The 72089-nt window shown below is 34.2% G+C and overlaps 4 protein-coding genes and 1 pseudogene across 7 annotated transcripts in view; 4 read left to right on the top strand and 1 right to left on the bottom strand.

Moving 5' to 3' along the window:
* The window catches only part of LOC120149913 (respiratory burst oxidase homolog protein E-like), a 6277-nt gene extending 4060 nt beyond the window's left edge, over window positions 1-2217 (top strand). The window contains exons 9-14 of one of the 2 annotated variants that reach the window (XM_039162620.1): window position 1; window positions 88-244; window positions 332-535; window positions 636-764; window positions 1057-1135; window positions 1992-2217. The exon at window position 1 is cut by the window's left edge and continues 170 nt beyond it. In XM_039162620.1, coding sequence (XP_039018551.1) covers window position 1; window positions 88-244; window positions 332-535; window positions 636-764; window positions 1057-1135; window positions 1992-2101 — 680 coding nt within the window. In that variant the 3' untranslated portion in view covers window positions 2102-2217. Of the gene's footprint in view, window positions 2-87; window positions 254-331; window positions 536-635; window positions 765-1056; window positions 1136-1991 lie in introns of those variants that run through there. The other variant, XM_039162621.1, reaches the window with a different exon arrangement.
* Window positions 2218-26681: 24464 nt separating this feature from the next.
* LOC120149886 (uncharacterized protein At2g34160-like) lies at window positions 26682-28962 on the bottom strand. Its single transcript, XM_039162589.1, has 6 exons — window positions 28813-28962; window positions 28526-28574; window positions 27994-28056; window positions 27839-27865; window positions 26948-26967; window positions 26682-26803 (listed from the first exon to the last, which is right to left on the bottom strand). Exons 1-6 carry the CDS (start codon window positions 28921-28923, stop codon window positions 26723-26725), a joined length of 351 nt encoding a protein of 116 aa, XP_039018520.1. The 5' UTR covers window positions 28924-28962; the 3' UTR covers window positions 26682-26722.
* Window positions 28963-29375: 413 nt separating this feature from the next.
* Window positions 29376-35737, top strand: LOC120149976 (annotated as a pseudogene).
* Window positions 35738-46300: 10563 nt separating this feature from the next.
* Window positions 46301-62610, top strand: LOC120149945 (auxin response factor 19-like). 3 transcript variants are annotated; one of them, XM_039162664.1, is made up of 16 exons: window positions 46301-46312; window positions 56252-56257; window positions 56436-56529; window positions 57212-57324; window positions 57427-57522; window positions 57828-57884; window positions 57990-58145; window positions 58253-58337; window positions 58626-58716; window positions 58802-58966; window positions 59098-59293; window positions 59582-59720; window positions 59816-60666; window positions 60697-61641; window positions 61852-62042; window positions 62131-62302. In XM_039162664.1, the coding sequence occupies exons 3-16, from the start codon at window positions 56487-56489 to the stop codon at window positions 62300-62302; spliced, it is 3300 nt and encodes a 1099-aa protein (XP_039018595.1). In that variant the 5' UTR covers window positions 46301-46312; window positions 56252-56257; window positions 56436-56486. The 3 variants fall into 3 exon arrangements, with proteins under 3 accessions (XP_039018595.1, XP_039018593.1, XP_039018594.1); XM_039162662.1 differs by having other exon boundaries at window positions 59816-61641; XM_039162663.1 differs by lacking the exons at window positions 46301-46312; window positions 56252-56257 and having other exon boundaries at window positions 56487-56529; window positions 59816-61641; window positions 62131-62610.
* A 2278-nt stretch (window positions 62611-64888) lies between these two features.
* Window positions 64889-65915, top strand: LOC120149885 (protein LEO1 homolog). Its single transcript, XM_039162588.1, has 3 exons — window positions 64889-65236; window positions 65483-65628; window positions 65733-65915. The coding sequence occupies exons 1-2, from the start codon at window positions 64968-64970 to the stop codon at window positions 65607-65609; spliced, it is 396 nt and encodes a 131-aa protein (XP_039018519.1). The 5' UTR covers window positions 64889-64967; the 3' UTR covers window positions 65610-65628; window positions 65733-65915.
* The last annotated feature ends 6174 nt before the right edge of the window (window positions 65916-72089 follow it).

Here is a 72089-nt window from a genome sequence, read left to right as displayed (position 1 = left end):
GGTATAAACTACTCTAGTGAGAAAAAAAAATATTCTTCTTATATTCAAATCCGACGAGTATTAACGCAACGTGCTTCACCTGTGCAGCCAACCTAAGTTACTCGTCGATGGTCCGTACGGGGCTCCGGCACAAGACTACCGGAATTATGATGTTCTCCTCCTCGTGGGTCTAGGAATCGGAGCTACCCCTTTCATAAGCATCCTTAGAGATCTCTTAAACAACTCAAGACCAGAAGACCAAATGGTACATAACATACACATATTCATGACTCAAACTACTTTTCTATTAGGACTATTAAGTACTTATTCCGGGTGATTTCTTGGTATATAGGATACAACAGAAATGAGTAGATCAGATGATAGCTGGAACAGTCTAGCGTCTTCGAATTACACGGCGAATTCAAGTTTGTCTGTCAGTGGAAAGAAGAAGTCACCGAGGACTCAAAACGCTCATTTCTACTGGGTCACAAGGGAACCAGGGTCATTCGAATGGTTTAAAGGAGTAATGGATGAAGTTGCAGAAATGGACCACAAAGTAAATGACATTTTCTTTTCTCACTTGAATATGCTTCCGAAAATTGATTATGTTAAATAACAACTTTAGTCCTTGTTATTTCTCAAAACTTGAAAAACAGGGTCAAATCGAGCTGCACAACTACCTGACAAGTGTTTATGAAGAAGGGGATGCAAGATCAACCTTGATAACTATGGTCCAAGCTTTAAACCATGCTAAACATGGTGTTGACATCTTATCAGGCACCAGGGTAATGATTTTTTCTTAAAATTAATAACGGAATTACAAAATTTAGATTATGATGTCCACGAGACTCCACCCGTACCCGAAAAAGTCATCTTCAATTACCATTTCTTTAGTTTACCAGTTGCTTTAGATCATTGAAATGTGGAGAGCATGTCATTGGTATTAGATTCTCTTCATTGTCAAACTCAACAACTATAAAATTTTCCTCCCGTCATTTTCTCACCTACCAAACAACCATTTTTTTCCCAAAAAAAGGCGCCAAATATTGAATTATTATTTAATCATTTGCTTCACAGGTAAGGACTCATTTTGCAAGGCCCAACTGGAAAGAAGTCTTCAGAAAAATAGCTTCAAAACATCCTCATGCCACAGTAGGTAAGTACTTTTCTAACCTACTACGAACTCTTAAAATACAGCATCAAATGGCTGTACGCTACCAACTAATGAAGATAATATATATATATATATATATATGTATACATAATTGTGTATGTGCATACAATATTTATGACCTTTCGGCTTAACTCACAGCTGTCATATTTTTATTTGAATTAATGGAAGAGAATCAAAATAGTAATGATAAAAATAAAAATAAAAAGAATACGGAAGACTTTTGATATGAATCAAGAACATGCTTAGCTTCATACTAGAAATGGTCTAATTATTGTTTTAGTCTTTCTAATGGGTTGGAATTAGGGATGGATACGAGACAAGATAAGTTATTTTTAAGCGTCGATATTATTACTTGTTAATTGATAACAATATTAACGGTTTTATAAAAATTCATATCATCATTTTAACCATAATAGTTAAAACTATTATCTATTCGGATCTATAGATAGTATTATTAAATTAAGGGTAAACTACACATTTAGTACTTCAATTATTACTTTTATTTTGTTTAGATCAGCCAACTATTTTTTATTTTAAAATCACGCATAACGTTATATTTTGGTCACACACCATTAAAAAATTAACGATGATGTTGATGTGTCACCATAAGATAACGTCATGTCATCATTAATTTTTTTTAAAATGTCACATCACCAGTTCTATTGATTTTTTAACAACAGGTGACCAAAATGAGATCAAAATGTCTCGTTAGATATGATTTTGAAAAAAATAATAGTTGAGTGACCAAAACAAATAAAAGTGATAGTTGAGGTACTAAACATATAATTTACCCTTAAAAGAAAGATGAAAATAACTTTTTTATATTAAAAAACTGCAGGAGTGTTCTACTGTGGGATGCCAATGTTGGCAAAGGAATTGAAGAAGCTATCAAGTGAACTGAGTCACAAGACATCGACAAGGTTCGAGTTCCATAAGGAATATTTCTGAGTTTTCCCCAATTGCATCAATGGAAGTACATACATGTCAACCTGCTTATTCGTTTTTGTAACTAATTCATATAGTATTCAAAGAAAATATAGGCTGAGATATATAAACATATTGTATTTTATAATTATTATTAAAATAAATATTTATAATTGTATCCGTGTTTGACATTAACGTTGAACACATATTTAAATATAAATGTAAGTATACACTTTCAATTATATTATATGTACTTAACACTCTTTTTTTGAATTCTGAGTAATTGTAAATGTAATACATATGTATAGCATTTAAATATAATCATTCTTCGCGATAAATTTTAAATTTTAATACTTTGTGTTCACATTAATAATCATAATATTAGATTTGAATCCTTGGAATAAGGTTTGAGATTCATATTCTGATATTTTGAATGATGTAAACGGGATTAGGAAAATTAATTTTATAATAAACTTCTATAACATTTAGTCTAAATTAATCAATCGATAAATCAAATATTAACTATGTTTGCAACCAAGTGTCGCTTTGGTATATTAGTTAAGGCGTGTACCTGCTAAGTACATGGGTTTTGCCCGCGAGAGTTCGAATCTCTAGGCGACGACTAGTTTGAGATTCATTTTCACCCCACGTGACTTAGCCCAAACCACTGTAAAAGTCAGCTTGGCCCTTGCCCGCAAAGTGTCGAGCTACTTGACGACCACCGTGACGACATCGGGGGGAAGACTAGAAGGGAGCAAGCAGCACTGACTGTGTGGAGCACAGATGGCTGAGTAGGTGGACAAGTTGAGCAGGACGTTGAGTGAGTTGAAGCACATGAGAGAGGAAGCGTTCGAGTGATGTGAGGAAGAAAACTACGAATGTGATTAAGGTTACCATAATGCTTTGTATATGATTCGTAAGGTTGATGAAAGTGGTGGTAGGAATCGGCTGAATCATTGATAATGATGATGGTGATGGAGATGGTAATTTATTGTTTTGATCTCTCATATTTTTAAATTTATAATAAAGTCCTTATATATAATCTCTTAGTGTGAAAATAAGTAAATAAGAAGTGATTTTTAATTCATTAATAAAGTTAAGAAAACTACCATTAATAGATCAAACAATACATAAATAATATTGATGAACTATAAATCAGAATCATAAATTGAACTTGTAAATCGAACCGATGAATCAAATCCATGAATCTAAATCATGAAAAACAATTTTGTGCAATATTTCTTCCTCTAGTGTTCATTTAAAAAAGAGAAAATAACCTCAGTGACCGAAAATTCCTTATAATATACGATTTTAACCAACTTTTTTACGATTTGCCAAAATGGCCAACAAAATCGCAACGCGATCTCCATTATCGCAATTCAGTTTCTAGATTTGCAACGCAATTTTGACCATCGCATTGCGATTTTCAAAATCCGCATTGCGATTTTCGAAATCTGCGTTGCGATTTTAGATAATCGCAATGCGAATATGTAAATCGCAACATGATAACACGTGATCGCAACGCGATTCGGACTATCGCAACGCGATAATACGTGATCGCAACGCGATTCTGACTATCGCAACGAGATTCTGACTATCGCAACGCGATAATACGTGATCGCAACGCGATTCTGACTATTGCAACGCGATTCTGACTAACGCATAACTGAATTTCAAATTCGCAATAGGTTTTAGTTTCGCAACACAAATGGGTATATAACTACTACGCAACAACATCAACTCATAACCTAAATCCCTAAATCGCAACTCATTCCATCTCCATCTATCACTCTCTCCGGCGACATCCGTTCCTATATCCAACGAGATCCTTCCCCATCCGGCAACAAGTTTTAGTTTCCCAGCTCGTTTGTTTAGTAAATTAATTTACAATAATGAAATCATCTAATGTTGATCATGTTTGGATAGATTTGTGTTTTGGAGGGTCATGGGAGAATGTTCATGGTGTTTTACAATATATGCCTTTACCCATGAATCTTCAACTAAAACTGTCATTAAAAAAGTTAACTTATGAAACTCTAATGTTACGTGTTGCAAATAAATTGAATTTAGAGCCCTTAAGTGGATTTAGGCTATCTTATCAGAGAAAAGGTAAAGTTTATTTGTTAACCGACAATGAAGATGTTGAACGATTCATTGCTTACATTAGTGTTTCGCAAGATGATGTTACATTGTATGTTGTTGAACCTAAAAGTAGTGAAGTTGGGTCAGTAGCGGGTAGTAATCAACTAAGTTTTTCAACCCTAGTTTATGGTGCTCAAAATTTAATGGTTCCACCACAATTTCATCACCAAACAAATTTTGTTTCACCACATTTCCAATACCAAACACAATCTCAAAACCCACAACATTTCCCTAATCCAAATCCCAATCAACTTTCAGTACCAAATTTCAGTTTTCGTATTAACCAGATAGACGATACAGAAAAAATTGTGAGTACTAGTCGGTATTCGAAATTTGATCTTGGTCAATACCCGGACTTTGATCTTGGTCAATACTCGGATTTTGATGATGTTTCAGAAGAAGAAACAGACCCTACGTGTAATGATTTTGATATTGGTCAATACCCGAATTTTGATGATGAAACAACCGCTGTCGAGGAAGATGTTGTTGATGATAATGAGGAGGAAGTTACGACTGTGAATGAACATGTTGAACATCCATTCTGTAATTCATATAACCCTGAAGAAGAAAAAGAAGAAGAAGAAATACCAGAAGAAAAGTCCTCGAAGAAAATGCCACGGGAGTATAACTGGAATATGCCAGAATTACTTCAGATACCAGAAGAAGAGTTGGTAAAAATAGCAGTTGATTGTTACACAAAAATTATTCGTATCAAGAAAGATGATTGTTTTGATACAAAGGAAGACTTGAAGATAGCTTTGTATACGAAATGTGTGGAAGATGACTATCAACTAAAAGTTAACAAATCAAGCAAAAATCGTTTCGAAACAAGGTGTATGATTGACAAAAACTGTACGTGGTGTATGATTGCAAAGAGGATAAAAGATTGTGAAATGTTTCAAGTTAGGACTTTTATTGATAAACATACATGTTCAAGAACCCAAGTTTTTCCTCACCATAGACAGACAAACAAAAAGGTGTTGGGTGGTTTTCTGGCTGAGTTAATGTTTTTGAATGACAGGGTATATCGGGGACATAAAATTATGACTGACATGAATGCTCGGTTCAAGATTAGTATCTCATATTCTCAAGCTTGGAGAGCCAAATGTTATGCCTTGGAATTGTTGAGGGGGTCGCCAGAAGCATCGTTTGCCCAACTGCTGGCTTATTGTCACAATTTAAAGCTGAAAAATCCTGGGTCGGTAACTCATATCAAAACAGATAGAGATGGACGCTTTGAGTTGCTGTTTATCGCCATTGGTGTTGCGGTTAGTAAATCAATATAATTTTGTTGACTCATTTTTGTTAGTTACATGTATTTCACATTTAAATGATTATATTTCTTGTGTATATGATTTTGTAGATTCGTTCATTTATTACTTGCATGCGCCCAATTATTATAGTTAACGGAGCACATTTAAAAGGTCGATACCTTGGAGTAAACTTATTAGCAGTAGCCATGGATGCTAACAATGGGATACTACCAATAGCTTACGGGGTTGGCAAATCTGAAACCTCTGATTCATGGACATGGTTTATGGGGCATCTTAGGGATTGCATAGGTCCTATTAGCAATCTGACAATCATATCCAATAGGGCAAACTCAATTGACAATGCTGTTAGAAGGTGTTTCCCATATGCTTTTCATGGACTTTGTGGTGTTCATTTATATAGAAATCTAAAATCAAGGTCTGCTGGTATAAAAAATCACAAATGGACATACTGGAAGGCTGTAAAAGCTTATCGGGAAGTGGATTTTAATAAGCATATAAATTATTTAAGACGTGTTTTGCCTCAGTGTGCTCAAACACTAGAAGTTGTCGGGTTTGAAAGATGGTCAAGAGTACACCAACTTGGAGCAAGATATGGTTTCATGACGTCTAATAGTGCAGAATCAATCAACGCTCTAAGTCGTCATTCCCGAAAATTACCCATAACTATGTTAATGGAGTTTTTTCGAGCCTATATTCAACAGTGGTACTACAAGAAAAGAAACCATGCAGGTATTATTTCTTTAAATTCGTAACTTATCATATAATTTACTAAGTATTATTTATTTAAATTTACAGGAACATTGGAACATCGTGTTACACCATGGACTGAAAAAAAGATAACGAAACGTGTTGTGAAGTCAACGTCATGGAGAGTTGAACCACGTTCAAACACTTTGTTTGAAGTACTGGATAATAACTTAAATGGGCTTGTCGATCTAAATGCAAAGACGTGTAGTTGTATGAAATGACAAACATCTGGTTATCCGTGTGACCATGTTATGAAAGTTGCTCTTCATCTAAACCAATATGATTCAAGCGCATATGCTATGGATTGCTACACTACAGAAGTATATCGACAGACTTATACCGAGATTATCTACCCTATTCCACATCCTTCTGAGTGGGACATACCAGATGACTTACAAACAGTTTTGCCACCAGCCATGGACAGAAGGCTACCTGGCCGACCAAAAAGTCACGATCGTATACCGTCTAAGGGTGAAGAGAAGAAAAGATCTACATGTAGTCGGTGTAAGGAAAGTGTTCATACAAGGTTGACATGTGGATCACCAGTGCCATCACAATCATCTTTTCCTCTACCAAAATATGGATCATCATCAAAATCCAAAGCTCATATGGTGTCAAGCAAAAGGCAATCAAAATCAAAATCCCAATCACAACCGGCATCACCTTTTGGGACTATTAACTTAGGTGATTTTTAAATGCAAACGTTGTATTATGTGTATTTTATGTGTAAACTTTTAACATTTTCAGTTAGGCCCATGTATATTAGTAACTTGAGTTTGAACATTACTATGATTTGTTCAGTTGTTATCACTTATTACACATTCATTTGACTATCGCAACGCGAATATGACTATCGCAACGCGAATATGACTATCGCAATGTGAATTTGAATATCGCAACGGGATAATTGCAATGCAAAAATGACTATCGCAACGCGAATTTGACTATCGCAACGGGATAATCGCAATGCGAAAATGACTATCGCAACGCGAATTTAACTATCGCAACGCGAATTTGACTATCGCAACGCGAAATGACTATCACAACGCGAATTTGATTATCGCAATAGGAATTTGACTATCGCAACGAGAAAATCACAAAGTGTATTAGACTATCGCAACGCGAATATGATGCATATTGAAATCAACAAATCAACTTTTACATTTCAATCAATTAAACAAGCACAAATAAGAATTATTTACACATCAATAATCAACTTTTAATCAATTAAACAAGCACAAATAATAATTATTTACACATCAATTAAACAAATAAGAATTATTTACACATTAATTAAACAAATCAACTCTTATTATATTAGTTTTCTCATCAATTAAACAAGTAAGACTTTTAAGAATCAATTACAATAAAAAAAAGTGTACCCTTGACAGTTGTTTATGCACATCAATTTCACGCAGCTCACTTCAGGATTAACTTGCAGAAACCAAACATTTGCTCAAACAACAGTTTCTACACATCTAAAACCAACAAACAACAAATTATATTGAATTCTAGGTACTTAACAACACTTGCATTTGACTTACCAATTGTTTATGGACACTTTCATAATGCGGATGCAGGTAGGCAGCATCTCGCATATATCGTTCTAGCCATAAAATGCCGAAACCACAAGCCTACTACACCTATATCTCTATCGGTGGGAGGTAGAAACTCTGTACTTCCTGTCGTCAAACGCTCCAAGCACATGCATACGAGAGGACCACAATCCCCTCTGGCTTCTTGCGTTTGTTGTGGCGCGGTCTCGTCTCTGATAATTGTAATATTGAACTTCTTTGGCTTCTTGTTTCCAGAATAAGTCCAATAATTAATCACATCCAAGAATTTAGCCAAATGAGAGCTCCATCCCTTAATAATATCTCTCAAATCAGACAATGATATGTAATTTATCATGCTGTCATATACTATTATCTTCAGGGATGGAAGCTGAAGCTCGACGAGAAGCTAATGAGTACGTTCCAAAACAGGGATAAACACCTACAATCATAAGTAATAATTCAATTGCGCACTTATTTATAAACACCTTTAAAATATTTAAAAAATAAATACTAACCTTATCGACCTCCTACCATGCAGGATAAAGTTTAGCTTGTCCATTAGCCAACACATATGATTCATGTCGTTGATTCTTCATGTGAACTACGTGAAAAGACGTCGACATAATTGTATATCGCGTATTTTTTTATTTTTCTTGATTTTCCTTATTATTAGAAGACGTGACACCCATGCATCACTATGTTGTTTACAAAAAAAGACATATATTAGTGAATTACATAAATTTTAAAAAAAATTAATCAAAATGAAATATAAGAAGAAAAATATAAGACTTACCCCCCATCGAAATAGCCATTGTCTTCAACCCCTAATAACACACCCCACCAAGACCGATCAATCAACAAATGCATATCATCGTTGAGTTTGTATATGTCAGCGTAACACCCCTGGCTCCGCTCATGTAGATGAAAATCAACTGCGGTCTTAGCCCAAAGGGTATTATCCAAAATTGTTTATGGTAGTTTTTTCCTCTCCACTTCATCTGCCGGAATGGTACTGGCCGGTAACTTATACGAAAGCCAACAGTTATCCATCATGTCTGGTACGAGAGGGGGTTTCTCAATAATTCGATATAATATGCCGTGTGAATCGGGCTCTAGAATGTTGGGAGGGACGTCTTCAACGATGACAGGGGCCTCTTGAACGGTGGGAGGGGACTCTTGAGGGATGATAGGGGCCTCTTGAACGATAAGAGAGGCCTCTTGAACGATGACAGATGAGTTAGACTTCTTCTTACGGAGTCTTCGCACTATTGGGGTGAATGGAGACTTAATGACACGTGCACGCCGTCTGATGCGTGAACCCCGTCGTACAAGAAAAACCCGACGTAAAGCATCCACCTTATCGGGCCGCTAAAAATAAATTAATACATAAAATCAGTAAATAAACAGACATGATATTAAACAGTGAAAACAAAGACAAATATGTTTCAAACTTGTACGGTATTCACCCAAGTCATTATTCTATCATAGTTCACAAAATGCATCAGATAACATTCCGGAAGTAAGCACTTATATAAACATTTAAAAGGACAACATATAGGTTTAGTGCATGTTCAAGGACAACATAAATGGTAGTAGTTTATTCTTCAAACTTAAATTTGCAACACTGTGAAGTTAGTATTTGTCTTTGTCTTTTGGTTGAAGTAATGCAATCCATTCAAGTTTCAATTTGCAGAAGAAGAATAGTTTATGAAACTTAAAATCGCAACACGAAACTTAAAATCGCAACACAAAAATGATTATCGCAAAGCGAATTTGACTATCGCAACGAGATAATCGCAATGCGAAATGACTATCGCAACGCGAAACCAAAATAGCAACGCGAAACCAAAATCGCAACGCGAAACTAAATTCGCGTTGCGATAGTCATTTTAGCATTGCGATTATCCCATTGCGATAGTCAAATTCGCGTTACGATAGTCATTTCCGTGTTGCGATAGTCGTTTTCGCATTGCGATTATCCCGTTGCGATAGTCAAATTTGCGTTGCGATAGTCAAATTCGCGTTGCGATAATCATTTTCGTGTTGCGACTATTATTCTTCTGCAAATTGAAACTTGAATGGATTGTATTACTTCAACCAAAAGACAAAGACAAATACTAACTTCACAGTGTTGCAAATTTAAGTTTGAAGAATAAACTACTACCGAATGAATTTACTAAGCAATCCAAAAAACAAATATGAATTTACTGACTTCAACCAAAAGACAAAACAAATACAAATACTAAGTTATTTTAGAACTGTTGAGCAGTATTGGCAGCAACCGAATGAATTTACTAAGCAATCCAAGTGAAATGGTTAAACTAAGTGAAATTACGAGTAAATCAAGTTAAATGAAAAATCTTAAACTTACCTCGTTGTGTAGAGTATGAACCTCATTCTGCAACGATGCTACCATCTCACGTAGAGCCGCTACCTCACCACGTAAAGTAGATACCTCCGCACGCCATTCACTATTGTCATCGCATAAAGTACTGACCTCCACACGCAAGGCATTGACCTCATCGCGTAACTCTCCTAACTCATCCCGTGGAGGTGGAGAACAGGGAGATAAATGTCGTGGCATCTTTTTCGGTCGCCTATCATGAGGTGATAGTGGAGAAGAGGCTCAATGATGTTACAGAATAGGTGATGGCTCTCGTTGTAGAGGTGTATAGTGTGGTTGATCAGGTGATGGCTCTGGGTGAGGTGATGGCTCTCGAAGTGGAGGCTGCTCATCATCCGTGCCATCAAAAAAACGCTTACTAGCTTGCCACCAATCAGTGGCAAGCTCAGCCTCTGTGGGTGTCAACCTCTGTAATGGAGTATTGGCCTCCTAACAATATAAAAGCTCATATAAAGTTAAACGTGTACTAGTAATAACTTGTTTATATATGGTAGTATTTGTGTTAACTTACATCATTTATTGTCGTATACCGTAGTAACTCTTCCCAAATCAACAGCCGCGTTTCCTCTTCCAGGAAATAACCATAGGAATATCATTTGAAGTTTTGAATGCATATGTCTGCATGTCGGGAAAAGCCTCAAATATCCAAATCTACAAACAATATAATACACAAACATTAGTAATTGTTAAAATAATTAATTATAATTTTGGAAACATTATATAGAAATTCTTACCTTAAAGGACCAAATAAAACCTGACAAAGTGTATTTGGAACCATCTCCACGCAAACTTTTGCGGTCATCAAAGACATACGACAACTTATTACAGGTAGCTTTCCATAGATACGAACCCCACGGAAATAGGTTTCATGCATTTAGGTCCTCTACCAATAATATTAGGTCCTTAGGAATAGGTTGTCTGCCCTCTCTGCCTAAAAAGCCGCAATACAAAAGTACTAAAAGGCATACTCGGACAACATCGACGTCATCCATCCGAGTAAAACCATCTTTCTTATTAAATAATCTCGTCAAGTCGTCGACGTGTAAATTCGGCTTCTCCATTGACAGCTGAGGAAAAACCCAGGATAACCATGATGGGCGGGTAATATGACTACTGTATCGACCTACATCATCGTGTCCGAAGCGTAGACCAGTGATTAAACAAAACTCCTCCCGCCTAAAACACGTATACGCCGGTGGAAAATGAAACCATATCTCTTCATTACCACGTTCTATACTCTCGGGCAGATCGCGTGTCATGGTCTGAAGCCACAAATGGGTCAACATAGCATCTCCACCCGGATGTTGTACTTTCAGCCATGACCCGAAGCAAGTATCCTCAAACAATTGTCTTTGTACAGGTGAAACTTCGACGCAATTGTAGTGACTAGGCTTATTTTATTCCTTAAGGTCAATTGAGCAGAAAAAAAGTTCTACAAAAATAATAAACATACCAAGTTAGATATACCAAAAACTACACTGTGAAGATATACCAAAAACAATAATAAACATAAAGCGTAGTAGTTTATTCTTCAAACTTAATTTTGCAACACTGTGAATTTCGTATTTGTCTTTGTTTTTTGGTTGAAGTAATGCAATTCATTCAAGTTTCAATTTGCAGAAGAATAATAGTTTCTGAAACTTAAAATCGCAACACGAAAATGAAAAGCGCAACACGAAAATGATTATCGCAACGCGAATTTGACTATCGCAACGAGATAATCGTAACGCGAAATGGCTATCGCAACGAGATAATCGCAACGCGAATTTCGTCGTTGCGATTTTCATTTCGCGTTGCGATTCTCAGTTTCAAATGGTCATTGTCTAAAATTGAAACTTGAATCAATTGCATTACTTCAACCAAAAGACAAAACAAAGACAAATACTAACTTCACAGGGTTAAAGACTAAACAGTAGCAGTATTGGCAGCAATCTATTATTGAAATTGCCAGTAAACTTATTATTAATTTCAATATGAAAAACCTAATAATAATGCAAAATTTTCAAAATAAAAATAATTAAAAAAACTAACCCTCGGTGGTTGATTTTCCATTTCTGATCGTGAATGATTGTGAGGGTAGCTCTGAGAGAAGGAGATAGACGAATTTCGTCGGAGATGGGGACGGATTTCACCGGAAATGGGGACGGATTTCGTCAGAGATGAGGACGGATGTCGCCGTAGAGAGTGAGAGATGGAGATAGGACTGAGTTGTGATTTAGGGTTTTAGGTTAAGAGTTACGATTACTGGTAAATATTCGTGTTTGGAATTTGAAAATAAAATATGCGTTGCGATACTAATGGCGCTTTGAAAATCGCATTGCGATTTTATATTATCGCAACGCGATAGTCAGAATCTCGTTGCGATAGTCAGAATCGCGTTGCGATAGTCAGAATCGCGTTGCGATCACGTATTATCGCGTTGCGATAGTCTGAATCGCGTCGCGATAGTCATAATCGCGTTGCGATCACGTGTTATCGCGTTGCGATCACGTGTTATCGCGTTGCGATCACGTGTTATCGCGTTGCGATTTACATATTCGCATTGCGATTATCTAAAATTACAACGCGGATTTCGAAAATCGCAATGCGATGGTCAAAATCGCGTTGCGAATCTGGAAACTGAATTGCGATAATGGAGATCGCGTTGCGATTTAGAGATCGCATTGCGATTTTGTTGGTCATTTTGGCAAATCGTAAAAAAGTTGGTTAAAATCGTATATTATAAAGAATTTTCAGTCACTGAGGTTATTTTCTCTTAAAAATAATGCAATGCAGGGCTATAATTTGATTTTATATTTTCTTTAATTATAACTATCGATGTGTAACAGAAGAGATGGTTGTTTGTAGTATTCATATCTTTATGTGTGAGTAAAGATTCGTTAACCATGATGATATAAGATTTATGTATGAGGATATGTTCAGAGGATATATGAGTGCTTTGATACGAAAAAGAAATAGATTCTTTTTGAGGCTAGCCGAGATAACAAGGGACCTACTATTGCAAAATATGAGAGGAAATTTATCCTTCTACCCCTAAAGTCATTGGATGTCGGTAGGGATGGGCATGAGACACGATCCGATCGGGTCTTTTTTTTTTAAATCGGGTTCGGATCGGATTGGGTCGAGTGTTTTAAAAGTGAAATTCGGGTCGGGCGGATTCAGGTTTATGGTGAAAAATATCCGACCCGGCCTAAAAAAATAATTTTACCTGACATATTTAGGAATAATTATAATAATATATCTCTATATATTATTTTTCAATTAAATAACTATTTTTATTGAATAAAAATAATATTTTATTATTATTTCAGATCGGGTCAGATTGAATTCGATTTTTATCTCCAAAAATCAGGTCAGGTTCGAGTCAGGTGGAGGGTATATATTTTTCAGGTTAGGTAAAGTTGATCGAAACCTGACCTATGTCCATCCCCAGAAGTCGGCCATAAGGTGATATTGATAGCGATTGATGAGAGTTCTAACAAATATCACAAATACTTATTACTTATTTATCAGGGTATAACATTTGCCCCTTAGAGTGATTACATTAAGAGTAATTTAAAATTTAAAGTGATTAAATTAGGAATAATTTGAAATTTAGAGTGATTAAGTTATGAGTAATTTGAAAGTTAAGTAATTAAATTAAAAATAATAAACTTCAGTGATCAAATAGAAGTAAAAAGATAGTTGAGTATTGAATAATGTAATTTATCTATAAAAAGTGCCACATTTTGACAGTTTCGACAATTTTTAATGGCGATGTACCAAAACGAAACAAAAATAAACATTAAATATGATTTTAAAATAAATACAAATTTTAAATACTAAAATGAAATAAAAATGATAGTTTAGGTAGTAAGCTTATAATTTATGTTATATTCTAATATAAAAAACACATTGTTCGTACGGATAACTCCAAGTCTCCTTTAAACCCTATAGTATATATATTTTTTTCCCAGATTCTTATTTTTCCAAGAAAATAACCTCAGTGACCGAAAATGTCTTATAATATATGATTTTAACTAACTTTTTTTGGATTTGCCAAAATGACCAACAAATTCGCAACGCGAACTCCAATTTCGCAACCCAGTTTCCAATTTTGCAACTTGAATATGTAAATCGCAACACAGAAGTCAAATTCGCAACGCGATAGTCAAATTCACAACGCGAATTTGTAAATCGCAACACATAAGTCAAATTCGCAACGCGATAGCCAAATTCGCAACACAAAAGTCAAATTCTCAACACAAAAGTCAAATTCGCAACGCGAAAGTCAAATTCGTAACGCGAAACATAATGTTAATTTCGCAACACAAATGTAAATAATATTATCGCAAATGATAACCTAAAATCCTAAATCACAACTCAATCCAATCTCTATCTCTCACTCTCTACAGCGACATCCTTCCCTATCTCCGACGAAATTCGTCCCCATCTCTGGCGAAATCCGTCTATCTCCATCTCTCAGAGCAACCCTCACAACCATTCACGGTCAGAAATGGAAAATCAACCACCGAGGGTTAGTTTTTTAATCTCTTATTTTTATTTTGAAAATTTTGTATTATTATTAGATTTTTCTTATATTGATGATAAATATACTGATAATTTCAATATATATAAAGATTAACCATTTCACTGAGATTCCTTAGTAAATTCATTCGGTTGCTGCCAATACTGCTAAAATGTTTATTCTTTAACCCTGTGAAGTTAGTATTTGTCTTTTTGTTGAAGAAATGCAATTTATTCAAGTTTCAATTTGCAGAAGAATAATTTTTGAAACTTAAATTCGCAACACGAAAATGAAAATCGCAACGAGAAAATGAAAATCACAACGTGATTTTAGTTTCACGTTGTGATTTTCATTTTCGCGTTGCGAATTTAAGTTTCAGAAACTACTCTTATTCTGCAAATTGAAACTTGAATGAATTGCATTACTTCAACAAAAAGACAAAACAAAGATAAATACTAACTTCACAGTGTTGTTAATTTAAGTTTCAATAATAAACTAATACTCTTTATGTTGTCCTTGAACCTGTACTAACCTATATGTTTTCATTTTAAATGTTTATATTAGTGCTTACTTCTGGAATGTTATTTGATGCATTTTGTGAACTATGATGGAATAATGACAGCATGTGAATACCGCGCTAGTTTGAAACATATTTGACTTTGTTTTCACTGTTTAATATCATGTCTGTTTATAGTGTATAATTTGTAGTTTTTAGTATATCTAACTTGGTATGTTTATTGTTTTTGTACAAATATTTTTCGGTTGTATTGACCTTAAGAAATAAATTAAGCCTAGCCACTAAAATTGCGTCGACGCTTACACATCTACAAAGAAAATTGTTTGAGGATACTTACTTCGGGCTATGGCTGATTGTACAACATACGGGTGGAGATGCTATGTTGACATATTTGTTTCTTTAGACCATGACTAACGATCTACCCGAGAGGATACAACGTGGTGATGAAGAGATATGGTTTCATTTTCCTCCGGCACCGGTGTATACTTGTTTTGGGCGGGAGGAGTTTTGCTTAATCACTAGTCTATGCTTCGGACATGATGAAGTAACCCGATACACTAGTCATATCTCCCGCCCATCATGTTTATCTCGGGTTTTTCCCGAGCTGGAAAAGTCGAAGCCGAGTTTACATGTCGACGACTTGAAGAGATTATTTGTTAAAGATGATTTTACTCGGATGGATGACCTTGATGTTGTCCGAGTATGCCATTTATTACTTTTGCATGCCGACTTTTTAGGCAAAGAGGGCAGACAACCTATCTATGAGGACCTAATATTATTGGTAGAGGACTTAAATGCATGAAACCTGTTTCCGTTGGGTTCATATCTATGGAAAGCTACCTGGAAGAAGTTGTCGTTTGCCTTTGAGGACCGAAAAAGTTTACGGGGCGATGGTTCTAAATACACTTTGACATGCTTTACTTGGGCCTTTAAGGTAAGAATTTATATATAATGTTTCCAAAATTATAATTAATTATTGAATAATTACTAATGTTTGTGCATTATATTGTTTTGTAGATTTGGATATTTGAGGCTTTCCCCAGCATACGGACATATGCGATAAAAAGATCAAATGATATTCCTAGGGCTATTACCTGGAATAGGATCTGCATGTTGGATTAGGAAGAGTTACTCCCATATACAACGATGAATGTTGTAAGTTAACACACAAATAATACCATATATAAACAAGTTATTACTAGTATAAGTTTAACTTTGTTTGAGCTTTTATATTGTTAGGAGGCCAACTATCCATTACAGAGGCTAACACCCACAGAGGCTGATTGCCACTGATTGGTGGCAAGCTAGTAAGCGGTTTTTTTTATGGGACGGATGATGAGCACCCCCACTTCGAGAGCCATCACATGATCGGGCCGATTTTACAGCTCGACACCCGGAGCCATCACCTGATTGAGCCTCTTCTCCACCTCCACCATCACCTATTCCATCACATCATTGAGCCTCTTCTCCACCATCACCTTATGATAGACGACCGGCAAAATGGCCACGATATTTATCTCCCTATTCTTCACCTCCACGGGATGAGTTAGGGGAGTTACGTGATGAGGCCGGTGCTTTGCGTCATGAGGTCGGTACTTTACGTGAAGATAATGGTGCATGGCGTGATGAGGTTCGGTCTTTACGTGGGGAGGTGGATTTTTTACGCGATGACAATGGTGCGCTACGTGGTGAGGTATCTACTTTACGTGATGAGGTTGCCGCTCTACGCGAGATTATTTCATCGTTGCAGAATGAGGTTTATACTCTACGCAATGAGGTAAATTTATTTAATACTATACTAAAAATACAAATAACCTTTTTTGGCATTATTTATTTATTAATTTACTAATTTATGTATTAATTTATTTTCAACGACCCAATAAGGTAGATGCTTTACGTCGGGTTTTTCTTGCACGACGGGGTTCACGCATCAGACGTCGTGCACGTGTCATTACGTCTCCGTTTACACCACTAGTGCCAATACTCTGTAAGAAGAAGCCTGATGCACCTATCATCATTCAAGAGGCGCCTCCTATCATTCAAGAGGCCCCTCTCATCATTAAAGAAGCCCCTCCACCGTTCAAGAGGCCCTTGTCATCGTTCAAGAGGTCCCGCCCGCTGTTCAAGAGCCCGATTCACATGGCATCATATGTCGACATATTGATAAACCCCCTCCCGTGCCCGATATGATGGATGCGAGCTGGCTTTCGTATGTGTTACCGGCCAATACCATTCCTCAGCAGGAAAGGGAAACACTACCGGACACAATTACGGATAATACCCTTTGGGCTAAGACCGCAGTTGATTTTTATCTACATGAGCGGAGCAAGGGGTGTTATTCTGACCTATGCTAACTTGACGATGTTATTCATTTGTTTCTTGATCGGTCTTGGTGGGATATTTTATTAGGGGTTGAAGATAATTGCTATCTCGAAGGGGTGGTAAGTCTTATATTCTTCTTATATTGCATTTTGATTATTTTTTTAAATTATTAATAAATTCACTAATATATGTATTTTTTTATAAAACAACATATTGATGCATGGGTGTCACGTCTTCTAATAATAAGGAAATTGAGGAAAATAAGAAATACTCGATGGACTATTATGCCGACGTCTTTTCACGTAGCTCAATTAAAGGATCCGAGAGATGCTTCATATACGTTGGGTAATGGAAAAGCTAAACTTTATTCTGCGTGGTTGGAGGTCGATAAGATTAGTAATTATTTTTTGAATATTTTAAAGGTTTTCATAAATTTTATTTGATGTGCGCAATTATTTATGATTGCAGGCGTTTATCCCTGTTTTGGAACGTCGTCATTGGCTTCTCGTCGAGCTTCAGCTCCCATCTTTGAAGACAATGGTATATGACAACATGTTGAATTACATACCATTGTCTGATTTGAGAGATATTATTTGTAAGGGATGGAGCGCTCATTTGGCGAAATACTTGGACGCGATTAATTATTGGAATAATTCTGGGCCAAAAAAGTTCAAAGTTACAATGATCAGAGACGATACCGCGCCACAACAAACGAAGGGAGCCAGAGAGGATTGTGGTCATCTTGTATGCATGTGCTTGGAGCGTTTGACGACAGGAAGTAAACACCTTCTACCTCCCACAGATAGAGATAGAGGTGCAGTAGGCTTATGGTTTTGGCATTTTATGGCTCGAGCGATATATGCGAGACGTTGCCTACCTGAATCCGCGTGCTAAAAGTTTGCATAAACAATTGATAGGTTTGAGCAAGTGTTGTTAACATATATACTCTTTGTTGGTTTGAAAATGTTTGGTTAATTACCTAGAATTCAATAATTTGCTATTTGTTGGTTTTAGATGTGTAGAAAGTGTTGTTTGAGCAAATGTTTGGTTTCTGCAGGTTATTCCTGACGTGAGCTGCGTGAAATTGATGTATTTGTGCATAAACAACAGTCTGGGGTACACTTTTTGTGCTTGTTTAATTGAATTTTACATTGAAAGTTGATTTGTTTAATTGATGAGGAAATAAGAATTATTTGTTGCTTGTTTAATTGATTTGTAAAAGTTGATTTGTTTAATTTGATGTGTAAATAAGAATTATTTTTTTGCTTGTTTAATTGATTTGTAAAAGTTGATTTGTTTAATTTGATGTGTAAATAAGAATTATTTTTTTGCTTGTTTAATTGATTTGTAAAAGTTGATTTGTTGTTTTAAATTCAATCTGCATTATGTTGAAGGCAAAAAAGACCTGTTGAAGGTACAAATTCGCAACGCGAAGAACCATACAACATCAAGTTATATACAACATCAAACACATTCCAAGTTATAAATACAAGCTAAGGACACTTGAAGAAGCAAGAGAACAACTATCCAAGCAATCAAACACAAGAGAAAATCCCAACATGATAACAACTGAACAGATCATAACAATGTTCAAACTCAAGTTACTAATGAATGTCTAACTGAAAATGTATGCATTCACACATAAAATACACATAATACAACGTTTGCATTTAAAAATCACTTAAGTTAATAAGTCCCAAAACGTGAAGCCGGTTGTGATTGGGATTTTGATTTTGATTTCCTTTTGCTTGGCACCATATGAGCTTTGGATTTTGATGATGATCCATTTTTTGGTAGAGGAAAAGATGATTGTGATGGCACTGGTGATCCACAGGTTAACCTTGTATGACACTTTCCTTGCACCGACTACATGTCGATATCCTCTTCTCTTCACCCTTAGACGGTATACGATCGTGATTTTTTGGTCGGCCAGGTAGCCTGTTGTCCATGACTGGTGGCAAAACTGTTTGTAAGTCATCTGGTATGTCCCACTCAGAAGGATGTGGACATGGGTAGACAATCTCGGCATAAGTCTGTCGATATACTTCTGTAGTGTAGCAATCCATAACGTATGCGCTTGAATCATCTTGGTTTAGATGAAGAGAAACTTTTATAACATGGCCACACGGATAACCAGATGTTTGCCATTTCATATAACTACACGTCTTTGCATTTAGATCGATAAGCCCATTTAAGTCATTATCCAATACTTCAAACAAAGTGTTTGAACATGGTTTAACTCTCCATGACGTTGACTTCACAACACATTTCGTTATCTTTTTTTTCAGTCCATGGTGTAACACGAGGTTCCAATGTTCCTGTAAATTTAAATAAATAATACTTAGTAAAATATATGATAAGTTACGAATATAAAGAAATAATACATGCATGGTTTCTTTTCTTGTAGTACCACTGTTGAAAAGAGGCTCGAAAAAACTCCATTAACATAGTAATGGGTAATTTCCAGGAATGATGACTTAGACCGTTGATTGATTCTGCACTATTAGACGTCATGAAACCATATCTTGCTCCAAGTTGATGTACTCTTGACCATCTTTCAAACTCGACATCTTCTAGTGTTTGAGCACATTGAGGCAAAACACGTCTTAAACAATTTATATGCTTATTAAAATCCACTTCTTGATAAGCTTTTACAGCCTTCCAATATGTCCATTTGTGATTTTTTATACTAGAAGACCTTGATTTTAGATTTCTATACAAATGAACACCACAAAGTCCATGAAAAGCATCTGGGAAACACCTTCTAACAGCGTTGTCAATTGAGTTTGCCATATAGGATATGATTTTCAGATTGCTAATAGGACCTATGCAATCCCTAAGATGCCCCATAAACCATGTCCATGAATCAGAGGTTTCATATTTGCCAACCTCGTAAGCTATTGGCAGTATCATATTGTTAGCATCCATGGCTACTGCTAATAAGTTTACTCCAAGGTATCGACCTTTCAAATGTGCTCCGTCAACTATAATAACTGGGCGCATGCAAGTAATAAACGAACGAATCTACAAAATCATATACACAAGAAATGTAATCATTTAAATGTGAAATGCATGCAACTAACAAAAATGAGTCAAAAAAATTATAATTATTTACTAACCGCAGCACCAATGGTGATAAACAGCAACTCAAAGCATCCATCTCTATCTGTTTTGATATGAGTTACCGACCCAGGATTTTTCAGCTTTAAATTGTGGCAATAAGCCGGCAGTTGGGCAAACGATGCTTCTGGCGACCCCCTCAACAATTCCAAGGCATAACATTTGGCTCTCCAAGCTTGAGAATATGAGATACTAATCTTGAACCAAGCATTCATGTCAGTCATAATTTCTGTTAGGATTTTTGGAAGCTCGAATCGACAACCGGAACGGTTTGTAAAGAGGGGTCGGAACAATTTTGTGTTTAGGGAGTAAGGAAATTGAAAGATAGAGAATTGCACAGCGATTTATAGTGGTTTGACTTTCTCAACCAAAGTCTACGTCCACTATCTTAGCTCCTTATCAAGGATTTTCCAACAAATTCACTAATTTGTTCTTTCTTTCGAGGATAAAAAGTAACCTTACAAACTCCCTAGTTTTTCCGGGCTAAACTAGAACCTTTCCCTAGCTTTTACACGGGATTATCTAGAACCTTTCCGCTTTACAAAAGGATAAGAAATGTAAACAAAAAAACCTCTCTAAGGTAGGTGTTTACAAGAATTAAGCTCACAAGAACAAAATATTTACAAGAGAAAGATGAAATAAGATTTAAAAACTCTTCTCTTGTGTTTGATTGTTTGGATAGTTGTTCTCTTACTTCTTCAAGTGTCCTTAGCTTGTATTTATAGCTTGGAATATATTTGAAGTCATATATAATCGTTGGGGATGTTTTGGAGCCGTTTGGGGATGAAAAACAATTAATAAAATAGCTTGAAGTGTGGGGGGAATCGGTACCCCCTCATGGGGAATCGATTCCCTAAGTGCAATATGTTTTTGATCGTTAGACAGGGGGAATCGGTACCCCCTGGGGGGGGAATCTGTACCCCCTGGGGGGAATCTGTACCCCCTGTGCAATATGATTTTTCTTGAAACCCTTTAAAAAGAAAATATTTTTGGCTCGATTAAGTCTCGAAATACTTTGTAAAATTGTTTTAAAATAGTTAAGTATAAAACACAATTTTACACTTTAGTAAGGATTAAAATGAACTTTGAAAGACTTGGAGTAATATTTTGATATTCGAATAATTATATCGAAAATACTTAGAAAATCATTTGCAAAATCTTAAAATTAATTTGTTATATCAAAACATCAAAATGTTTTCAACAATCTCCCCCTTTTTGATATAACAAAACATTTTAAAACGTTAGTTTCAATGCCCCTTGTTCCTTTCGGAACCCATACTTACCTAATTTTAAAACGTTTTCCTTTCTTCAAAGGACAAGTATGTTCCAAATGACCATGATAATGACAATGTGAACATATTGTCATTATTGAACTAAATGAATTATTTAAAATGATTTCTTTTGATTTTGTTAAGCATTCAAGCTTAACTTTTAAATCAAAATTTTGTTTTTCAAAACTATCAATTTTTATTTTTGAAAGCTCTAAATCCTTTTTCAAAATTTCATTTTGGCTTTCAAAATCTATTTTTATTTTCAAAAGAAAATCGTTTTCAATTTTAAATTTTGAAATCATTTTCTTATATTTGGAGTTCATGGTCTCAAACTTCGAATATAACCTATTAAAAGCATCTTGTAACTCATCAAACGTATATGAATTAAATTCATTTGAGTTAGAAGATACCTCGGGCTCTTCATAAGCCATTAGAGACACCACCTTTGTTGGTTCTTCTTTCTTGTTTCCATGGATTTCCTCGAGCTTATTCCAAAGCTCCTTGGCACTTGAACATGAAGAAACCCCTTCATAGATTTCAGGACCAAACGTACAAAACAACATATGCATGGCCTTGGCATTAAGTTGAGCTTTCTTCCGTTCTTTGTCACTCCGCTTCTTCTCCTTCTTCTTTAGAGAAGAGTAGCCATTATCGATTATCTCTCATACATCAAGATCATTAGATTGGATGAATACATTTATTAATTTCTTCCAATGATGATAGTTGACTCCATTGAAGTATGGAAGTTTGTCGGTTGGTAGAGAGTCTTCCATGTGGAACGAGCCGGAGGTGGAAGCCATCTTCTCGGTTGTGTAGGGAATTGGTAGAGCTTCTTCTAGGATCGTCTCAAGGTGGTTAAACCTTCTTAACGAGTTAGGCTCTGATGCCAATTGTTAGGATTTTCGGAAGCTCAAATCGACAACCGGAACGGTTTGTAAAGAGGGGTTGGAACAGTTTTATGTTTAGGGAGTAAAGAGATTGAAAGATAGAGAATTGCACAACGATTTATAGTGGTTTGACTTTCTCAACCAAAGTCTACATCCAATACCTTAGCTCCTCACCAAGGATTTTCCAACAAATTCACTAATTTGTTCTTTCTTTTGAGGATAAAGAGTAACCTTACAAACTCCCTAGTTTTTCCGAACTAAACTAGAATCTTTCCCTAGCTTTTACACGGGATTAGCTAGAACCTTTCCCCTTTACAAAAGGATAAGAAATGTAAACAAGAAAACCTCTATAAGGTAAGTGTTTACAAGAATTAAGCTCAGAAGAACAAAATATTTACAAGAGAAAGATTAAATAAGATTTAAAAACTCTTCTCTTGTTTTTGATTGCTTGGATAGTTGTTCTCTTGCTTCTTCAAGTGTCCTTAGCTTGTATTTATAGCTTGGAATGTGTTTGAAGTAGTATATAGTCGTTGGGGATGTTTTGGAGTCGTTTGGGGATGAGAAACAATTAATAAAATAGCTTGGAGCGTGGGGGGAATCGGTACCCCTCATGGGGAATCGGTTCCCTAAGTGCAATCTATTTTTGACCGTTAGACAGGGGGAATCGGTACCCCCTGGGGGGAATCTGTTCCCCCTAGAAGAAATATGTACCCCCTGGGGTGGAATCTGTACCCCCTGGGCAATATGATTTTTCTTGAAAGCCTTTAAAAAAATATTTTTGGCTCGATTAAGGCTCGAAATACTTTGTAAAATTGTTTTAAAATAGTTAAGTATAAAACACAGTTTTACACTTTAGTAAGGATTAAAATGAACTTTGAAAGACTTGGAGTAATATTTTGATATTCGAATAATTATATCAAAAATACTTAGAAAATTATTTGAAAAATCTTAAAATTCATTTGTTATATCGAAACATCAAAATGTTTTCAACAATTTCATGTCCCCGATATACCCTTCCATTCAAAAACATTAACTCAGCCAGAAAACCACCCAACACTTTTTTGTTTGCCTGTCTATGGTGAGGAAAAACTTGGGTTCTTGAACATGTATGTTTATCAATAAAAATCATAACTTGAAACGTTTCGCAATCTTTTATCCTCTTTGCAATCATACGCCACATACAGTTTTTGTCAATCATACACCTTGTTTCGAAACGATCTTTGCTTGATTTGTTAACTTTTAGTTGATAGCCATCTTCCACACATTTCGTATACAAAGCTATCTTCAAGTCTTCTTTTGTATCAAAACAATCATCTTTCTTGATACGGATAACTTTTGTGTAACAATCAACTGCTATCTTTACCAACTCTTCTTCCGGTATCTGAAGTAATTCTGGCATATTCTAGTTATACTCCCGTGCCATTTTCTTCTTTTTCTTTTCTTCGGGGACTTTTTCTTTTTCTTCTTCAGGGTTATATGAATTACATAATAGATGTTCAACATGTTCATTCACAGTCGTAACTTCCTCCTCATTATCATCAACAACATCTTCCTCGGCAGCGGCTGTTTCATCATCAAAATTCAGGTATTGACCAATATCAAAATCATTACATGCAGGGTCTGTTTCTTCTTCCATCACATCATCAAAATCCGAGTATTGACCAAGATCAAAGTCCGGGTATTGACCAAGATCAAATTTCGAATACTGACTAGTATTCACAATTTTTTCTGTTGCCTTATAATCGTCTAACTGGTCAATACAAAAACCGGAATTTAGTGCTGAAAGTTGATTGGGATTTGGATTAGGAAAAAGGTTGTGGGTTTTGAGATTGTGTTTGGTATTGAAAATGTGGTGAAACAAAATTTTCTTGCTGATGAAATTGTGATGGAACCATTAAATTTTGAGGTTGATAACAACGTTGTACATTGTGAGCACCATAAACTGGGGTTGAATAACTTAGTTGATTACTACCTGCTATTGACCCAACTTCACTACTTCTAGGTTCAACAACATACAATGTAACATCATCTTCTTGCGAAACACTAATGTAAGCAATGAATCGTTCAACATCTTCATTGTCGGTTAACAAATAAACTTTACATTTTCTCTGACAAGATAACCTAAATCCACTTAGAGGCCCTAAATTCAATTTCTTTGCAACACGTAACATTAGAGTTTCATAAGTTAATTTTTTTAATGACAGTTTTAGTTGAAGATTCATGGATAAAGACACATATTGTAAAACACCATGAACATTCTCCCATGACCCTCCAAAACACAAATCTATCCAAACATGATTAACATTAGATGATTTCATTCTACAAATTGTGAATTAATTTACTAAACAAACGAGCTATAAACTAGATATCATCACTAACTTAGAGAAAAACATACATTTTTTAAGTTGATAGTTGATAAAATGGGAGAGAAATCATTGAAAAATTATATAGAAATAAAATTATGTAAAAAAAATTAGAGATGGGGAAGGATGTTGTTGGATATAGGAACGGATGTCGTCGGAGAGAGTGATAGATGGAGATAGAATGAGTTGCGATTTAGGGATTTAGGTTATGAGTTACTGCTGCTGTGTTGTTATATACCCAAAACATTTGTTTTGTGAAACTAAAACCTGTTGCGAAATTAAATTCGTGTTGCGAATTCGAAAATCTAGTTACGAATTCGAAAATCTAGTTACGAATTTGAAATTCCGCGTTGCGAATTTGACTTATGTGTTACGATTTACATATTCGCGTTGCGAAATTGGAAACTGGGTTACGAAATTGGAGTTCGTGTTGCAAATTTGAGATCGCGTTGCGAATTTATTGATCATTTTGACAAATCCAAAAAAATTGTTAAAATCGTATATTATAAGGCATTTTCGATCACTGAATTTATTTTTTTTTCCTATACCCGCCGCCCAGTCTCCTTTAAACCCTTTAGGGTGCGTTTGGTTCACGGAATATAAGATTACCAGTGAGAATAGGATTACCGGAATGTAACATTACCTAACACATTACTGGGAATGTTACATTACCGTGTTTGGTTTGTTTGACAGTAATGTAAGATTACAGTGTTTGGTTGAAGGAATAAAAGATTACTGGAATGTATATTTTACCAAATTGACCTTGTTCTATATTTTTTAACAAGTGAAATTCTAATTATTTAAATAAAAATTATTTATATAAAAATTCATCGATAATATATTTAAATAAAAATTCATTGATAATTATTATTTTATTATGTATTATTTTAATTTTAATTAATATTAAATTTTACATAATTTATTTAAAAAAATATATTAAAATTTTACTTCAACATAATTTATATAAAAATATATCAGGTTCAATATTAGAGATTTTTAACTTTCACTGTGTTATTTAATTTTATAAAATGTAATTAACATATTCGAAAACTAGCACATTACTTGCAAGTCATATACTACATAATAACAAAAAGAAGTATAACATTAACCATCAAAAGTTTGTACAATGTTCAGACTTACAAAAGATAATAACCATGACATTCTAAACTTAATCATATATGTTGGCTATATTATATACACAAAAAATTCTTCAAGTCAAAAGATTGACATATACCTAGCTAAGCTACACAAAAACGTTGGTACCATATTCTAAAGTCATAATAAAAAGAGATCGATATAATTGTAGAAGGAACACAATCAAAATGATGGTCTAAATTGACATTATATAGGACTGTAGAAGAAAGGGATTGACAACAAATTTGAATATTGAATAATAAACGGCAATAGTAGTATACAAAAATTCCTAAAATCTCATCACAGTGACTAAGCTTCACTCACATGCAAACAAGAACATAACAGTTGAAGATTCTCACAATCAAAGTAACACAACTCACAATCTTATTCCTAGCTTAGCTTTACTCATTATCTAAGGCTTCCTCAGCAGCAGCTGCCATCAACTCATCAAACTTCTCTGACTTCCTCAGAAGTATTTCAATCTACAATATTTTTTGATAACATGAAACTATATGCTATTGGAAATCCAACAAAAACCAATGGCTAAATTCAGTCAGTTGGCCACCATATTATTTTTACAATCCATGAGAACCATGATCATCAATACCAATTTCGTCAAAAAGTACATTACTTTTCTCCACCAATCAAAACCACTGTCTTCCCTGCATCCACACAACAAAGAGTAATAGATTTGCTTATGGCTTGAGTGCCATGGCCAGACCAACCTTAGCACTCTTTTCAATTGCTTTGGCATCCACCTCCCCGAATATAGTGAAGAGGGATTTTGGACGCCACTCATGCTAAATCAGTGCACTTGCTTTCCCATAGTTGTTCAGGCGGGCCTTCACTGTGGTTAATGGGTCAAGAGCATGTTGTGTACCATTCGTAAGAGTGTTCTCGTTAATTGAGAAACTATGGGTTCTCTCTGCCCCAACTGCGGTGTTAGTCAATGGGCTAACAATGTGGTAGTGGGAAGCAGTAAGAATGTCACCTTTATCATTCCAGTAATTATCAACAAACCCCCCCCCAAATCAAAACCAAAAACACAACAAGCAGAATGAAAGATTACGTGCAAAAGTAAAGAAATACTATTCAATACAAGTTTCATGTTATGAAAATATATGGACATAAAATGTTAATCCCAACTCTTCATAAAGAAATACTTGCAATGTTATGGAAGCAATGAGATCAGAATGGTTGATATTTAACCCATCATTCAATTTGGTAAAGTTTTCACTGGCGGTGTCAAATGAGAGATCAGCCCCAAAAGAAACACAATTGTTTCCAATCACACCAGAAAAGTTAACAAGAGGGCTTGCAGTCAATCCAATGTTGGTGCTTATGCCAGCATATTCATGTTGATATTGTAGCTCGACCTTGACAAATTGCAATAAGAAAAGTTCAATGAACCTGAGAATTAATGTTATTGTAAATGATTAAAAATGGACGAAAGTAGTACAGCTGAATTTTACTATATATTATTCCCTAACCTACCAATTAATAGAATTTATGTCCCAGTCCGCCTGATTCATCTCTCATATCAACTACACAATAACCAGAGACCTCATTATATATCTAATTGGTTATAATGCATATATATCACGATACAAAGTTTGAGTTATAAAAATGAGATGAAAGCTAAAATGTATATTTTGTTACAAGTAAGACTCACTTTTCTCTATGGCTAGCCCATGGTTCTTCAATATCTCAGCAATGGTAACAACAATAGCAATAGCTGTCAGGCAGCATAGAAAGCTAGTTAAAAGAAAAACAAGAGAAAGAAACAGTTATGTTTTCCTCAACATTCAAAACCAAGAGCCGCATTGCAACACAATCATAAATCACGTTCCATAAATATACACATAGCATGTTTGTATGTCAAGGTAATGTGTTGTATTTCAGCTCGAGTGGTTTAAAACCAATCGTTCACTTTGTTCCTTTGATTACATTGAAGTAGTCATGAAAGGTAACAAGAATAAAACAGTTTAAGAGCTCCATGATATTTTAGCCACAAAGGTTGAAGCTATCAATTTAGATGACAATCCCATCTCTCAAAAGCTAAACATATAACATTTAATAAGAAATACAGAGAGCAACAAAACAAACTGCCACTTCAATACTGAAAAGAACATCCGAATAAAAAAAGTTTCAATAATGAGTAAACCAAGCAAGTGAAAGTGGAAAGAAGAGCGAAGAAAGAATACCCATTCCAAGCGCTGAGAGTTCCACCTCATTGTATTGCTGCATGTACCTCTGCCAAAATGGAGCAAAAATAAATGTATAAAAAACTAACCAAAAAAACTAATTTAATTCATTTTTTGTTCATATAATTCCCATTTGTCTTGAATATTTTCACATCATGATCAACAACAACAACAGAAATACGAACGGAAAAAACAAATGAAAACCCAAAGACATAACTCAAAGTCTCATATTATTCATTAATCACCGAGAGTTAGAAAATTAGAAAGAAAGAACAAAGTGAAGGAACCTTGGCAAGATTAACGTAGAAGAAGAGGGGTTTCTGGGTATTGGAGACTTGGATACGGTTCTTCTTGTTGTTGGAGGCTGATGAATCCACTGCCTCTGTTGTTCCCACCATTCTCGTTGTTTAGAGAGACAGAAAACAAAAACTGGAGGCTAGAGCGGTGGAGAAGGAACGAGTGGCTTTGGAAAGGGATTTCAATTTTGGTAATTCCAATTTTGAGAACACAAACCCATAACCAAGTCGAAGAAGAAGATTTCAGCAGAACGAAGTGGGGGAGAAGGCTATTTTAGACAACGAAGACGGGAATAATTAAATATCTAAGGGAGACAGGGGATAGATATTCCCGGGAAAGAGAGACAAAAAATTACTGTTGGTTTTAGTTTTTTTACTGGTACTCAGTAATGAGGCTCATCCAAACGTGGGCATATTTCTCCGAGAAAAAAATATTCCTCTGATGAATAAATTTTACCCTGAACCAAACGGGGCCTTACTTGAAGATTTTTTTTCGCGGTTGTAGCGGTGATAGACGGCGATACAGCTACACCACTGGTACTACGGGAAACAGCGACGCTAAATTGGGCATCGTCTTTTAGTCATGGCAGGCATCGAAATGGAAGGCTTGGACATCTTCCCGGACTCATCCAACGGCGATTTCTGCGAATCAATACTCCATCACTTTTCGAATTCCGATCAAGAAGACAGCCAACGCCTCTGCGCCACCGTAGGCGCAATGGCTCAAGAATTGAAGGAGCAAGATCTGCCTCTCACTCCGATCGCATACTTCGGCACCACGTGTTCTTCCCTCGAACGCCTCGTCTCCGAGCCGGACTCGCCTCCTCACGTGGTTCAGTCTCTCACCACTATTCTCTCTCTCTCCTTTTCCCTCGTATCCCCGTCGCTGTCTTGAAAAAGAATGTAGACTTCGTTTCAAAAATCATAGTTACCGTCTTAAGATTAAATTTCCGTTACGGAGGTTACGCTGACGTCAGGTTCGAAATGCTTAGCTTAGTTATTGATTGCCGGCGATAAAGTTAATTGGTCTGATTTATAAAAAAAAAATAGGGTGTTTTAATTGGATACTTAACCGATTCCCGCTCTAAGGTAAATTTTTTTTCTTCGTTTTGTTGAATCCAAAAAAGAAAGAAAAGAAAAGAGTTGAATTCAACCAAATTCTGCTTCAAATTTTTATTTACATGTGAATTAAAATTCAAAATAGGTGAGAAGGCAATCGCACTTGTGTATCCGTGACGTTTTACAAAGCTTGCGCGGGACTCCAGTGCTGTCGACTGCGAGCGAAGCTATATGAAACTTATTCGAGAAGTTTCTTTTGCTTGCCGGTGGTTCAAATGTGAATTCAAGCGAAGGGGCGAAAGGAGCTCTAGTCTCTATGTTTTGGATGCTCTTAAGGAATCACTTCCACTTATGTCGGCTAAACACATGACTACAATTCTCAAGTACTATAAAACCTCATTGGAACTTAGGCAACCTCTTGTTAATAGGCGTGTAACAGATAGTTTGAACTCAGTTTATACTTATCCTAATGTGGAGGTTTCAGCTGAGGCATTGCTGGATTCATTATCGTTCTTGGCTCTTTCCGTCTCTGCAAATGAAACTTCTCCAGTAAGCTTGACATTTAACTCCCGTTTGTTGAGTTCTGTAATGATGAAAGTAAATTCTCTTAATCGACAACTTTGTGTGATTAAACTTCCCATTGTGTTCAGTGCACTCAAAGGTTCAATATTTTAGTTCTTAGTTAGCAATTCTTTTTCGTTGAAGAATTGAGGAGTTCTTCCTGTATAATTATTGAGTTTTTTTACTTGTAATAGATATTCTGGGATCGGAACACGAAGAAGCTATATTTTCTGCTACAGAGGCTTTCAAGACCCTGATAAATGGCTGTATTGATGAGGGTTTGATCAAACAGGGAGTGGATCAGATTATTCATTCAAAATCAGATTATAGAAAGTCAGGGCCAACTCTAATTGAAAACGTGTGTGCAATCGTTGAGAGCCTACTTGATTATCATTATAGTGCAGTGTGGGACATGGCATTTCAGATTGTTTCAACAATGTTCAATAAACTAGGTATTTTCTGTGCCTCTTGTTGCTTTCTTTCTCTTGGTTGTATTTCAATGTGTATATTCTTTTGAATGAAGTTTTAATCTGGTTGCTGTTGTACAGGGGTATCATTCTTCATATTTTATGAAAGGAACCATTAAGAACTTAGCTGACATGCAAAGGTTGCCAGATAAGGATTTTCCTTACAGAAAACTGGTATTCTTAGTATTCTTTTATCTGATGAATCCATATCTTGGTCAGGGTTCCCCCCCCCCCATCTTTTTGTGATAATATGTTGGTCAGGACTCAGGAATAAACTTATCTTTTGTGATATGATATATAAAATGGTAGTTAATGTTGACAACTATGCTTATTATAAGTTTTCTAAGGCCATTTAGAGTAAAAAATTAAAATAAATAAGGTATATAGTCCTCCTATTCAGTTATCTTGCCATTCTCTATGTTTTAAACTTCGATTCTTAAATTTCTGGCCTGTTTCATGATTGATATGTTTTAAACTTCGATTTTTTAATTTCTGGCCTGTTTCATTTTTGGTTTTTTATGTCATGATATTGGAACTAACTTGTGGATATGCTGACTATTTGTTTTTCTTTGCAGTTGCATGAATGTGTTGGATCTGCTCTTGGTGTGATGGGCCCCAAGACATTTTTAGGGATTTGCCACTGAATTTTGAGGCTAATGACCTTTCCGATGTTAATGTTTGGTTATTCCAAATTCTGAAGCAGCATATTGTAGGTGCACATTTTAGATTCTTTTAATTTTTTAAGCCTCTCTTACTTACTCCTGACTTTTTGCAGCTCGAACTAGAAGGAAATGTTTCCTGATCAAGACAAGCAAATAGTCTAGTACATGCAGTTTGGGCCATGTTACCCTAGTTTTGTAATTATCCTTTGGATACTGCCAAAAGCTTCGAGGAGATTCTAAGTCCTATATGCAGTGCCCTTCATGAAGAACATGATATACGTGGAAGAATCTGCTCTAGTTTGCAGATTCTAATTCAACAAAATAAGAAGATTATAGAAAGAAAGAATCTGCTCTAGTTTGCAGATTCTAATTCAACAAAATAAGAAGATTGTAGAAAGAAAAGATATCTCATTATACCCCCAGATTGCTAGGGGAAATTTGAATGTGCTCACTGCATCTGCTCCACAGCTAGTCACTTTTGTCAGGGATCTTCCTGGAATCTACAGTAGATGAGGGTGGTTCCTTGCAGGTACTTGTATTATCCTATCAATGAAGTGCACCATCCTGTGTTGTCATTTGTCTTGTACCCCTTTGCTAAGTTGAGAGGATGGGATATAGGATGGTAGAAAAAGTTTTCTTCCAATGGTTAAGCCAAGAAAGGAAGTGAATATAAACAAAACCATTACGTAAAAATTTCTCTTCTTTCCTACCAAGTGAAGCCTTCGTTACTTGTGCTTTAATGTTCCCAATTTCACGGATTTTTTTCTTTGTTTACAGTCCACAATTGGGGAGTTTGCTTCCATAGCACATGTGAATGTTGTCCGAACCTTATTTAAAAAGACAATGCTGAGGCTTTTAAAAGTCACACAAGAGGCTGGAATGGCTGAGGCATCAAAGAATAACTCTATGCAGGTTGACGAGTCATCATCTGAAAGCTCATTATCTCTCCAGAGGTAACTCTAGAATGCTTAATATTTTTACATGTTATAGGCTTGACGGATCTATGGTGCTTAATAATTACATTCTTTACCGTTGATATTAATTGCAGGATGCGGTTATTTGACCTTGCAGTTTCACTATTGCCTGGTTTAGATGAGCCGGCAATAGATGTCTTATTCAGTGCAATGAAACCTGCATTGCAGGTTGGTTTTTCAATTCCTCTTATCTGGTTTTTGTTTAATTCTTTTTTGTTGTTGTTGTTGTTGGAGTGTTTAAGTTATTATGATGAAAATGATATTATTAATCAGCAGGATGTGGATGGTTTGATTCTGAAGAAGGCTTACAAAGTTCTTTCAACAATTCTCAGGGTATCTCCTTTTCATGCTAATGCTTCTAATTTTTATTCTTCTTTTGTGTCTGTGTATTTAGATGTATATTTTCATTTGTGTCTAATTTCCTATCTCTCACTCCATCGATTTGCACTATATTTTTGTTTTCTGGTCAGAACCAAAAAGGGCTTCTATCTGCTAAACTGGAGGAATTGCTTAAACTTATGATTGAAGTGCTGCCATCACTCCACTTTTCTGCCAAACGTCACAGACTTGACTGTTTGTATCATCTGATAACATATGACTCAGAGGTTAACAAACTAAATTGAACCTTTCATTTCCCTTTTGAATTGGCATACGACTTCTAGGTGATTAAATCAATCATTCTGACAATCTTTTTGTAGAAGATCAACTAATGCTTCTTTTTACAGGAGGATTCAAACCAGCGGAGATGTGAGATTCTTAGTTCTTTCCTGACTGAAATAATCCTTGCTTTGAAAGATGTTCGTTGTGTGTTTAATTTTTTATGGGAACTCATATGTTTATGGGATTAATTCCTACACATGCTTTTTGATTCCTTTTGTATGATACAATTTCTATGTAGGCTGATAAGAAAACTAGAAATAGAGCTTATGAGATCCTTGTCTAAATCGGCCATGAATATGGAGATCAAGACGACAGTGGACAGAGAGAACACCTGTTTAATATGGTATTAAACCTTTTGCCATCTCTCTAACTTTAGTGGGTGTTTACACGTCTTACATGTACTTCCGGTTTGTTTCTTATTCTAAAGAAATTTAACCTGTTCCTTGTTCATGATCACAGGTTGCTAGAGGTTTGGCTGGAGAAACTCCTCGTATGATTAGTGCTGCTGTTAAAGGCTTGGCTCGGTTGGCTTATGAGTTCTTTGATTTTGTTTCTTCTGCTTACAAGTTGTTTCCTCCACATTTCTTCTCCTTCGAAGAAAGAACGGAGAAATTTTTAAAGTTTGTTACTCTTGCACCCGTATTTTTGCTAATGGTTCTGTTCCTTATTTTGTACTTTTTGTATCACATCACTTATGTCTGTGACCGTTTATGATGCAGGCAAATTTGGGTTTATTGAAAGTGTTGGTGGCCAAATCAAAAACTGAAGGCTTGGAAGCACACCTGGCCAGCTTGGTGGAAGGTTTGTTGAAGTGGCAAATGATTCCAAGAATCATTTTAAAGCTAAGGTTTGTGTTCCTCTTCATTTACCATTGATTTTGAGCATTGTTACCTCTCTGAATTTTTTGATTCATTAGTTCTTTGAAAACACGACATGCTCGATATGTATTCTGCTTTGAAACTTGATAACGGGATACCAGACTTTATATTCCTCACAGAGCCTCTATTTTTTTCGTATAAAATATTTTCAACTTGTTACAGGAGCTTAAATTTTGGAAAAATATGTTTTATACAATCGAACCGTTTATAGCGAAAATATTATTAGATTTTCTTGTGTACTTATTAATGCATGTATTCCTTTTTCAGGTAATGCTCCTCACTAACATACGAAAGGTTCATTGACGAATGTTGTTCCGCATATAATGTGTGCACGTGTGTTTGTGTGTATATATATAAAGGCTTCATTTCGAAGATGTTGCTCGTCATTATTCTTTAATACAGATCAAGGAGAGGAAAGAGAAGAAACAGGCTGCTAGCTCTGTGGAAAGTAAATCTCATCTGTCAAAGGAAACTACATATCACCTTGCTTTACTGCTTCGATATGGTCATATAACAACCGTGTATGCAAACAAAAATATACATGCTATGCATGTCCAAAATTTTATGAACATTTGGCTTTGTACTTTTGCATTGACGTGATTTTTGTTATGATGGGAACAATCGCATTAACATGGTGTACATTTCTGGATAGCATTCATGCATGGAAATTTATGATAGATGGTTTAGTATCGTGAATGAGGCCAACTCTGTTTACCGTGGCATTTTGATCGGCTTGGATTTGCTTGTGTCTGAAAAGTTGCGCACCTTTGATTTTTCGTATTTATTTTAATATGCAGGCTTAGCAGATGGGATCATACAAAAATATTCTCCGATTTTGGTGATGATGATAGTGATGTGGACGGGGCTTCTGGCCACAAGAGCAAAGCTTCTTCAAAGTTGAAATCAAAAGCAGCTTTGGTGCGGTGAGTGGACACCCCATCCCTGTTACGAGTATTAATTGCATATCTATTGTCTGATGTATAAAGCATACGTTCATTGTCTAGGCTCCTTGTTCTTCATGTTTTCTTTCCGGTTTAATTTAAGCAGATATATCCCGTTTGATTTTAGGTCCAAGAAAATACGGAGAGCAGAGAAGAGCTTGCCCGAGGACTTGCTTGACCAGTTAGAAGATGAGCCACTAAACTTACTCGATCGTTACAAAACAAGATATGCACTTCAATCATCTTCAAATCTCAAGCGGAGGCAAGACTCCGATGACGAAACGGAGTTAGATGCTGACGAGCGCTTGATAATTCACGAGGGTAAGAAGCCAAAGAAGGCTGCAGCATCAGACCCTGATTCAGATGCGAGAAGTGAATCACAAACTCATTTCTTAGTTGGTTCTTTGACGAACAATAATCAGAAGGGAAGGAGAACATCGGAGTCTGGTGGATGGGCATACACCGGAAGCGAGTATGCTAGCAAGAAGGCTGGTGACGTGAAGAGGAAGGATAAACTCGAACTGTATGCATACTGGCCTCTCGATCGCAAGATGATGAGCCGTAGGCCGGAACATCGAACGGCTGCAAGGAAAGGCATGTCAAGCGTGGTCAAAATGACAAAGAAACTCGAAGGTAAGAGTGCCTCAACTGCACACTGCTAAATTCATGAAGTTAAAAAAGATTCAAATGAAGAGTGGCAAGACGGAAAGCTGAATAGGGGATACAAAAACACAGCTAAATCAAGCATTTTTTTTTTAGGTTTGTTCTTCGATATTTTTGTTAAAAAAATTAATATCATATTTATTTATTTAACTTTGATTGTTTATAGGATGTTTTGTTTATTGAGTGTTGTAGTTACTCGACTATAAAAAAATTATAAAATTCTCTCCAATTGATTGTTAATTGGTAGATGAGAAGATGATGCCGTAGTTAATTATGTTGATGTAAACGATACATTTAATTTTTAGTCTTAAAGTTATTTATCAAAAAATAAAATATTACGTCAACATTAAAAGTTAAATATGTTATTATACTAAATTTTATTATTTGTTACATCAATTTTCTATTTTACAAATAAAAGACTGATGGTAATTTTATAGTTATTGATGGCTTGAGTAGTCAATTTGTGACTTATTTAAATTTTATATTATATTCTTTTAGGGGCCAATTGCATACTTTTATAAATTCAAGGGAGGGGCTAGATGAAATTTATCACTGCGTTAAACCGTAATCCCAAAACTTGTAAGTGGTGCGCGTTTAAGTTATTTTAGTAGTTAAATAGATGATTGTGATTTTTAGATATCTTATATTTGAGTATCAAATACTACAACGATATTGAGTTTTCATTTTTATATTATTGAGAATATTTAGAATAAATATTATCTTATAATCATTCTATATTAATAAAAGAATATTTTTAAGTGGCTAACTCACAATTTTCTCATTTAGGATTAGTCTATTAATATCTTGTTTTGTCTATGATTTTACGGATTTTATTAAAATTTTGAGATAGAGTTACCTATAATAGTTAATAAGGACAAAGTTAGATTAAATATTATAAGAGCAAAGTATCTAAATTTAAAAATAAGAGGGATTTATTAAGTATTTAATATAAAAAAATAAAGGAGTAAAACTTTAATTTTATTTAAGTTTAAATTGTAAGACCTAAAATGCCATTAGATTAAATATTTTTGGGAAATGTCCTTGCCGCTCTCATATTCTATGTACATCTGTCGGGGGGGGGGGGGGTTCCTTTTTTTGCTAAGTGGTATATCGTTCTTTGACAATCAATAATTTTATTAAAATTATTTTTATCTAGCAAGGATTTTATTAAATTTATCTTCATCTGTCAGTGAACTTATCAAAATTGTTTTAATTTATTAATAAATTTAGAAATTATTATTAAAATATTTTTATTTTTTAATTAATCCAATACCATCTTTAAACCTCTAACTTTTTTTGTAGTATTTATTTCCCCTAATTTTGCCTAATTCGACCTATACAATATGACCATTGCATTATAGCGGTTCACGTGGGGGCAGTGTGGACGATACTTATGAGTTAGAATATATAAATATAAAGTAATTATTATATAATATATACTTTATATTTGCATTTGTTTTGGTATTAATGTAAGGCTGTCAAATATGGTCTGGAATCTGACAACAATAAAAACATTATTTATGCTATGTAATAATTTAATTAATGTATTTCAATTATTGAACAAAGATCCATGCATGTGCATGGTGGTGAAATGTCTTTACATTCTTTCTTCTTTTAACATGGATGATTTATGTAAATTTAAAATTATTATATATTTTAAATATTTTTATACATATTTTATTAGAAATTTAATTTTGCTCTTATAAAATTTTATAAGATTACCTCTTTCTAAAATTTTAAAATTTCGTTCTTCTAACATAAATTTTTATGTTCATCCATATTATTTAAAGACCAACATAATAGATAAATGTTGTCGATGATTGGTTGACGACGTTAGCTGCCGGTTGTATTGTTAAGAACATTAATTTTATGAATTCTTCGATCATAATAATGAAGTTGTTCGTCGATAATATTAATGAAATTGAGAGTATCTCCAATTATTGAATTGTATTTCCCCCCTCATTTATTAAGAAAAAAGTTAATATGATATCTGTAAGGGTTACGATTTTGGGTCATTATTTAGTGCACGACGATATATAATTCGATGTATTATCAGTGACAATTTTATTATTAAAAGTGGATATTTAATTCAAATTCGATATATTTTGATTCAATATAATTTTATAGGATTGGGATTTTTTTAAAAAAATCGGGTATTGGTTCGAGTTTATAGGATAAAATCATCCGATCCAATCCGATATAATATTATAATTCTCTCTTATATATTTAGATATAATTGTAATAATATTTCTCTATCTATATTTGTTCAATTAGGTCTTTATTTTACCTAATAAAAAAGATTATGTGTGTGTTTGGTCGAATGCGACTTTTTACCTTAAAATTTGGATCAATATTTAACCGAGATAGAGTCTCCTTAAAACCAAATCAAGTGATGGGTGAGTGGATCAAAAATCCAATTTGATTCGATTCATAATTATCTTTAATTATGATATACAATTAAGAATGAGTCTATATAAATTAATATTAAAATTTTGTGACGATGATATATATAATTATATACTGTCTATGATATTTATTCGAATATTCTAATTACTCGAAAAAATAACAATGCTATCATAGCAAAGGTATTAATCATTCAATCGTATCTTATCTTATAATATAAAAGAAGGAAGCATATGCCCTAACTTGCCGGTGAAAATTGAAATATCTAATTTGACAAAACACTGAAAATGATGCATTTCGGTTCATGCATGGTTCTAAATGATTTGTTTAGGTCAAAGTCACTTTCATCATCAAAACTAAAATTTTTAATTTCAAAATTGAGTTTTTTAATTGATAAAATTATAAATGTTGAAACTCGAAATTGAACCTATAAATATATTAGTGTCGACATGCAAATAATAATTATATTTTAAATAATTTAAAGTGACTATAATGTAGTATATGTTCAAAAAAAATGACACACCCGTAGATGCAATTGTTTGAACTCGAGACCTTTAAAGGGAACAACACTCTCTTTAACTACTAAAACTACTTAATGAGTTCGTAAATAATAATAGTTTTAAATGCTGAATGCAAACATAAATTAACGAAACACCATTGGAGAAAACTAGAATTCCGATCGTTAAACATGTATGTCATGGAAAGAAACCTAATAATAAAGTTTAGTGGTACTTAGGGTTGAAATAAAATAATTAGAGTTGAACATAAATTGATCTATTTTTAATCGATTTAATAGTTTATCTTCAATCAAGAGTACATAAAATCAATTTAAGAGATATAATTAAATTATAAATTTTTGAATGATGAATTTATAATTTTAAGTGGCAAATTCCATTATCATTATCATTATCAAACTGAATTTTCTTTATTTATCGTTAAGAAAAAACTTTATATTCGGTATTTAGAATGTTAAATCGTTAACGTCAATCACCTAAGACTTCTTTATATTGTCCTTCATTTTCTGATTAATAACATGATGATATGTGCCACCGTCATATTAGGTGACATTAATTTAATAACATATGGGTACACTGATCATATATAGAGAGAGTAGGATCCATTACAATGTGTATAAATTTTTAATTTTACACTGATTTAGGATCATTAGATATACTCAGTTTTAATTTCAACCATCAATTTACACACTTCCAACAATCCCGAATTAGTGTAAAACTAAAAAAGTATACACAATATAAATGGACACTAACTAATATAGAGACAGGAATGGACGCATAATTTTATATTAGGGGGACGAGTTTATAAAATTTTAAGAAGATGTGTACCTATAAAATTTCAGGGAGCGAAAAATAGATAAATGATATTAATAAAAAAATGTATATATTTTTACGAGAAAAATAAATATTTTTTAGATCCTTAATTTAAAAGTTTTAACCTTGCCCATTAAACTTAGTTAATCCATTGATCGAAAAGAACGAATAAAATTTTTAAATTCTGCACTGTATCAATGTATCTTAACCAGTATGTATATATAACCTAGCATGGGGGTACTTGGATAGTATTAATTAAGAAGATGGCTAGATTACAAAAACTCATAAAAGTTGTGTGTGTCCCCACCACTTCCATGGGGGTACTGTTAATTATTTTAATGAATATTATTAGTTTTTGGATGGTGAAATTAAGTAATGTAGGGACCATGAACACGACTCGTGTTTAACGGTGGGTGAGGGTCGGTCCATCCGAGAGAGATATATATGTCCAATGTCATGTCATTGTCTTTAGATATACTAACATGCATCTCCATGCATACGTATAAATTACCATTCAAATATATATAAACAATAGTTTCAAAACATCATTAATATCAAAGCCCTTTTTTAATTACAAGGGAACATTAATGTTAATCCCATGATTAGGTCTTTAATAAAAAGACATTATTGCTTCTCTGTCTTACTTCTTGATCACGAACATATCACCTATAGTCACTCCAGTATAATTAATTCATCAAAATAGTACATGAAATCTTGTATATACGTAACTGCAAATTTGTAATAGAAAGTTATTAATGAAAATATTTTCATTAAAATTTATGATTTGAATTTTGTTTGACCTGATTCTCGAAATAAAAATCTTGCTGCACACAATATTCGTACAAAGACTATATTTTTAAGATTTCAGGCAAGTAATCCAAGATTTTCTTTTCTTGGCAAGTAATTAACGTATAAATATATAATTGTAATTAATATTATTAACTAAACCTTAAAAGGCGCCACAAAACGCTTGTAAATTCGATATTATAATGTATTCCTTTTTTCTATCCGCCATTTTTCATGTAGTTATGTATCCATTTGTTTATTAATATTCTTTGCGTAAACATAATTAATTATCTTATGTTCACATGGATCATTTGAGTTTCATGCAAGTTATTTAGAGTTTGAGTTATTTTAAATGTAGATTTTTTGAGTTTTTCAATTTAAATCGTTCTAACTCTGATCATTTCAGAATAAAGTTGTTTTAGATCCAAATAACTTTAGTTCATGTCGATCCATATTCGATTTGAAAAAAAATTAAATTACTAAATTTTTTGAATTTTTCTTCGAGTTTAAATCGATATTATTATTATCATGGATGGATGGAACCTCATCAAAGTGATGACCTGGAACATTAATGGTAGACAGTCGATCAGCCGTGCGTCCACCAATTTCTTGTTTTCTTTTCAGCATATTTGGTTGCAAGAAGCAAAGCAATCTTTTGTCCGAAAATAACAACTTGGAATATCAAATGTTTAACGTTATTGCAAAAGAGAGGAAAAAAATGTATGAACAGGGCTTTAGTTATGTCTTGTCTCCTTTTACGTGGTCTGCTTAGTGTCTGCAATCTTATCTGAGCTTGGATTCCAATTTTAAGAATTCTGAGTTGTGGATTTCATTCTTTGCCCCTATAGAATTAGGGATATGGCAACTCAACCCGAACCCGACTTGACCCGATCGGGTCGGATTTTTTTTAAAAAAATCGGGTTCGGGTTTTTTTAATGCACTGTTCGGGTCGGGTTTAGGGTTATAAAAATCCGACCCGACCCGAAATATATATATAATTTTACCTATATATTTAGGGATAATTATAATATTATCCCTCTATATATAATTTTTTTAATTAAATCATTTTTTTATTGAATAAAAATATATTTTTTTAATTATTTTGGGTTCGGTCGGGTCGGGTTTCTAAGTCATATATTCGGATCAGGTCGGGTCGGGTGAAACCTTAATTTTTTTCGGATCGGGTCGGGTCACGGGTGGAAGACCCTTTCTTCTCGGACCAGGTCGGATGACCCAAAAACCCGACCCGACCCGACCCGACCCATTGCCATCCCTATATAGAATCACTCAACCTATAGGACACTTGTCGAATCATAAAAGGTTCTTTTATCGATAGATTTCAATGTCCGACACATTTGTATCTGACATCTTTGTGTATAGAATTTAGGTTATTACAGTTCTAATCTTAATGATCAAAGATTAATCACGAAATGGCGATGGCGAAAGTTCATAATAGATTATGTCTGAAAAATGCATGCAATTGTCTCCATTTTTAGGAGCCAACAATGGTGCTATTGGGGCCTCACGCATTAAAGAGCGCTAACCCTATTTGAAGCTTTTGGTCCCATTAATAATGCGTGCGCATATATATATATATATATATATATATATATATATATTATTGTATAACATAAGATAATTAGCCACTCAAAATCACGGATAGAAGGACCATAAAGAAATGTTAGAATTCATCTAAAAACTCAAACAAAAGAAAGATACAAACGAATCTGATTACATCAACAAATGATCACAACAAGAAATTAAAACTAGAGAAAATAACTTCAGTGACCGAAAATGCCTTATAATATACGATTTTAATCAACTATTTTTAGATTTGCGAAAATGACCAACAAATTCGCAATGCGAACTCTAATTTCGCAACTTAGTTTCCAAATTCGCAACGCGAATCTGTAATTCGCAACACAGAAGTCAAATTTGTAAAGCGCGTTTATTTTCGAAACGCGAATTTTATTTTCGAATTCGAAACACAATATTAATTTCGCAACACAAATGTAAACAGTATAATCGCAAATCATAACCTAAAACCCTAAATCACAACTCAATCTCATCTCCATCTCTCACTCTCTACGGCGACATCTGTCCTCATCTCCGATGAAATTCATCCCCATCTCCGGCAAAATCCGTCTATCTCCATTTCTCAGAGTCACCCTTACAACCATTCACGGTCAGAAATGGAAAATCAACCACCGAGGGTTAGTTTTTTTAATTTTTTTAATTTTGAAATTTTTGTATTATTATTAGATTTTTCATATTTAAATTGATGATAAATTTACTGGTAATTTCAATAATAGATTAACCATTTCACTTAGATTGATTAGTAAATTCATTCGGTTGTTGCCAATACTGCTAAACTGTTTAGTCTTTAACCCTGTGAAGTTAGTATTTATCTTTGTTTTGTCTTTTGGTTGAAGTAATGCAATTCATTCAAGTTTCAATTTGTAGAAGACTATTTGAAACCTAAATTCGCAACACGAAAATGAAAATCGCAACGTGAACTCCAATTTCGCAACTCAGTTTCCAAATTCGCAACGCGAATATGTAAATCGCATTGCGATTTTCCAAATTCGCGTTGCGATTTTCATTTTCAGAAACTATTATTCTTCTGCAAATTGAAACTTGAATGAATTGCATTACTTCAACCAAAAAACAAAGACAAATACTAACTTCACAAAGTTGCGAATTTAAGTTTCAAGAATAAACTACTACTCTTTATGTTGTCCTTGAACCTGCACTAAACCTATATGTTGTCCTTTTAAATGTTTATATAAGTGCTTACTTATGGAATGTTATCTGATGCATTTTGTGAACTATGATAGAATAATGTCTTGGGTGAATAGCGTGCAAGTTTGAAACATATTTGGCTTTGTTTTCACTGTTTAATATCATGTCTGTTTATAGTGTATAATTTGTAGTTTTTGATATATCTAACTTAGTATGTTTATTGTTTTTGTAGAAATTGTTTTTGGCTTCATTGACCTTAAGGAATAAATTAAGCCTAGCCACCACAATTGCGTCGACGCTTACACATGTACAAAGAAAATTGTTTGAGGATACTTGCTTCGGGCCATGGCTGAAAGTACAACATCCGGGTGGAGATGTTATGTTGACCCATTTGTTTCTTCAGACCATGACTAACGATCTACCCGAGAGGATACAACGTGGTGATGAAGAGATATGGTTTCATTTTCCTCCGACGTATACTTGTTTTGGGCGGGAGGAGTTTTGCTTAATCACTGGTCTACGCTTCAGACACGATAATGTAGGTCGGTACACTAGTCATATCGCCCACCCATCATGGTTATCTCAGGTATTTCCTGAGCTGGCAAAGGCGAAGCCGAGTTTACACGTCGACGACTTGAAAAGATTATTTGTTAAAGATGGTTTTACTCGGATAGATGACCTCGATGTTGTCCGAGTATGCCATTTATTACTTTTGCATGCCGACTTTTTTGGCAAAGAGGCCAGACAACCTATTTCTGAGGATCTAATATTATTGGTAGAAGACCTAAATGCATGGAACCTGTTTCCGTGGGGTTCATATCTATGGAAAGCTACCTGGAAAAAGTTGTCTTCTGCCTTTGAGGACCGAAAAAGTTTGTGTGGCCATAGTTCCAAATACACTTTGGCAGGTTTTATTTGGGCCTTTAAGGTAAGAATTTTTATATAATGTTTCCAAAATTATAATTAATTATTTAACAATTACTAATGTTTGTGTATTATATTGTTTGTAGATTTGGATATTTGAGGCTTTTCCCAGCATGTGGACATATGTAATCAAAAATTCAAATGATATTCCTAGGGTTATTTCTTGGAGGAGGATTCAGCTGTTGGATTGGGAAGAGTTACTACCATATACGATGATGAATGATGTAAGTTAACACAAATACTACCATATATAAACAAGTTATTACTAGTAGACGTTTAACTTTGTTTGAGCTTTTATATTGTTAGGAGGCCAACTATCCATTACAGAGGCTGACACCCACAGAGGCTGAGCTTGCCACTGATTGGTGGCAAGCTAGTAAGCATTTTTTTATGGCACGGATGATGAGCAGCCCCCACTTCGAGAGCAATCACCTATTACGTCACATCATCGAGCCTCTTCTCCATCATCACCTCATGATAGGCGACCGACAAAGATGCCACGACATTTATCTCCATGTTCTCCACCTCCACGGGATGAGTTAGGGGAGTTACGTGATGAGGTCAATGTTTTACGTGAGGAGGTCGGTACTTTACGTGAAGATAATGGTGCATGGCGTGATGAGGTACAGTCTTTACATGGTGAGGTAGAGGTTTTACGCGATGACAATGGTGCTTTACGTGGTGAGGTATCTACTTTACGTGATGAGGTAGCCGCTCTACGTGAGATTGTTGCATCGTTGCAGAATGAGGTAAGTTTGTTTAATACTATACTAAAAATGCAAATAACCTTTTTTCGACATTATTTATTTGTTTATTTACTGATTTATGTATTAATTTATTTTTAGCGGCCGGATAAGGTAGATGTTTTATGTCAGGTTTTTCTTGTACGACGGGGTTTACGCATCAGACGTTGTGCACGTGCCATTACGTCTCCGTTCACCCCAATAATGCCAAGACTTCGTAAGAAGAAGCCCGATTCACCTGTCATCATTCAAGAGGCCTCTCATATCGTTCAAGAGGCCCATCCCACATTTCAAGAGGCCTCTGTCATCGTTCAAGAGGTCCCTCCCACTGTTCGAGAGCCCGATTCACATGACATAATATGTCGACATATTGATAAACCCCCTCACGTGCCCAACATGATGGATGAGAGTTGGCTTTAGTATGAGTTACTGATCAGTACCATTCCGGTATCTGAATTGGATAGGAGAACATTACCAGACACAATTCTAGATAATACCCTTTGGGCTAAGACCGCAATTGATTTTTATCTACATGAGCGGAGCCAGGGGTGTTACGCTGACATATGCAAACTCGACGATGATATGCATTTGTTTATTGATCGGTCTTGGTGGGGTGTGTTATTAGGGGTTGAAGACAATGACTATTTCGACGGGGGGTAAGTCTTATATTCTTCTTATATTGCATTTTGATTAATTTTTTTAAAATTTATGAAATTCACTAATATATGTATTTTTTTATAAAACAACATATTGATGCATGTGTGTCACGTCTTCTGATAATAAGGAAATTGAAGAAAATAAAAAATGCATGATGGACTATTATGCCGACGTCTTTTCACGTAGCTCACTTGAAGGATCAGAGAGACACTTCATATGTGTTGGGTAATGGAAAAACTAAACTTTATCTTGAGTGGTGGGAGGTCGATAAGGTTAGTATTTAATTTTGAATATTTTAAAGGTGTTTATAAATAAAAATTTGATGTGCACAATTGAATTATTATTTATGATTGCAAGTGTTTATCCCTGTTTTGGAACATCGTCATTGGCTTCTCATCGAGCTTCAGTTCCCATCCCTAAAAACAAAGGTATATGACAGCATGTTGAATTACTTACCATTGTCTGATTTGAGAGATATTATTTGTAAGGGATGGAGCGCTCATTTGGCTAAATACTTGGATGCGATTGATTATTGGACTAATTCTGGAAACAATAAGCCAAAAAAGTTCAAAGTTACAATGATCAGAGACGAGATCGCGCCACAACAAACGTAGGGAGCCAGAGGGGATTGTGGTCCTCTCGTATGCATGTGCTTGGAGCGTTTGACGACAGGAAGTAAACAGTTTCTACCTCTCACAGATAGAGATAGAGGTGCAGTAGGCTTGTGGTTTTAGCATTTTATGGCTAGAGCGATATATGCGAGACGTTGCCTACCTGCATCCACGTGCTGAAAGTGTGCATAAACAATTGGTAAGTTTGAGCAAGTGTTGTTAACATATATACTCTTTGTTGGTTTGAAAATGTTTGGTTAAGTACCTAGAATTCAATAATTTGTTGTTTGTTGGTTTTAGATGTGTAGAAAGTGTTGTTTGAGCAAATGTTTGGTTTCTGCAGGTTAATCCTGAAGTGAGATGTGTGAAATTGATGTATTTGTGCATAAACAACTGTCTGCGTGAAATTGATGTATTTGTAAAAGTTGATTTGTTTAATTGATGTGTAAATAATTCTTATTTTTTGCTTGTTTAATTGATTTGTAAAAGTTTATTTGTTGTTTTAAATTTCAATATGCATTATGTTGAAGGCAAAAAAGACCTTTTGAAGGTATACTTTCGCAACGCGAAAATCAATTTCGCGTTTCGAATTTAACTTTCGCAACAATCGCAATGCAAATTTGACTTTTTCGTTGCGAATTTGACTTTCTCAACAATCGTAACAAAAAATCTGATAAGTGATAACAACTGAACAGATCATAGCAATGTTCAAACTCAAGTTACTAATGAATGTCTAACTGAAATGTATGCTTTCACATATAAAATACACATAATACAACGTTTGCATTTAAAAATCACCTAAGTTAATAAGTCCCAAAAGGTGAAGCCGGTTGTGATTGGGATTTTGATTGCGATTTTGATTTCCTTTTGCTTGACACCATATGAGCTTTGAATTTTGATGAAGATCCATATATTGGTAGAGGAAAAGATGATTGTGATGGCATTGGTGATTCACAGGTCAACCTTGTATGACCACTTTCCTTGCACCGACTACATGTCGATATCCTCTTCTCTTCACCCTTAGACGGTATACGATCATGATTTTTTGGTCGGCCAGGTAGCCTGCTGTCCATGACTAGTGGCAAAATTATTTGTAAGACATCTGGTATGTCTCACTCAGAAGGATGTGGAATAGGGTAGACAATCTCGGCATAAGTCTGTCGATATACTTCTGTGGTGTAGCAATCCATAACGTATGCACTTGAATCATCTTGGTTTAGATGAATAGCAACTTTTATAACATGGCCACACGGATAACCAGATGTTTGCCATTTCATATAACTACATGTCTTTGCATTTAGATCGACAAGCCCATTTAAGTTATTATCCAATACTTCAAACAAAGTGTTTGAACATGGTTCAACTCTCCATGACGTTGACTTCACAACACGTTTCGTTATCTTTTTTTTAGTCCATGGTGTAACATGACGTTCCAATGTTCCTGTAAATTTAAATAAATAATACTTAGTAAAATTATGATAAGTTACGAATTTAAAGAAATAATACCTGCATGGTTTCTTTTCTTGTAGTACCACTGTTGAATAGAGGCTCGAAAAAACTCTATTAACATAGTAATGGGTAATTTACGGGAATGACGACTTAGAGCGTTGATTGATTCTGCACTATTAGACGTCATGAAACCATATCTTGCTCCAAGTTGATATACTCTTGACCATCTTTCAAACCCGACATCTTCTAGTGTTTGAGCACATTGAGGCAAAACACGTCTTAAACAATTTATATGCTTATTAAAATCCACTTCCCGATAAGCTTTTACAGCCTTCTAGTAGTCCATTTTTGATTTTTTATACCATCAGACATTGATTTTAGATTTCTGTACAAATGAACACCACAAAGTCCATGAAAATCATTTGGGAAACACCTTCTAACATCGTTGTCAATTGAGTTTACCCTATCAGATATGATTGTCAAATTGCTAATAGGACCTATGCAATCCCTAAGATACCCCATAAACCATATCCATGAATCAGAGGTTTCAGATTTGCCAACCCCGTAAGCTATTGGCAGTATCTCATTGTTAGCATCCATGGCTACTGCTAATAAGTTTACTCCAAGGTATCGACCTTTTAAATGAGCTCCGTCAACTATAATAATTGGGCGCATGCAAGTAATAAACGAATAAATCTACAAAATAATATACACAAGACATAATCATTTAAATGTGAAATGCATATAACTAACAAAAATGAGTCAACAAAATTATATTGATTTACTAACCGCAGCACCAATGGCGATAAACAACAACTCAAAGCGTCCATCTCTATCTGTTTTGATATGAGTTACCGACCCAAGATTTTTCAGTTTTAAATTGTGACAATAAGCCGGCAGTTGGGCAAACGATGCTTCTGGAAACCCTCTCAACAATTCCAAGGCATAACATTTGGCTCTCCAAGCTTGAGAATATGAGATACTAATCTTGAACAGAGAATTCATGTCAGTCATAATTTCATGTCCCCGATATACCCTGCCATTCAAAAATATTAACTCAGACAGAAAACCACCCAACACATTTTTGTTTGTCTGTCTATGGTGAGGAAAAACTTGAGTTCTTGAACATGTATGTTTATCAATAAAAGTCCTAACTTGAAACATTTCGCAATCTTTTATCCTCTTTGCAATCATACGCCACGTACAGTTTTTGTCAATCATACACTTTGTTTTGAAACGATCTTTGCTTGATTTGTTAACTTTTAGTTGATAGCCATCTTCCACACATTTCATATACAAAGTTATCTTCAAGTTTTCCTTTATATCAAAACAATAATCTTTCTTGATACGAATAACTTTTGTGTAACAATCAACTGCTATCTTTACCACTCTTCTTCAGGTATCTGAAGTAATTCTGGCATATTCCAGTTATACTCCCGTGGCATTTTCTTCTTTTTTTTTTCTTCGGGGACTTATTCTTCTTCTTCTTTTTCTTCAGGGTTATATGAATTACATAATGGATGTTCAACATGTTCATTCACAGTCGTAATTTCCTCCTCATTATTATCAACAACATCTTCCTCGGCAACGGCTGTTTCATCATCAAAATTCGGGTATTGACCAATATCAAAATCATTACACGCAGGGTATGTTTCTTCTTCTGAAACATCATCAAAATCCGAGTATTGACCAAGATCAAAGTCTGGGTATTGACCAAGATCAAATTTCGAATATTGACTAGTACTCACAATTTTTTATGTTGGCTCATAATCGTCTAACTGGTCAATACGAAAACCGGAATTTGGTGCTGAAAGTTGATTGGGATTTGGATTAGGAAAAGGTTGCAGGTTTTGAGATTGTGTTTGATATTGTGTTTGGTATTGGAAATGTGGTGAAACAAAATTTTCTTGGTGATGAAATTATGGTGTAACCATTAAATTTTGAGGTTCATAACAACAGTGTACATTGTGAGCACCATAAACTGGGGTTGAAGAACTTAGTTGATTACTATCCGCTACTGACCCAACTTCACTACTTCTAGGTTCAACAACATACAATGTAACATCATCTTCTTGCAAAACACTAATGTAAGCAATGAATCGTTCAACATCTTCATTGTCGGTTAACAAATAAACTTTACATTTTCTCTGATAAGATAGCCTAAATCCACTTAGAGGCTCTAAATTCAATTTCTTTGCAACATTTAACATTAGAGTTTCATAAGTTAATTTTTTTAATGACAATTTTAGTTGAAGATTCATGGGTAAAGGCATATATTGTAAAACACCATGAACATTCTCCCATGACCCTCCAAAACACAAATCTATCCAAACATGATCAACATTAGATGATTTCATTCTACAAATTGTAAATTAATTTACTAAACAAACGAGCTATAAACTACATATCATCACTAACTTAGAGAAAAACATACCTTTATTAAGTTGATAGTTGATAATTTGGGAGAGAAATCATTGAAAAATTATATAGAAATAAAATTATGTAAAAAAAATAGAGATGGAGAAGGATGTCGTTGGATATAGAAACGGATATCGACGGAAATAGTGATAAATGGAGATGAGTTTCGATTTAGGGATTTAGGTTATGAGTTGTTGTTGTTGCGTAGTTATATACCCAAAACATTTGTGTTGTGAAACTAAAACCTGTTGCGAAATTAAAATTCGTGTTGCGAATTCGAAAATCGAGTTGCGAAAATAAAATTCGCGTTGTGAATTCAGAAATCAAGTTGCGAAATTGGAGTTCGCGTTGCGAATTCGAGATCGCTTTCGCAAATCCAAAAAAAAGTTGGTTAAAATCGTATATTATAAGGCATTTTCGGTCACTGAAGTTATTTTCTCTTAAAACTACTAAAAGACCATGAACAACCATAAATTAAAATTGAGCGTCGTGAGAAAATTATCTATGAACACAAACAATGTATTTAAGTCCAATTCGAGGGTCCAAAACAGGGAAGATCAGTAGATTAATAAATAAGTATCATCTTAATCAATTGTGACAATGACTAATCCAATCCTGAAAAAATTAAACAAAAGAAATAAGGTCAGATGACCGATGAAAAAAATAAAACATGGCAAAAGATAGACGAAAGAGTGTCATAAAAATTAAAAAAAATGACATAAAGATAAAGTTATTAAAAACTAAAAAACAAAAAATATAAAAATATAAAAAAATAAGGAATATAAACAATCGGCGAGTAACATTAAAATTGATGGCATTGCATGCCAAGCAAAGAAGAAAAGAAGGGGAAGCAACTAGGGTTAAAGGCAGAGAATATTAGGTTGGTTTGTATTATTTTAATAAACAAAAGTTAAAAATAAACAAATGGACCTGAACATAAAATCATTTGTTTAAGTTCAATTCGTTTACAATCTTAAATCAATAAGTTGTTAAAGCTTTTATGGCGAGCACCTAGAGCTTGGTCGCTCCTCCATGCATGCAACTTGACAGGCTGAGGAGGAGCATAGCCGAAGAAAGCGAAATTACAGATGATATGTTCACCTCATAACCAACACCTATCTGTATATAAATACGTACAATTATAAGTGCTTTTTTGGTTTAGATGTGTCAACATGAACATATATATATGTTTGCAGTGCAGTGAGCAACCGGAGAATCCATAGCCACTCATGTAGGGATTTTGATGTGTTGAAACATGGGGGAAAATTAAGATATATATATATATATATATATATATATATATATATATATATATATATATATATATATATATATATATATATATATATATATATAACTCAGACCAGACCAAAACCCCACACATTGGTCGGAGACGGAACTGGTTGGGCCGACAAAAGCTGCACCACCTCACATGGCCTTGGGGTGCCGCCGTGGTTCCAATGGCTGCCTCTGACATCATTCATAGTTCCCCATGTTCGAGATCATATTACCAACATATAAATTCATTTTGCAAATATATATATGTTATTAAAAAATGGGTATTTCGTTGGTTTAATTTAATAAAAAAATTAAATTAAACCAAAAATCAAAAGAAATTAAAGAAAAGTCAAGGATTAAAATGATTAATTTTATAATTTAAGAAGAAAATTAATATGCTCAAATTTTAATATTTTTTTTATATAATTGATATTTAAATAATTATTGAATTTCATGTTTTATTCATATAAATCATACATGTCAAATTTTGACATATTAAAATATGCTTGTCATTAGATAATGATGTGATCATATATGTCAAGGGTATAAGATGACATTTTTTAAAATTTAAAAGCCAAAAATATTATTATACTAAATTAAGATGCTCACATATTAATAATTTTTTATATAATTGATATTTGAACGATTATTCAATAATTTATAATGTATATTCTAAAACTAAGGCTTAGATAATCAACTGATCTCTGTCGAATTAGGCAATTGTCAAGTAATATCTCAAGTGAAATGGTATCTCAATTAAGCCCTTATTTGAAAATCATTGATTAAATAAGTTTCTAAAATCTGGTTATAGAATTTTCAAATAAAGATTCAGTTGGAATAATATTTCACTCATAGATTTATTTGATTATAGTATAATTCAACATGTATCAATTTGTTATATAAGTCTAAAACTAAATTCACTTAACTTCATTTTTAATGATGGAATATGATCTAATTCACTGATAATACATAAAATTAGACATCATTAGACTATGCTTTTAAATAAAAATATAAATACAAAGCATAATCAAAATTAGAGGACAAATTTAAAGACTAATATAAAATTTGAGAAAAGTTGTCAAATTCCAAAACTATAATTGGACAAAATTGTTAAGGGCCAAATTGAAAATATTATAAAACTAACAAACTAAATGTTGCTTTATCCCTTTTATTATTAATAATTAAACTCAGAAGACTTAATTATGCAAAAGCTTAACTTTAAAATTGATATATAATGATGTCCCATTAAGGAATCATCAAGGCGGTGACATATGAAAATCTCCTGCTTTTGCGGGTCCTTCCACTATAAATAAGAAAAAAAGTATAATCTAATCATATTTTATATAAATTATATTTAATTAATCTATGTCTATAATTTACAATTACTTTTTGTTGCCCTCCTTATTTTTAATGGATTTGTTTTAATTAATTCAAATCGATTTGGGTCGTATATCTAATTTTGATAGGTGAGTATTCTAGCGGGGATTTTTTTGTATATATAAGACCTCAAACTTGAAACACGCTTAGACGTTATCAAACTGTTTTCCACTTTAATCAACCACGTCGCTATAATTTACAATTTTTTTATCATAGGATCAATGTACCTTTCGGCCATGGTTTTGACTTTGATTTGCAATTTATTCCCATCTTCTTTTGTAATTTGGTCCTTGCCATTACTTTATGCTTGAGCTGTAATTTGACTCCTAATTTTTTGTATAATTTAAAAGTCATGATTAAAATTTTAATTTACATATGAAAAATTGTCTCAAGTGTTAAGATTTATATATATCAAATTCTAATTGAGTTTAAATTTATATTAAACAAATTATGGGTCAAATTACATATTAAATTCAAATTCAGTGGCCAATATCAAAGTAAAATTTAAAGGTTAAATTATTAAATAAAATATTTAAATTCAAATCTTAAAAATAATATTATTGAAAGAGACATGCAATGCAATACAAATAAAACAAGACATGAAATATAAAAAAATGAATATAAAATCCCTTTTCTATAACTTTACTTCTCAAATTTCTTGAGCAAGCTTGTCTATTTAGTTAGGCAATACGTTGCTCTAACTACAATCATCATTTATAATTTGAAAGGAAATGGTAATCTTTGTTAAATTGATTTTTAAAAGATATAGTTGACATTTTTTTCTAATGGTAGAATTACATTTTTAGTTCTTGTACTATGTTAAAATTTAATATTTAATCCCTATATTTTAATCCGATATAACTTGGTTTTTCTATATTTATAATATTATTAGTAGGTTCAAATTAATAGTACATTTAATTCTTTCCTTTAAAGTGAAGATGTGGATTTTTAAGTATAAACAAATAAAATATATTTTACACTCATGGATGAAACGAGAGGGTGTTGGGATAGTTGCACACCCTGAAAATTTTTATTTCTCGTATAATTTAAGTATCTTCTTTATATTTTATATTTATGATTTAATTTCTACCCCTTTAAATTTTGTTATTTCGCTCTCCCAAAATTTCTGATATAATGTTTTTTAAATGTTCGCTCCCTCAAACATAAATTTATATGTCTATCCATGATTACACCACCACCAACAACTACTTTTATAATAATAATAATAATAATTATTATTATTATTATTATTATTATACAAGTAGTGACAACAGATTAACTATTTAATTTATGTAAGGTTTAACATACATGCATATGATCAGTGAAAAGAATAATAGTAATTAATGAGTTACCCAAAGCAAAATATGTTAATTCTATAAGATATATTATGTGCTAATTGGAAATTAAACATGTAACATTAAGGTCAAATTGAAGTTTGACCCACATAATTAAATGGAGCTAGTATATTAGGAGTAAGTTATATAATTGGTTGTGTAATGATATATTTATTTTTTAAAAATTCCCTTTTGTTTGGGACATTGGATTTATGGAAACTATTAAGGGAGGAGTGTGCCTTTAAATCTAAATATTACTAAATTAGTCCCCTATTTTCATGAATTTCATTTGCAAAGCATATTAACTTCATTGAATGCTAGAATAAAACTATACATTTAACATTTTCTATGTCACCATATAAAAAGGTTGAATTGACAAATTTTTCTTAAATAATCAATTTCTTTATAAGGTTAGAGGGTAAAATAGGAAATATAAATTTATTAAGTTCTTTAAAAGGTAATATATGTTTAGAATTTTTTTAACTTATTAACACCGCTTCACACTCTACATATCATCGTGACCTTAACTCAAAACTTCTAATGAGATCAAAATTTCTTCTTTCTATTCTATTGAATCCACTTGATAGGTTATTTGTTTTAGTTTTGTAAAGTAACATTTTAAATGAAATGATTTAAAAACACAAATGTGACAAAATAATTGAGGAAGAGGGAGTAATACTTAACAGCTAAAAGTTTAAGGTCAAACTATACAATTAGTCCCGAATATACTATGTTATTTTGTTTGGTCATTGAACTATTCAAAAAAATCATTACTAACATTATGTTTTTTTTGTCATCGACGCTCTTTTCAACATCTACAAATCTTAATTTATTTTGTTCCAATTAGATACCTGAACTTGGATTTTAGGTTTAAATTAGTACTTAAACTTGGATTCATGGCTTAAATTAATAAGTAGTTTATTTTAAGTATCAATTTGAACTAAAAGTGAAATATGAGTATCAATTTGAACTAACAACTCAAATTTAGGTATCTAGTCGATTTTTTTTTCTTCAAAAAATTGAACCTTAAAGCCAAGTTCATGCACATAATTAGACAAAAATAGTTTAGATACCAAATTGCATCTTGATGTCAATATCAGGTACCAAAATATATATTTACCCTTTATTTTGCACCTCTATAAAAACGACAACGCCTTACGCACTCTACGACGACGCACGCGCGTATCTCCCAATTTTTTTTAACTTTTCCGGCAATTGCAGTGCACCAATCGTGAAGTTCCACGCTCGCATCTCCCAAATTTTGATGCCAATTTTAACTTTCCGCTAATCGCATTACATCATGCGTGAAATAGCACGCGCAACAGTTAAATTTGATTCAAAAAGGTAAAAAGGTTTAATTTCACTTAAACGGTCCCCAATTATGGTTGATATTCTAAATTGGTCCAAAACTTCAAAATATTGTAAATCAAAGTATAATGTCGTATCAATCATATCCTTCCAAGAGTTTAACTATCGACTTGAACATTAAATATTAGCTCGAATTTAATGACGATTATATTTAAAATATATGAATCAAGTTTTAATTTATTATATAAACGACTTGAGTCTAATTAAAATGATGAAATTATATATAAGTCCAACTAAAATTTATAAATTTAAATTTAACCCCTAAAACAATAAAATTATTATTTATTCGTTCTAAAAATTATAAAGTGGTAAAATTGCATTTTCATTTCTATAAAATATATAATTCAATTTTGACCCTCCTAAAAAATCATGACGTCAATCTTGATCCAAAGCATTAAATAAAACAAATAATCCTCTTAAACTTTAATAACATTAAATATTGGCTTATATCACAAATAAGTATATAAAGTATACTGATTTTTTCATATAAATATCTAAAGTATGTTTTGGTTAAAGTAAGTATTTAAAATATATAACTTTTTCTTTCAAGTACCTAAAATATTTTTAATCAAAGAGTGTACGTCAAATATATCTTCAATTTGAGGACTAAGTTGATAGAAAAACCTGACAAATTCTATTTGAATGTAATGAAATTGTATGAATCAAATTAAAATCTAAACTATAAATAGGAGACGTCTAGTGAAGTTAACCCAAAGAGTTCACCTTTCTCTTTTTCTTTTAATTTATTTACCAGGCCTGATCGCCTCAGCCTATATTATATTATTATATTGTCGGCTTCTTCTTCCTCACAAAATTATTATTAAAAAAGAACAGAGAAAGTAAAGAAAAAAAAAAGGAAAGAAAGCTACTTTTGTTTTGTTTTCCTTTGGCTTTGTCTCTCTGATTTCACGGTGACAAGTCTGTTTCATTCTCCTTGATCCCATAAAGTTCCTTTTTTCCTCCTTTTTTTATTTGATTTTTTTCTCGTCGGCTTCTGGACCCAAAACGGCGAGTTTCAGGTCACCGGCGGTTAACATTTAGGGCAGATAGTTCGGCTTCTCGGAACCGATTGGAGAAGGAAATGTTTTGTGTGATTGAAATACCAGAACGAATCAAAAGCTTGTTACAAGCTCCGAAATGAACTAAGTTTTCTGTATTTACAATTTAGGGATTTAGTTTCTTTTTTGGGGGATTTTTGAATGTGAATGACAGCAGCAGCAGCAGTGGCGGCGGTGTTTCCTTGTAGAGTTGAAGTTAAATTTATGGTTGAGAAAGCTGATCTATTTTTCACCTTCTGTTGGAGCAAAACAAGTTATTGGATTCGCTGAGAGAAGGGTTTTTTACTGTTGTTTTTTCTTAATTGACCCAAATTTGTATGAAGCATGAAGGCTCCACCAAATGGGTTTTTGGCAAATCCTGCTGAAGGTTTGTTTTTCGCCTTACCAATTTCTTTTTTGATTTGAATACTGGAAGTTTTTTTTTGGTATAGTAACCTGTATCAGAATGATTGGTGGTACCGCGGAGTCTCTTCCTGAGTATTAGAAGATTTTTGCTTAATTATTAGCATATATTTAGTTGTTGACGGATTTCCCCCCTACAATTGCCAGATCCCCTCTAAATTGTTGTTGGTTTAAAGAAATTAGTTTCTTGTTTGGTGTCATTTAATGCTTTATACTATAATCTTTTGAGAAATCCTTTAAAACTCAATTTCCATAAAAATGAAAAGTAGCTAGCAACAAGACAAGAAATGAAGTTATTGCAACTGAACTGAGTGTAAAGTTTCCCTTTTTTTAGAGGGAAAGATTTGGGTTTGGGATCATTTACCATTTGCAAATTGGAGGTGAAACAAGGGGCAAAGATAATGTCTTAGTTATATAAGAATATTCATGATAACCTTTTTATGAATTGGGGATTTCTTGCTTTGAGGTCTATAATTCTATATAGTTGATTCTTAACTTGTCTATCATTCGAAAAATTTGAAGGATATGGATATTGTGAATTTTTTGGTGGTTGAAGCTTTTAATATTTTTTTGACTTTTTTCTTCTTCTTCTCTTGTGTGTTTTTTTGGGATGTTTGATAATATTCTGGTTGGTTTCGGTAATGCAGGGGAAAGGAAGAGTATCAATTCAGAATTATGGCATGCTTGTGCTGGACCACTTGTTTCTTTGCCGCCAGTTGGAAGTTTGGTGGTTTACTTTCCTCAAGGCCATAGCGAGCAAGTGAGTCATTTTCCTCATTCATTGCTATGGAATAATTGTTTCTGAATTTGGTCTTTTATGATTTTTTTAATCCTTTCTAATTGATGTATATTTTCTTCTCAGGTTGCGGCATCGATGCAGAAGGAGATTGATTTCGTTCCAAGCTACCCTAACCTTCCTTCCAAGTTAATTTGCATGCTACATAATGTCAAATTGCATGTAAGCAAAAGCATGCCGTCATTATCCCGAGTTTCTTTTTTTCTTTAAACCGTTGAAGGGAAAGTGGTTGTTCCTAAATGAATTTTGTGCATTTATCTCGAGATGTATGTGCACAGCTACATGCTGCACCATTTGATTGACAATATCTCTTTCCTTTAAGCAAAGTTGTTGCTGACTTAGGTGTGCATCCATGTGGTCATCCAGATGGTATAGATAACTTTGTAACAGTTAGAAATGATCGAAAAATGAAGTTATAAGGTTCTTTGAAGCTTCTAATTTATTTGTTTATTTAAATTTTGAATCAGGCTGATCCGGAAACTGATGAGGTCTATGCTCAGATGACTCTTCAACCTGTAAGCAAAGTAGGTCAATTGGTCCATTTGAGAATTACTATATTAATATCACAGTAACTGCCTCCTTTTTCCTTCCTGAAATTTGGGGAAGAATTTTAAAGTAGTATTCTACAGTATGACAGGGAAGCATTACTGGCATCTGATATAGGCCTCAAGCAAAGTAGACAACCTGCCGAGTTCTTTTGCAAGACTCTTACAGCTAGTGACACTAGCACTCATGGTGGATTTTCTATACCTCGTAGAGCAGCTGAGAAGATCTTCCCTCCTCTGGTGTGTAAAAATTTTCAATATTTTGATTTCTATTTTACGATTTCAGAGGCATGATGTAAGCTTTTTGTGCCTACTTTTATCAAGACTAAAATGATGATATTTGGTAGGATTTTTCAATGCAACCACCTGCTCAAGAGCTAGTAGCCAGAGATTTACACGAGAATACATGGACATTTAGACATATATTTCGAGGTATCAGTCTCTTCTATATGTCACCCTTCTTCCGTTTCACAAGAAGTCCTTTTGTTTTTGCTGCAAAGCGATTATTACTTATGTCCTCATAAATAAATTCATTAACATCCTTGCTACTCAAAACAGTTCGAGGATAAAGAAATCCATCGTTCACAACTTTACTTAATCTTAATTAATAATGCTTTTATACCGTTCATATCATTCTGTTCATTGTATTATGCTACTCAAAACAGTTTGAGGATAAAGAAATGGAATAATATACTTAATTGCATAATGGCTTCTTTGCAGGTCAACCAAAGAGGCACCTTCTTACTACTGGTTGGAGTGTCTTTGTTAGCAACAAAAGACTTTTTGCTGGTGATTCCGTTCTTTTCATAAAGTATGGTTCATATACATACATATACAAAGACACATATGTATATCCTTTTTATGCTGCTTAACTGGAACTCTTTGCTTAAATGTAGAGATGATAAGTCGCAGTTTCTCTTGGGTATAAGGCGGTCTAATAGACAACAGCCAGCTCTCTCTTCATCCGTGATTTCTAGTGATAGCATGCATATTGGGATCCTTGCTGCTGCGGCTCATGCTGCTGCAAATAACAGCCCATTTACTATATTCTACAATCCAAGGTAATTCTGCCTATAACTTTTTTTTTACCGTCCTTTAATTCATTGTTATCATGTAATCATCTTTCTTTATTTTTTTCGTCATAAAGAATAAGGTGTTGATATGTCTGAATAGATTTTATTAATTTTGATAGGGCAAGTCCTTCTGAGTTTGTGGTACCCTTGGCAAAGTATAACAAAGCCATGTATACCCAAGTTTCTCTTGGCATGCGGTTTAGAATGATGTTTGAAACTGAGGAGTCTGGAGTACGCAGATACATGGGTACGATTACTGGTATCAGTGACCTGGATCCCGTGCGATGGAAGAATTCACAGTGGCGCAATATTCAGGTTTTCTTTGGACGTTCTGATAGTATTAATTGAAGTGTTGTCCATTTTTATGTTGCATTCCCCCCCTCCCGAAAGAGTCTGGCATGATTGCAGTGGAAAATACATTATTAACATGCAAATTTTAAGTTCATCTGTTGTATCCGTTATACCACATGGCTCTAATATATGTGAACTTGGCTACATAAATCTTTATCTGCCAGGGTAACATGTAAAGCTAGATATTTGTTGCATAAGGAGAAAAGGCTTGTAATTTTTCGATTTTGGGAAATTACTTTTATATCTCAACAGGTAGGATGGGATGAATCAACTGCTGGTGAACGGCCTAGCCGAGTTTCAATTTGGGATTTTGAGCCTGTTGTAACTCCTTTCTACATATGCCCGCCACCGTTTTTCAGGCCCAGGTTCCCCAAGCTACCAGGGATGCCAGGTGAACCTTATTACTAGATATATCTTGCTATAAACAAGGACAAATAACAGGAAAATTAAAGAACTTAGTTCTAATCTTTGAAGATGCTTTTGCAGATAATGACTGTGATGTTGAGAATGCTTTCAAGAGAGCTATGCCCTGGCTCGGAGATGACTTTGGCATGAAGGACTCACCTAGTTCAGGCTTTCCTGGTTTGAGTTTAGTTCAGTGGATGAACATGCAACAAAATAATCAGCTGGCAGCTGCTCAATCAGGACTCTTTCCTTCAATGGTTTCTTCAAATCATTTGCAAAATAACCTTAGCGCCGATGATCCTTCCAAATTATTGAATTTTCAAGCTCCTGCATTACCTGCATCAAATATGCAGTTTAACAAAGCTAATCCGAACCAGGTCAACCAGTTGCCTCAGGCGCTTATGACATGGCCCCAGCAGCAGCAACTCCAGCAGTTATTTCAGACTCCTCTGAATCAAAATCCACAGCAACCATCACAACAGCAGTTGCAGCGACAACAACCGACTCAGCCTCAGCCACCTTTACAGCAGCAGCAGCAGCAACAACAGCAACAAGAAGGACAGCAGTCACAACCGCAGCTGGCACAGCAGCAGCAGCAACAAAGACAACAACCACAGAAACAGCCGCAGCAGCAGTTGCAACAACAATTTGTGTCGGCTCAAATAAATAATGGCATCACTGCTGCAAACCAGATACCGAATCAAAATTTGCATCAGCCAGGTGTTTATTCTCAGATTCAGCAGCAACAACCACAATTACCGACAAACAATAGCCAGCCAACTCAAACTATCCTTTTGGCTAATAAGACTTCATATCCTTTAACGTCATTACCTCAAGAGACACAGAATCAACAACAGATTGAACAGCAACCTAACCTTGTAGAGAGCCAACAGCAACAAATGCAATTGCAGCGAAGTCTGTCTCAGAGGACACAGCACCAGCCGCAGATTCATCAACTGGCTCAGCAGGGCCTCTCTGAGCAACAGCTTCAATTACAACTATTACAGAAATTGCAGCAACAGCAGCAGCAGCCGTCCCAACAATTACTCTCACCAACTGGATCACAATTGCAGTCTCCATTGATGCAGCAACAGCCAATTCATCAACAAAACCAACCATTACAGCAGTTGCCTCTTTCTCAGAGTCCACAAACACTTGGCAGCAATGGCTTTTCAACATCAATGCTCATGCAGCCTCAACAGCCTGTAGTGAGCCAACCCCCGAGACAGAACAAACCACTTGTGGCTATGAGAACTCATTCTGGTCTTACAGAATATGATGCTCCATCATATTCAACATCACCTTCTACCAATAATTGTCAGGTTTCACCATCAAGCTTTCTAAGCAGAAGTCAGCAAGTACCACCCATATTGGTGACAGATCCAGTTGTTGATCCTGCAAGTACGCTGGTTCAGGAGCTTCAGAGCAAGCCTGACGTCCGAATCAAACATGAGCTACCTGCCTCTAAAGGTCCAGAACAATCAAAGTACAAAAGTAGTGTGCCAGACCAATTAGAAGCATCCTCTTCCAGAACATCATACTGCCTGGATGCAGGCACGATCCAGCATAATTTCTCCCTTCCCACCTTTCTGGAAGGTGATGTCCAGTTACATCCTCAGAACAATCTTCCATTTACACCTAATACTGATGTACTGGCACCTGAGACTTTGTTATCAAGGGGATATGACTCTCAAAAGGATCTTCAAAACCTGCTTTCTAATTATGGTGGCAATCCAAGAGATATTGACACAGAGATGTCTACTGCTGCAATAAGCTCTCAGTCGTTTGGTGTGCCAAACATACCTTTCAAGGCTGGGTGTTCAAATGACGTTGCCATAAACGATGCAGGAGTTTTAAATGGTGGATTGTGGGCCAACCAAACTCAACGTATGCGAACATATACAAAGGTATGTAAGAAGCTCAAATAGAAATGTTTCGTATTCAATATAATCAGTTTTTTTAACCTCAAGACTTTCCAAGACTAAACATGAGTTCAAGTTAAACAAGTATTGTTTTTATTCACCAGTCTGATTCATATATATTATGAGGCAGTTTAAGCAAATCCCAATGTTATAATATAAGCTCTAAATGCTTGGTGCTGGTTTGAACATGTGAAGGTGCAAAAGCGAGGCTCTGTGGGAAGATCAATTGACGTGACCCGCTACAAAGGGTATGACGAACTCAGGCATGATCTAGCCCGCATGTTTGGTATCGTGGGGCAGATGGAAGATCCACAAAGTTCTGACTGGAAACTAGTTTATGTAGATCACGAAAATGACATATTACTTGTTGGTGATGATCCTTGGGAGTAAGCGACAACCCCAGTTTGATCTAACTTTCAGTATTTGGTCTCTCTGTTTTAAGTCCCTGACTTTGTAATCTCGAACTCCTTGCAGAGAATTTGTAAGCTGTGTTCAGAGCATAAAAATACTGTCATCCGCCGAAGTACAGCAGATGAGCTTGGATGGCGATCTCGGAAATGTGGTGGTTCCCAATCAAGCTTGCAGTGAGATTGACAGTGGAAATGCATGGAGAGGACATTATGATGATACCTCAGCTGCCTCTTAACAGATAAAAGTCTCAAAACTTGAATGCTAAAACAAATTGATCTATCTTCTGCCATTGGACTTCGTCTAGGCTCATTGATGAAGTGAATTTACTCATATTCGGAGAAAGTATGCTGATTCAGATGGTGTTCAATTTTGAAACCACTGCCATGAAATCTTGGCAAAGCATCCACTTTTTGACTTGGGGCTTGAGGCAAGTTATCATTTTAATGTATAATATAACCATATTTAGAGATAATCTGACATTATCAGGCATGCTTTGTAGTTGTAAGATACAATCAGCCTCAATTTTTGCTCATGTTGCAGCAGCAGATACAGTTGGAAATTTCTTTCAAGTGAAATGAATATATCAATGCAATATCATTTTCTATTTTCTCATATCAGAAAGTGAACTGAAACAATGAAATTTGTTACAAAATCATTGCGCCTTAATAAATTGTAGTTGTAAACCTCACAACACAATCTTATCAGACCAACTAAGAAAGCACTGAACGTGCCAATCGAAGGTTTTTCTTTGCTTGCCTCGGTCAACAACAAACCACCAGCGGTTTTCTCCTCGGCTTCTGCAACCTGTGCAACAATCCACATTTAAACACTCATCATCCTACCAAATAGGAATCCATGAAAAAACTGCAATAAAATAGCAACCAAATTAATGGATTAAACCTTAATAAAAACTGTCATTTAGAGGCTTGAGGTCTTTAATGTCATCCTGTTTCGAGAATCCCAACAATGTCGTCGTCCTTCAAGGTAAGATGATTCGAACCATTGAACTCAACCTCAGTTCCAGCATACTTGGAATATATGGCCTTTGCACCAGTCTATACAAAACATAGGATTTCGGAAGTAAATAACGACACAACGAATAGAGAAAAAAACAAAGAGAAGAATGTCGATTCCATGAAATCTGAAATGAGTGATCAAATTCAAAACTTGTCTTTGATATTTCAAAATCAACAAGTTTTGATTATGAGATTCTCAAGTCTCACATTGTTTATATATATATATATATATTAAGTGTTTAAATATAATCTTTTAAATATATATTCATTGAATGATTGTAGATAAAACTTATATATATGCATTGTTGTTTGGTCGGTTCATGCTCATACAAATATGTCTGACATATATTACATATTTTTTTAATTCTTTTTAGATCAAATTCATACATTTTAAGTTTATTATTCTCATTTCTTTTATTTTGGTTTGAATTATATATACATTGAACTTTTTCAAAATTTCTGTCACTTCGATAAAAATATATCTTATAATCGTGTCTTATGAAAAATACATAGTATGCTCATTAACTAAATAAAATTAAGGGTAAAGTATATAAATAGTCTCTAAATTTTTAGGACGCTTACATTTTGTCACCTAACTTTTAAAACTTGTAATACAGTCACTGAACTTTTAGTTCGTTCCGAGTAAAGTATTGACGTTAACATCCCCCGGTCCTCCTCCTTTCTTCTTCCTACTTTTGACTCCGAAGCTTTAGCTTGGAGGGGGTGTTTTAGTAGATTACAGTTTAGAATGTTACAAATCAATAGTTTTGTACATGTTTTATGCTCCTTTCTTTTGGATGAAGAAGAATGCGAGTTTCAGTATAGTTAATCCTAGTTTGCGTAGATGTTTTTTGTTATTGAGAGTTATTCTCCGAATTATATATATATGTATATATATATACGCTTACATTTTGTCACCTAACTTTTAAAACTTGTAATACAGTCACTAAACTTTTAGTTCGTTCCGAGTAAAGTATTGACGTTAACATCCCCCGGTCCTCCTCCTTTCTTCTTCCTACTTTTGACTCCGAAGCTTTAGCTTGGAGGGGGTGTTTTAGTAGATTACAGTTTAGAATGTTACAAATCAATAGTTTTGTACATGTTTTATGCTCCTTCCTTTTGGATGAAGAAGAATGCGAGTTTCAGTATAGTTAATCCTAGTTTGCGTAGATGTTTTTTGTTATTGAGAGTTATTCTCCGAATTATATATATATGTATATATATATACGCTTACATTTTGTCACCTAACTTTTAAAACTTGTAATACAGTCACTAAACTTTTAGTTCGTTCCGAGTAAAGTATTGACGTTAACATCCCCCGGTCCTCCTCCTTTCTTCTTCCTACTTTTGACTCCGAAGCTTTAGCTTGGAGGGGGTGTTTTAGTAGATTACAGTTTAGAATGTTACAAATCAATAGTTTTGTACATGTTTTATGCTCCTTTCTTTTGGATGAAGAAGAATGCGAGTTTCAGTATAGTTAATCCTAGTTTGCGTAGATGTTTTTTGTTATTGAGAGTTATTCTCCGAATTATATATATATGTATATATATATATATATATATATATATATATATATATATATATATATATATATATATATATATAAAGATCTTGAAAGGGATAAATTTTTGTTCTTACAGCTACCAGTTGTGGGTTTCTCAATTCTTTGGGTCTAGAAAGACCTCTAATAATAGGACATTTGGTCATCATTTGTGTAGATATTTTCTGCTATTATGGAATTCTCAATGTTTTTGGGTGTGATTAGAAGAATTGCTTGAAGCTTCCTGTTTAATACGATTTTGTGTATAGGATGAAGTTGAGGGTGCAACGGAGCCTGAGGGCGAAGGTGAAGCTGAAGTTGACATAGGACATGATGAGGCAGAAATGGAGAGTGATGGTGACCTACCTGATTTAGAACCTCATTCTGGAGAGAGTGAAGGTGAAAGAGTACAAAGTTCCCAAGAAGTAGATATCCGCGATCAAAGAGAAGGGAGTGAGGCGAAAGATACAGATAGTGATGAAAAAGAAGATTATGGGAAGAGGGTAGTGACTAGCCGGAGAAGGGAAGTGATTGAGAGTGGCTCAGAAAGGTCTGAGGAAAACCATTATACTGATAATGAAGATGCAGAGGTTGATCATGCTAGAAGTATGAGGTAACTTGTTCTATCCTTTAATCAGTCTCCATTTCTCTGTTTCCCCCCCTTTATTGTTACTCTCCTATATTTTGTTTGCCTTGTGTTCAATGCTTGTTAATTTGGCACTGTATTACAAGTTTTCTAAAACGCAAAAGGTTTTTTGCCAAAACTGAAAGAAAAAAATAGATGCACAGCCTTATATAATAACGATTCCATGGATGCATTCGTGTCCTTATTGTTGTGCCCAACTTGGCTTAATGGCAGCAAATCACCGGGGGAGGAGAAGGATCCGACTCACCTTTCACATTCAGCTGCAGAAATTCGTGATGTATTTGGTGCTTCTGATGATGATGAAGAAGAAGATGAAGCTAGAATATGCAGTTCGACATGAAATGGAGCAAGAGGAAGTTGTATCAATTGTCAAAAGCAATATGTTTCTTATTTCTTGTCTTTACAGAATTTTTGGGCTGCCTGTAGTCATGTTAGAAGTATGATGTAAATTCTTGTCCATTACAGATCTCCTATGGAGGAGGAAGGGAGCTATGGGAAGAGTCCAAGACTTGAAGATATGGTGCATGATGAAGATGCTCGTTATGAATCAGATGACGAGCATGTTGAGGTGAAACAAAAAGAGAAGCCAGTTGGTCCCCCGTTGGAGCTAGAAGTTCCATTTCGCCCAGGTCATGCTCATCCAACCAAGGTTTATTTTCTTATGCATTTTTCCCCGTCTTTTGGAAAGAATCTAACTTAGCATTACCTAAAGGATGCCTTAATATAGTCACTGATATAGAAACTGTTTTGCTACTCATTAGGCTTTTAGTTATGATATTTTTTATTGAAAGTTGAAGTGTGTTGGAGGGTTTGAATTACTTTAAGCACATGAGGTCAGACTTTTACTTTAGTCATTCTTTTGCAGATGAACATGATCAAAGTGCACTGACCGAAAACCATTTGACCCCAAGACCGAGACCTCAGTACGAACTGAATTGAAAACGAATTAAAAATTTAGTGACTGTATTACAAGTTTTAAAAATTAGGTGACCAAAATACAAATGTCTTAACAATTTAGAGACTATCTATATACTTCACCCTAAAATTAAAATAGTCATAAAATAGTCAAAATATGTGAGTTCATGTTCAAGTTTGAACCTAAGGTGGGGGCCCATATCCCAAAATTAATAAATATTTATTTAGAATAAAATATTAACAATATATAAAAAATCATTTAAAAAATTAATAATTGAAGATAGGTGTCAACATCCTTGACCTCTTATCCTTTATGTTATCCCTATCCCTAGACTAAATGACTCGGTAGTCGTTGTCACTGGACTCTGTGTGTGGACTCGTCACACGAGTTAACTCACCCCACGTGTCTTTATTGAACAAAAACCAATAAGAGACCGACACGTACCGAACTACACGGGCGTATGGGGCCTGCCTTTGCTCTTTCTTTTAATCCTGGACTTAGTTTTTGTCCTATTTAATTACATGAGTGCCCCTATCTATCGACTAACATAATAGCATTACTACGCTCGTATTTTTTTTTTCTGAAAAATTAAATTTAAAACCTTATTTTGATAATAGGCTTCTAGATGTATATGAATCTTTGTAATATTTTCTAATTTTATATTTCCTATAATATATATATATATAATGCATTTGTTACTTTTCCACATTTATTTCCCTTTAGGTATTGTAATATTTTGAGTTAATTTCATTATGTATCCTCTAACTATGAATCTCATTTTAATTTGGTCCCTAACCTTTTGAACATTCTATTTTCTTCTTCTTTAAACTATCAATATATATGATTCAAATCTCATGTTAATAAAAATATTATGCCAACCTATATCATTATATGTTCGGAAAAAAATAAAATTGAGGTTAAAACTAATTACATATTTAGATAAATTTGGGGATAAAATTGGAAGATTTACAAATTTTGGGGACCATTTGAGAATTAGGTTCATATTATGTGGATGAAATTAAAATGTTCAAAAGTTAAAAGACTAATTTAGAATGAGAGTCATAGTTTGGAGATGAAATTAAAATATTCAAGAGTTTAAGGACTGATTTAATATAAGATTTATAATTTAGGGATGTGTGATACAATTAACTCTTATTTTTTCTTCAACCTTCGTATCAATTTTTTTAATAGTCTAGGGTGGTTACAAGATAATATATGTTTATAATCTTACTTAGCACAACCTTTGTAGACACAGTTACTCGAATCCAGGATCTCAAAAGAAAATAACACTCCCTTTAATTACTGAGACCACTTAATATGTTAACTCATAACTAATTTTTAAGTTTAAATTTCACAAAAACTATTAATAAAACTCGAATAAATTCATATATTTTGTACTAATCCATTTTGAATGAAAACATTAATGTAATAAAAGGTAGATGAAAGCGATGGAGTGGGTAATTGTGATAACTATTTGTTCCACTATGTAATATTTTTGTTAAATGCTAATGACAATACAATAATAACATGTCAGTAAAATTCATAGAAGATTAACTTTCATTTTAAATTGGTCTCTAAACTTTTAATTTTTTAATTTATTCCCTAAACTATGACTATTATCCTAAATTAATCCTTAAACATTTGAACATTTCATCTTCATCCCAAACTATACATATACACTAATCACATCGCTTGTTAATAAAATTGTTAGACCAATTTATATAATCATGTTTGGAAAAACAAAGAAAAAATAGGTTAAATTGTACTTGAAACTAATTACATATTTAGATGAATTTAGGATGAAATTGAAATATTCAAAAGTTTAGGGACCAATTTGGAAAAAGGTCATAGTTTAGGGATGAAATTAGATTGATCAAAATTTTAAGGAGTAATTAAGTTTGGGACCAATTTAGAAATAGTGTCATATTTTAGGGATTAAATTAAAATTATCAAAATTTTAAGGACTAATTTAGAATAGAGTCATTATTTAGGGATGATGTAACACCCTCAGACTGATACGGGTGACCCGATCCGATCTGAGGTGTCATATTAGAGCCACAGGAGGACCACACTGATCAATGCAGAGAAATTAAAATTTTTTGTTGAACCATTAAAATTGTAAAACAATTTATTTATACAAATATCAGTTTAGAATTCAATAATATTCAATATTAAAACAAGTTCATACTAATATAAAAACAAATATGACTTATATACCTCTAATTACACATGCACCATACTCCGTATTCAACACCAAAGGAACTCTTATGACTGATGTCAATAGCAGTACAAAGTCATTTTATTTAGAAAAAATAACTTCAGTGATCAAAAATGCCTTATAATATATGATTTTAACTAATTTTTTTTGGACTTACAAAAATAACCAACAAATTCGCAACGCGAATTTCTATTTCGCAACACAGTTTCCAAATTCGCAACTCGAACATGAAAATTTTCGCAACGCGAATTACCGATATAGGTAAACACAATTATTCACATCGTGAATTTCATTTTCGCAACGTGAATTTCGCAAATCGAATTCGCCAATTTCGTAACTCAATTACCGATATAGGTAAAAACGGTAGAAAAATCGGGTAAAAATCTGAATTCGACAATTTGAAAACTGAGTTGCAAATTTGGTAAATTCGTGTTGCGAAATGTAAAATCTCGCCTCTTAAATAAAAAATTAAAGGACGCAAAATGCACTGGAGTGGTTTTCAACCTGTGACATCCCAGTTGCTAAGTCCACGTATGAATCACTCAGCTAAACCTACGCCTGTAAATGAATTGAACAAACACGAACGAGGGTATACTCATGTTCGTTCGTTCGTTTAACTTTAACCAAACGAACGAACTGTCGAAATGATTTTTTCTTTAGGAGGCGAGATTTTACATTTCGCAACACGAATTTGCCAAATTCACAACTTAGTTTTCAAATTGGCGAATTTAGATTTTTGACCGGATTTTTTCTACCGTGTTTACCTATATCGGTAATTGAGTTACGAAATTGGCGAATTCGCGTTGCGAAAACGAGATTCGCGTTGCGAATAGTTGTGTTTACCTATATCGGTAATTAGCGTTGCGAAAACAAAATTCGCGTTGTGAATCACTCAAATAAACCTACGCCTGTAAATGAATTGAACAAACACGAATGAGGGTATGTTCATGTTCGTTCGTTCGTTTAACTTTAACCAAACAAACGAACTGTCGAAATGATTTTTTCTTTAAGAGGCAAGATTTTACATTTCGCAGCTCGAATTTGTCAAATTCACAACTTAGTTTTCAAATTGGCGAATTCAGATTTTTGACCAAATTTTTTCTACAGTGTTTACCTATATCGGTAATTGAGTTGCGAAATTGGGCGTTGCGAAAATGAGATTCGAGTTGCGAATAGTTGTGTTTACTTATATCGGTAATTAGTGTTGCAAAAGTTTCCATGTTCGAGTTGCGGATTTGGAAACTGTGTTGTGAAATATGAGTTCACGTTGCGAATTTGTAGGTTATTTTTGCAAATCCAAAAAAAGTTGGTTAAAATTGTATATTATAAGGCATTTTCGGTCACTGAAGTTATTTTCTCTTTTATTTAACCTAAAAAGTAAGTAAAAAAGTGATCTTTGAGAAGCTCAGTAATACAGAACTACCAGATGAATGCCAAGTATAAGATAAAACATAAATTTTCTTAACTATACAGACATCATCAGGTTCTAGCGACGAGCTCATATTTCATTAATTATTTCCTCGGGTAACAGTCAGGAAATTAAAATTTGAATGAAATATTCAAAGAGACGGATTCAGGAGATTGAGATGAGGAGTCTAGATTGTTCCAACAAAACCAGAGAAAGTGTACAAATATTTTAAAACAATAATAATTTAAAACATATTTTAAAAAAACACACAATAATACCCTCCAACCGAACACTTATATAAAGTTCCTCAGAATTGCATCATAAGGACTTTCCCTAGGCCCATTGGGCATAGGAGCTAACCTAAAGGAGTATATTGGGGCCTGAGAGTCTACCCAAGAGTATTACTTGGGGCCTAAGAGCCTACCCGATAGAGTACCTTCGGGCTTTAGAGCCTACCCAAGGAAATGCTTTGAGGCCTCAAAGCCCACCCAAGTGCACCTTAGGTCCGTAAGGATTTACCAACTTGATCAGAGCTGAATCTCCAAACTCCATAATCATACCCAAACAATATCCCAATAATTGATTTATACAATAAATAATAAATTCTATGATCCATAAATCAGGCATAATTATATTTTCCAGTGAAAACAGGTAATCGTAGAGCATCTTATCAAGCTTCCAAGTTTGATCGAATTGTACCAATCCCAGCACATGTGATACTTACCAAGTATGCAGGTAGAGTAACTTCACGAATATTCATTTCTTATTATTGACTGCACTATAGAGTTAAACTGATCACATTCAGAACATCATTTAATGAATCTTGAGGAAACGAACGGGTATTCAGGCTATATTTATTTTATTCTCATATTGTAACAGTAGCAAGCATGGTCGATATGCTTGGTACGTGTTTTAACCCTTAGGTATGATATAACCTTTATTTATATGTTATCAATATATCCAAAATTTATCCAATGACATTCACTTAATCTAGACTATGAAGGTGTTTAGGTCATTTCAGTACTTGAGGTTAATTTAGTCATTTCAGGACTCGAGGGTATTCCATTCATTTTGGAATATAAGGGTATTTTGATCATTTCAGGGTTTTAGGGGTATTTTGATCATTTTAGCATTTAGGGTATTTAGTCCTTTCATTCAATTCAATATTTCTATTTAATTCAAACTTGTCAATTGTTTCAATCATTTCGAACAAGCTTGACAATAAGAGTACTTTCGATAAGTTAGTATTCGGGTGTTTGCTCATAAATAATAAATTTTGGGTCTAGTGCATTCTCAGAGGTTACGAACTGATTATCAGAATTTTTTCTAACAAAACATGAACTTAACAATTAAATAAATAATTTATCGAATTAAATACGAAAACTCATGATACTTTCTCAATCGTGGTCAATCCAAGCTATTTTTACCTCTCAAGGGTAATTTCATAATTTCTTATATAGGTATTTTCGGTATTTTAATTTTTAACGAAAATAATCAAAATTTAAGGGTTATGAGGTTAATTGCTTCACTAGTTAATCACGAAAATTGGAATTGTTCATTATCAATCTTCTAATTTCTTATATGAGTCATCAGAGTTTTATTCAGTTACTTAATTTTTACCGTATTCAGATCGAGTTTAGAAATAATTAACTATGCAGATGAGACCAAACATATTCATCCATACATTTACCAGTACCAACATGTACCGTAAAGTATGTATAGGGTAGTAAAGTATTATCTCGATTTTTGAGCTACATCGGTCGAAAATTTAAACTATATTCGATCACTGTCGAACTTGAATCTAACGTCCAATAATATCTCGGATATATATCAACAGAAATTACACCAAAAATAGAGTTTAATTACAAAAAAAAGATCAAATTAGGAGGTTAATAAGTGAAAAACATCTTACCAGGTTCGAATTTGGCAAAACGGACCACAAAAATAGGCTCAGAACTTCAAAACAGGTGTTCTTATAAAAAGTTAACGGTCAACGGCTCGACGGAGCTCAGTTCGACTTAAACAGCTTGGTCCAGATCGATCCAAATCGGTCCAACCGATTTAGACCAATTTAGTCAGTCAATAGACTCCCCTGGTTGATAGACGACGCCCACGCGCAGGGAGCAGCGCGTGCGGCAACTCCGGTCGTTAATTTGTCGTGAAATTTTCCAGTCTTGTAGATCGGTACCTCGGGAGTCTCGTGCATGTGTTATTTTACGATGAAGCACGATGGAGTGTGGAATTTTAAAATGATCGACCCTTTTCCAACTGTGACGAG

This window comes from Hibiscus syriacus, unplaced genomic scaffold (assembly GCF_006381635.1).
Source record: "Hibiscus syriacus cultivar Baekdansim isolate YM2019G1 unplaced genomic scaffold, ASM638163v2 tig00111013_pilon, whole genome shotgun sequence".
Taxonomy (NCBI): domain Eukaryota; kingdom Viridiplantae; phylum Streptophyta; class Magnoliopsida; order Malvales; family Malvaceae; genus Hibiscus; species Hibiscus syriacus.
This window is presented reverse-complemented; position numbering and strand designations above follow the sequence as displayed.

Coding starts and splice junctions, on each gene's coding strand:
- LOC120149886 (XM_039162589.1), bottom strand. CDS start 28,923: ATGGTGGGAACAACAGAGGCAGTGGATTCATCAGCCTCCAACAACAAG. Junction 28,057..28,525: donor ACTCTCAGCGCTTGGAATGG/GTATTCTTTCTT, acceptor GCTGCCTGACAG/CTATTGCTATTGTTGTTACC. Junction 26,968..27,838: donor GAGAGATGAATCAGGCGGAC/TGGGACATAAAT, acceptor GACAGTGGTTTT/GATTGGTGGAGAAAAGTAAT.
- LOC120149945 (XM_039162663.1), top strand. CDS start 56,487: ATGAAGGCTCCACCAAATGGGTTTTTGGCAAATCCTGCTGAAG. Junction 56,530..57,211: donor TTTGGCAAATCCTGCTGAAG/GTTTGTTTTTCG, acceptor TCGGTAATGCAG/GGGAAAGGAAGAGTATCAAT. Junction 59,721..59,815: donor CAAGCTACCAGGGATGCCAG/GTGAACCTTATT, acceptor ATGCTTTTGCAG/ATAATGACTGTGATGTTGAG.
- LOC120149885 (XM_039162588.1), top strand. CDS start 64,968: ATGGAGAGTGATGGTGACCTACCTGATTTAGAACCTCATTCTGGAGAG. Junction 65,237..65,482: donor GATCATGCTAGAAGTATGAG/GTAACTTGTTCT, acceptor GCTTAATGGCAG/CAAATCACCGGGGGAGGAGA.